Here is a 71,354-nt window from a genome sequence, read left to right as displayed (position 1 = left end):
GGGGATTTCTTGTGTACTAGACACTTTTGTGTTGGGAAATTTTTTGGTTTACAGGAAACTGTTTAATTTACTGGGGATTTCTTGTGTACTAGACACTTTTGTGTTGGGAAATTTTCTGGTTTACTGGAAACTGCTTAATTTACGGGAAATTTTCTTGTGTACTAGACACTTTTGTATTGGAAAGTTTCTTGTTTACCGAGAATTGTTTTATTTACTAAGAATTTTCTTGTGTACTAGACACTTTTGTACTCGAAATTGACTTGTTCACCGGGAATTGTTTTATTTACTAGGAATTTTGTTGGGTTATGTAATAGACACCGAATTTCTCTCTAGATTTTTCCTATTTTCCCTCTCTCTAAATTTTATTCCTTTTTCATATTTTCTCTCCAGATTTTTCTCTTCCCATATTTCCTATTTTTATTCGTTTTATTTCTGTTTAAACATGTTTTCTCTCTCCAATCTTACTACTTTCCTTTTCTCAAAAAGATAGAGATGATGGCAAGAATATAATCGATTTCGAAATATTTATATATAGATAGAAAATTTATATATCTTCTTCTTCTGTTTCTCTAAAAAATTTAGAGAGAGAAAGAAAAAAAATATTCCAGATGTTAAAAATCTTTCCAAAATCTGGGCGGGGGGCTTAATTACTTTAGATGGAATCTTTCAAAAATCTGGGCTGGAGTTTTAATTTTCGCCAAAACTTAATCCCAAATTTTCAAAATTTGAACGAAATAAGAAAGAATCAGCGTTTTTGAGAAGGTTTTAGAGAGAGAAACAAAAAAAAACAGAGTATTTTCGGGATTTAGATATATTTAGAGAGAAAGATGTTGTTTTTCGATAATCTAAAGAGAGAAAGAGTCAGTTAAGAGAAGGTTTAGAAATATTTAGGTGAGATTTTGCGGGATTTAGAGAGATGTATAAATAGAACAAGAGGATAGAAGAAAGAAAAAATCTTCCAAAAATCTGGGCAGGAGACTTAATTTTCGGCAAAAACTGCTCCAAAATTTCCAAATTTTGAATCCAAAAACTGGTTTTGAAAAGGTTTTAGAGAGAGAAACAAAAAAAGAGAAATTAAATGCTCCCTCACCATCAGTCACTGAACGCGTCAGTAAGGAAACAGCAAGAACCAGCTTTCCATGGGAGGGGCAAAACAGGTATAAAAATTAAAAAAACCTGAAAACTCTTGGTTGTCCTGACATTTGGACTTAAAACGCATTTCGGTCCTTGTTTGGGCTGTAAGCGTATTGAAGGCTGAAAATTTGGACCATTCCCTCATTTTTCCTAAAATAAAGTCTTAGAGGCCCTATTTGTAGGTCGCGGCTAACACTGATGGTCTGGTCTACCATAGCAGTTTACAGAACCCCCAAATAAAATGTTGTCTTAATAGCTTCAACCAGATTCCCAATACCCTTTCGGGTGTCAGCCCATTCAGCGACATGAAGATGTTCCTACTGTATGTCTGTGATATATTTTCGTGCCAACATTAACACTTCTCTCATGTCCTTTCAATGATTAAGTTTTTATATCTCCCAATGAAACTTCTCGTAATTCATCATGATATCTGACAATTTGATTTTAAATTGTGCAGAATCGTCATACATATGAGAAGCCGGAAAAAATCTACAACTAGAACAAAAAGTTGCTTAACCGTTGCAACTCAACGGAACTCTCAATATCCTGCTAGAAATCGTAGAAAGGAAGACGGGAATCCATGAGTTCGTAAGAAATCACCGTAATGACTAGCATTGAGTGATATGCACTTATCTTATGGTGACCATGCAAAACGAATTGATCTTCTTTGGAAAACTCAGGGAATTATAGTAGCAGAACCTTCATGGATTTAGATTTGAAGTACATGAAAATTGCTTCTTCCAACTTAAAGAAGAAAGACACGCCTATTTATTGAGAGAGGGCTAATATTTTGCTCAAGTATTTCGATGAAGAAAAAGATCACGACGTTTTATAATTTTATGCTTGGCATATATAGTGCAGCTGAAAAAAACAGAACGTCATATCCATCAAGGGGTGAAAGTGGGTGCAGCTGAAAGGGAAAAATTGGTCGAATTTGTCTATACATATTAAGACTCTTAATGGTCCCAATCGTTTTGTAGAATGTTGGGGATTAATTGACAATCAAAAGAGCAGTTAACTATAATGTGTAACAGTACTCGTTTTATAGTATTGAAAACAAAATACACTGAAAAACTACTACAATCTCTCATCTCTTTACAAAATTGGAGACATTCTCTCAATTCTTAACAAAATGAAAACACAAAAATATTGAATACAGAAAAAACTTGAACTTGTTCCATTCCCACCCCTCATTGATATATTGATGTTCAAAGCAAACCAGAGGAATACAAGTTTAGGAACTCCTCTTCCCAATCCCATTCAATCTCATCATCCCCATTATTATAAAATTCTTCTAATTCTTTCAACTTTGACTCCAATGTTCCTTGACAATATTTCAAATAAGCAATTTCATCATCATCCTCACTGCTGCTGCTTCTTCCTGTTGTAGTTTTAGGTTTACGGGGGTTTACAAAATCACAACCTGATTTTCCATCTTCGATTTGTGGTGGTGGTTGATCCACCATCTTCTTGGATTGATGAGCTGTTGCTTTCTTATTAGGAGGTTTTGAATCAGATGAGGACCCAGAAGACTTGATGTATTTCTTCTTATCATCATGAGGAGTGTTTTGTTGGTATCTTTGAGCGATGGGAAGAAGTTGATTTTGATTTGGAGGCCAAGTATGAAGAAGAGAACCATCAGGAGCAAAAGAGATGAAAGCAACATCAACACCACAAAGAGTAGATAACTCAAATGTCTTTTTCTTCAAATTACATGTTTTTGATTCGTAACTCTTCTTCTTCTTCATACCAGATTTCTCTTCGACATTATCAGCCCTCTTTCTCTTATTATTAGGGTTAGGGTTAGGGTTCATCATAATTTCTGATTTTGAATAAAACAGAGACAAATAAGCAGAGAAGAGTATTTTTAATGATTGTAAAGAGAGAGGAAGAGATTGAGATGAGATTAATCAAGTTCTTGATGGATAATGAAGCCGTTAATATCTTGGTAGTGGGTTAGTAGCCGTTAAGAGTGAAGGGGCAAGAGATGAATCAAGTTCTTGATCAAGAAATAGAGAGAGAAACAGAGATGAATTTCTAAAGAGATGAATATCAACTTCTTGATTACGAAGAAGCACTGGTGGTGGTGGTGGTGGTGGTGGGGTGGATACCCCTATTTATGGAATTAGAAAAAGTAACCGTTAGACTGAGAGGTTAATTTTGAATATTGAGCCGTTGCCGCCTGAATATGTTCGGGGAGCAATATCAGCCGTTGATTACATTCGCGGGTGCATTAGTTCTTGATAACATTTAGAGTAGTGGAGAGGGTTAATTTTGAGTGTTGAGCAAAATGCAAAAAAAAAAAAAAAAAAATTTTGAGTATTGAGCCGTTGGCGCGTGAATATGTTGGGGAAGTAATATCAGCCGTCGATTCAGTAATCACGAATAAGTTTAATATCAGCGGTTGAGTTTCTGAGGGTGTTTGGAACAAGTAACCCTATCAAAATCCAGCTAGGGTTAATAATTGGGGATTCTATTGTTCTCCCGAGAGAGAGAGAGAGAGAGTGAGAATCCATTTGTGGCTGATTAGGTTTTTGTGCACACTAGCTGCTAGAGAATCCATTGATTTCTCTCTCCACTGTATCGTAAGCTCTCTAAGTTGAACTCAACAAAAGGAAGTGTGGCTGATTAGGTCATGAACGAATGGATCTTGAATCCTCTCAATATATTTGAGATCAGCGTTTCTGTCCTTCAGCAAATTCAAGCATTTTAAAGCTGCCCTCCAGGTGATTCCTCTCTCCCCAGTTTCAAATTCTCATTTATTTTTTCTGATTTTTGTAATTAATTATGTGGGTTGTGTTCATTTTCTAGCTTTATTTTAGTTTGAAATAGGGTTCCAATCAAACACTGTCTATCTGTATATAACACTTGGAATGAGTTTCATCATTTGTGTTAGCTAGCAATCACTTATTCCAAAATCTCAAAACATTTTATTTAACGAAAGCCCGTCCGTGGGTCTAACAAGGATTGGACTCTAATGTCTACTCCTCGTATTCGTTAGCAAAAACCTTTCTAGTTTTTGATGTCTTATCGTACGATGACCATGCAAAACGAGTCTATCTTCTATGGAAAACCGAGGGAATTGTAGCAGCCGAGAAATATTTTATGGAGATTTCGGAAAAACAAATTCACCTATGGGCCACTTTTAAACTGTTTTTGCAACGAGAAATTTCAAGATAAGGCAACAAAGCTCCTACAAGAGATGAAAAAACTAAAAATCAAGTCAAATGGTTTTGCACAGAATAACCTAATCGTTCTACATATAAAGTTAGATGAAGCCGAGAAAGTATCAGCTCTCGAACAAGAAATGAGGGTAAGAAATGTAGCCCCATCACATTTTTACTTATAATTTGTTGATGAGTAGTTATGGGTCATTAGAAGATATTGAAGGAGTGGAAAGAATTCACAAAGAGGTGGAGTGGGCAAGTCAAAATATGCGTGACTGATCCTTTTATCGCAACCTAGTTGGAATATGTGTTAGTGCGGGTATGAGTAGCAGAGTCAAGATAAGAAAGATGCTTCGGGAACGAGAGGGCCTTCCATTTTCTTCTTAGCTTATATGGAAGTATGGGTAGCACTAGCAGAGTCGAGGGTTAATAGGACTTGGGAGTCTCTAAAATCTTTATATCCGAAAATCACCAATGCAATTTATCTCACAATGCTTCAAACACTAAGCAGATTGCTCACTCAGACACAACATGGTTTGCGTGGTGAAGACCACGCAAAACACTATATCACTTCTTACTCAATACCAAAGTATGAGTAAGTTTTTATAAGCCTGTACACTTCAAAGGTCATTGAGCCAGTCCGTGGCACCATCCTAGTCCGTAGGATGGTGGTCCGCGTGATCAACGTGGGTCAGGATCTCAGTGGCCGGATCAGATCTCATCCATCGGATGATATTCAATCTAGAAAAAGGAAAGGCTCCAGCGCTCCAACATGGGAGAGGATCTCAACGGCTGGATCAGATCTCGTCTTTCGGATGATATTCAATCTACAACAAGGAAAGACTCCAGCGCTGCAACATGGGAGAGGATCTCGGTCAGATCGGATCCCGTCTGTGGGATGACATTCGATCTACAAAAAGTAAAGGGTTCAATGCCCCGCATGACGATGTGAAGTGCGTCTCTATTCTCTAAAGCGCCATAATCGCCTGTTCGCCCTCGTGCACGAACTACATGGTGCAAACCACGCCGAACACTGTATCATTTCTTACTCGATACCCAAGTAAGAGTGAGTAAGATATCATAAGCCTCTACTCTTATCGTTTAGTACTTGATTGATTTGTCTTCAAACGAGAAGATAAAGGAATGAATTCCATCTCAAAAGGAAATAATCGAGTTTTGAGTTTTCTCTCCTTACGATTTTTGTAAGTTTGTTCATGCGAAAGTTCCAGAAGCAGAGAAAGAGAACTAGAGACAGAGAAGTCGTTAATGCAAGAATCGAACCTAATAGTGGTCATCAATTCCATCTTCACTTTTATGAATACACCTGATTTTCTTTCCTTATATTTTTTAGGTTGTCGTGAATATGATACCAATCTAACAATAATATTTGGGGTGGTTGAGAGAGTTTTGACATAGTATTAACCTCTAGAATTAGTACAACGAGAATACTATCGATTAAGATGCACCTCACACCAACCTCTGAATTAACATTCATAGCACGGTATGAACACGAATTCAATACAATATAGTTGCTGATTTTAGACACCTATACTTGTGTATAACTTTGGGTGCTTCTTATGTGTATGCAGGATGTGTTCCGTCATTTGTGTGATGTCGCTTTTCCCATTTTTAGGTAACTCTTTAGTATTTTTTGTTAGGATCTTATGTTACTATCAACATTGCACTGTTTATTAGGTACCGTTTTCTTAGAATCGCCAGCTAATTGCGTTTATCTGTTATTATGGATGTTTGTACTTCAACATTGCACTGTTTATTAGGTACCGTTTTCATAGAATTGCCAGCTAATTGCGTTTTCTTAGAGAAAGATAGACATTAGGAGAACCGCATAACACTATTTTACGCTGCAATAGCATCTTTATTGTCTCTCTCAATCTCATCAGAAATAACACTTTGCTGCTGGAAGGAACAACTTTTCTTCTGATTCACTATTTGTACTTCAGCAAAGTATAGATTGCATTGACAATGTCGCGTCATTGCGTCAATAGGACTGGTCACTGGTTCAGTCTAAGGAGATGAAATTTCTCACTTCGTCCATCTTTAATATTGGTGCAGATCTCTACAATATTTGCTATTGGGTAGTTAATGGAAATTTTTATCATTATTACTTCTTTTTTACTTTTTCTCATTGATATTTGGTTTTATGGTAGGAGTATCAAATGCATCAGCATCAGCAACGCCGACAAATTCACCTTCTCAAAAAGTAATCATGCAGCTCCAACGGCCTTACCTCCTCGAACAACTGCTGCAACTTCAGATTCCATAGCGTCTGCCACATCTCCCAAAGGTACAACTCATTTATGAAAGAGAATTCTAGAGAGTCTTATTTTATCATGCAATAGCAGTAAGTCTATTTGGGGTCTGGTGATTGGCTGCTAGGCGACTGCGAAAAGTCATTACTGAGTATAGATCACTCTGAAGCTTGTAAATCTGCTCTACTGTAAAATTGTTCTTATGGTATAACTGTATGAAGTATTTTGATCTTTTGATATTCATTAAAGTTATTGTCGCTCTATGTGTGAAATAAAACTTGGAGCAGTTACGTCCTTCCTTTCCTAGTCTTAGTTATTAGGTCGAGTAAGTGACTGAACTATTGCATATGAGAATGTTTCAAAAACTATATGAGCATGTATCCAAGTATTTTACACATGAAGGATTCTAGAAAGCTTCATTTATGAGTATTTGGTAAGACTGCAGTTGTAATTCTATTGAAAGTAAATTACTACTAAAGGCATTTGAACCCGGCAAATAAGACAGTAATTACTCGGTTGGAGCCATTGAGGTATACAATCAACATAGAACATATGCGAACATGACATCTTTGTCAATGTTGAACCTCTCTAGAACTCCTCCAAATAGAGCCTGCAACTAGTATTCGTAGTCAATTTAGAGTCACCATCAAATTCAATTTTATTCGTAGTCAATTTAGAGTCACCATCAAATTCAATTTTCTTTAATTTGTCGACTGAGGGATTGAGAAGTCGGAACCATCTTTATCTGGTTAGTTGATTCCATCAAAGCCCTTTCAATCTGTCATTTCTTCGTGAACACAGACATTAGACATCAAAAAATCCATAAAAGCGGTTTTGGTTTCTTCGTTGGCAACATGGGTTGCTAGGTCTAAAATAGTCTCGATTATCTTTAATTCAATGAGTCGATCATCAATATGGAATGAAGAAAGATTGGTGCAAACGGTACAACGAAAGGTTGAATAATACTTGAAAGAGTCGATCAGTGAAGACGTGTAGGATTACAAACAAGACGCGATATACATAGTGGATCAGTGAAGATCGGACACCGCTAATGTGAGTTGGGGTCCACATTATCACACTCAGCCATCTCCTGTATTCTAAGATGTATTCCTTCTCCTTTTTCGTCAAAGACGAGTCAGAGGTTTCTCACAGTAACAACTTTACATCCTTAATTCGCTAGCATTTTGTAGCTTATGTAACTAGTTTTCTCATTGTCTTTTCATTGTATAGCCCGTGGAGATTGTGATCTCGTAATTGTTTTCGAGTTTGATGGGATTTTTCCCATCCTTTAAAAACCCGGAGCAAAATTCTGGTCGTACATATGATGATTCAATGAATTAAAGAGAAGTTAGTGGTATTGTTCTTAATAAACATGCATCTTCCATTTAAACGAAACCCTAAACTAACATCAACAAATCAAAAGTTTGATGAATCTCCTGGGTATTAGTAGCAATCCCTCAATATACAAACTTACTGCCTCGATGAGTATTATCCAAACAAAGACAATAAAAAAATAAAACAGAGGAAGAACAAGAGATGAAAATAAAAGAATGAAATTTTATTAACAAAAGTATGAATTTCAAGTTTCAGAAAGATCACTAATTGTACAATTCAAAACAAGTATTGAAATTAAAACTTAAGTGGGCATTTGAAAGCGACAAATAGGACAGTAATGACTCATTTGGAGCCAATGAGTTATACAATCAGTATGGAACATATGTGAACATGGCATCTTCGTCAATAATGAACCCCTTTCGTATTCCTCCAAACAGACGCTACAACTAGTACTAGTATTTGTTGTCGAATCACCATGAAATTTGATTTTATCTAATTTGTCGATTGAGGATTGAGAAGTTGGAACCATATTTATGTGGTTAAATGATTCGATCAAAGCCCTCTCTATCTCAGACATTTCTTCATGAACATAGATATCAGATATCACCAAATTCATACGAATCATATACTTATTATTCTTAATTCTGTCATTCTTGGATTCTTTGTTGGCCAATCGAGTTGCATAGCTAGTGATTGACTTTACTATTTTCAGTTCAATTTCTTGATTATTGACTTGGAATGAAGAGAGATTAGTACTAATAACATAAGAAAAGAGTGAATTAAACTTGAAGATATCTGGGTTAAGACAAAATTTAGTAACAGTTGCGTTTGGTTCCAATCTTGATCCAAGAAGAAACGTTTCTTCTTGATTTTCTGCTGATCTGACCAACCATTTAGTACCCTTTTTCAGTCGAATATCGAACTTGAAATTAGATGATGAACTACTAGTAGTACTAGTCTGGGTTAATTGCTCATCTGTTTGTTTCTCAAACCAAATTCGATAAGCAAGATTTTGATATTCAAGCTTGAAAGAAAGGGTATCGTTTATCATCGACATCTTAGAAAAGAAGAACACAAGAGAGAGAAAGTTGTGGAAGGAAGGAGGGAGGAATTTTCAAGAAGATGATCAGAGAAAAAGATGAATGCTATTTGCCGGTGGAAGTCTGTATTTATAATTAGGGATTTTTGCGGTTACTTTCAAATTTGTACAAATAGAAAATAGAAACTTGTCAAATAAAAGGAAAATAGAAACTTCAAAAATATGACCGTTTGTTTTCTTTCTCAAAATTAGAAATAGGATATTATCCAAATTGCCCCTTCTTTATAACTAGTTTGCTATCTATCTTCTTAATTTATGCAAAATGTTTAGATAACCCTCTTTTTATATTTTTCATTATATTTTCAATATACTTACTAATAAATCATACAAAATGTTTCCCAATTTGTCCTTATTATTTTTGGCCGCGGCTTTGGGGAATAAAGAAAATTCTCCGAGGAATAAAGGCTTTTCTTAAAACTAGTCAAATAAGATTGACTTTTTATGTTTCTTTTTATTGCTAAGGGGCTTCTAATTTTAGAAGATGCTATAAAAAATGCTCCTCCATCTCATCACCTCTCTCTACCACTTCATCTTCTCGACACCTCATCATCTTCTCCGGCGAAAGTCGCCGGCCGGCGACCTTCAAACATTAAAACAAAACTTTTTTTTTATTTTCTCTCTCCTTTTTTTATTTTCTCTCTCCTCTCTCTCTCTCTCTCAACCAAAATAGACTAACTATATATGGGACAGAATAGGTTATTCCAATTTATAACCCAAACAAAAAGAAGACAATCTTTCACAAACACTAGTCAAGTATTATGTATTCCTAATCAAGAAGGAGATGATAGAAAGTGATTTCGGGTTTTTCAGATCAACACTTGAAACCATGGCAAACAGAGAGAACAATGATCAGAATCAAGGCAATGAGAATACCCAAAACAATCAGCTTTATCTTCATATTCTGAAGCCACATCTTCCTCCTCATCTTAGTCCCTTGTTGCCTGAAATCTTGTGCCTGCCAAAAATCCATTTTGTGTGAATGAAAACTTCTTATCGTCCAACAATTAAAAAAAACTTCTTATCGTCCATCTCTAAACTAACAAACAACGAATACATACAAAAACGTGAACTTTTACTCGGCCTCTGTGATTACTAATAGTCCTCTAGTCCGGTAAGGGGCGGGAAGAAAGATGTCAATATTCACAAACAATCTTTACCTGTGAACGAAGGTTCTTATCGTGACGAACAGACCACATGTTCTCTCTCTCTCTCTAGATCTGTTCTAGAGAGAGAGAGAGATGTCCATATTCACAAACAATCTTTACCTGTGAATGAAGGTTCTTATCATGAGAACAAACCAGATCTATTCTCACGAACAGACCATCAATGATCTAGAGAGAGAGAAAAGAAAAAAAAATAGAGAGAGAGAAAGGAGAAAGAAAATCATTTTTTTTTATGTTTGAAGGTCGCCTGCCAAATTAGCCGGCCAGCGACTTTCGCCGGAGAAGATGATGAGGTGTCGAGAAGATGAAGTGACAGAGAGAACAGATGAGATGGAGGAGAACTTTCAAAAAAATGTATTCTGTATTCCCCATAAAAATTTATTCCCCGGAGAATTTTCAAAAAAATCTGGATTCCCTCGAGAATTTATTCCCCGGAGAATTTTCTTTATTCCCCAAAGCCGCAACCTTATTTTTCTCTTTATGATTTCTATTTTATTTCTTTCATATCCAACGTCATCTTATTTCTCTTTATTGGTTGCTCTCTATTGATGAAAGTTCTCAAAAAATTATTATTTTTCTTTTCAAATTTAAAGTTCTTTTGTGTTTCTCTTCTTTACCATATGGTTCAGTTTTATCATCTCGAATCAATACTTATATAATCTAGTATGGGAAATGGAAACCAACACAAAAACTCTTAATCAAAGATTTTGTACTATCAATCTCATTTTATCATTTTTCTACTTCTTCACCATCTGTTCCAGGATGGAGGAAAACTTTAACTCTTTACACAGATCAAGTCAAACTGGTTCAAATATTTCAAGTTGGTAATTGTCAAGAAAATTCAAAGTGTTACCTATCATACTAGATTAACTATCTAACAAGTTATTGGTAATGTAGTTAAATCTGCTCCATTTCCAATTGATCATAAAATAAACTATTTAATTTTAACTTAAGATGATCAAGGTCGACCATGATTTTTTTGAGGCCCGAAGCGAGTTAAGCATATGTGGCGCTATACTTTGTATGGGTGAGTATGAGGTTTAATTTTTCAAAACTTCCTAAGCCAATTCTTTGTAACAAATGATTGATCAATTTCTTAAACTCCAACTATTTGTGGTCCATACAGGTTTGCACATAGTAAATTTTACACAAGTTCACACATATAATGTAAGATTTAGACCCTACCCTAGTTCACTCATAGATGCACAAGTTTGCCCAATAAGACGAAGCTTGAAAAATATCCATAATATGTATATTATTTTTATTAAACTTAATCTTACAAAAATCTTATGAACCAAGAAGTCTTTGAAAATCTAACTGATGATTCTGCAATTCTTTGGAGCAAATATAATTGAAAGTCCGAGAGAGAGAGAGTTTGTGTGTGTCACTCGCAAGTAGATGGTTGAACCAATTTTTTGTAGAGTTGTTTTAGACAGAGATGTTTAGAGTAAAAAGACAGAGGAAGGAACTTGTTCAAACAAAAAAGGTAAAAAAAGAAAATTAATAAATTGAGGGTTAAAGTTAATTAAAAGAATTATGATTTGGGGTCAAATTTGATTGATAGATAAATGTAGGGGCCAAAATTTAACAATAAATTTATAGCTATGGGGTAAATTAGAATTAACTCTTTGTAACCCTCGTGCAACCCAAACGCTAATACGGGATAGAACGGTCCACCGCCATTTGGTGCAACGGTTGGACATCCCTCTTAAGTCCATGAGGTCGTGGGATTGAGTCCCGACGGAAGCAGTTTACCATCAAGATTTATCTCATGTAATTTAGACAATCTATAAAGTAAATAATATAATAAAAAATACTGGATAGATGGGTGGATTTTCTTGTGGGTTTGGAAATATTAGGCCCACTATTGGTTATCGTTTGGATGATCTCTCCCTTATAGGCACCTCCGATTTTTTGTAAAACCACGCAAAACCATATTTCCTTGATAAGTGATACAATCACAGATTTACATGGATAAATTCTTATTCTTCTCGGTTCAGCGACACGAGAGTTACATAAGTAAATTCTCAGAACTTCGAATGTAAAGTACCTCATAAGGTGAGAGAAATTGACTAGACTCTGATGAAAAAAGAAAGAAGAAAGATGAAAGGATCCTAAAGATCAAAGATGAAAAGACCCTAAAGGTCACAAAAAAACTAAAACTAAAAAATCCCAGCCGATTGAGCCACCACCGCCGTTACCAGGAAGTCACCGTCTCCACTGAAGATCCACCCAATTTATTGTACTTGAGATAGGGAAAACAAAATACCCTCTCTTCTACCTAGGTGTGTGTAGGCACCTCCGATTTTAAGAGTTTATGAGGCCCCAAATTTTGGTGGCCTAGGGCCGGCCCTGTCAGCACCAATGGGATGTGGGTGTCGATGGAATGATCTGTGTGATTGGACATGAATTAGCTGAACGAAGTCCGAAGCCATTAGTGAATGCTTGGTATGATCCAACTGTTCCGACTGAAATTGGGGAATTGTGTGAAGGATTGAATGGAAATGGTGGTGGTGGTGGTGGTGGGTATATTGGACAAGTGATGAGAGATGAAAGGAAAAGAACATAAAATTTGAATGCATAATCATGGTACTTTACTTTCCACCACTCCCATTTGCCCTAGAATTAATTATCGTGTTCATACATTATCTAAGATTAATTTTAGGTCTTAAATTTGAGCAATCTGGACTTATATATTATATGAAGTTCATTTCACCACACAGATCATGAATACTATTAGAAATTTGACTAATCTGGAGTTATATTGAAGTTCGTTTGACCTCACAGATCATAGGCATGCACATTGTGATTTTAGCTTCATCATAATCAAACTGAGAATACGTTAGGGTTTTCTTCTACTGATTTATAGGGTTGATTGTGCTTATTATGTTTTAGGAGAACCTCTTTTCTCAAGTGTTGATCTGAAAAATCAGTGGTTGATCATCACAGTCTGTTCAAAGTACAATTTCAGAAAGATGGTTTTTAAAAATAAGATGGTTTTTGTTTGTGGGTAACTGAAATTCTTTCTACTCAGAATTCATTAACAATCTGTGTTTTTAATAACAGGCAACTGACAATACAGGGAAAGCTTTTAGAACAAGCAGAGACAATTTTTCAATGGTAATCCGGTGCTACAAAAGTCAGAATTTCCAAATATGATGCCACTCGACAACAAAGATAAAATGATTGGTGGAAAGGCTATGTATCGTCTTCAAGAGCGACGTCCTGGTCTGGGTCGTAAAAGGGCTAAGTCCTCTTTGAAGCCTAAAGCGAGGTATATTAATTCGATCTTTTAACTCGGAAAGTAGATATTTCTTAGTCGATGGCTGTTTTATAATCATGTATCAGTCAGACAGATACATTTTCTTTCTCAATGTTCTGAGTATGTCCTTGTGATTCATGTTAGGAAGACTTCTGGCCATAAACATCGTTATTATTCATCAGTATTTTCTGGTAGTGATGAGGCTCTCTCTTTAGGAGAGATTCCTGAGAAAGTTAACCCTAGCCAATCTAGTAAGCTACTACTAAACCGTAAAACCAGAGATGAGCAAAGGAAGACAGAGCAAAAGGAAACACCTAGCCAGGAACATATGGATGATATTAGAGAAGGTCGTATAATCACCAACTACAAGCACCTTGTTCTTTTCAATGCAACACCCAATTAGTTTGGACAAGTTATGTCTTCCCGACTTGGAGAATCCCCGAGAAGAAATGTTAAGGCATCAATTAAGAAGTTGCATAAGCGAAGGAATATTTTATCCGATACAGATAATAACATTAGAAGAGCAGTAAGTAGATCATCCAAAAATAGATACCATGTCAATGAGAGCTCCATGTATCAAGGGGATCCATCAAGCTCACCGAGGAGTCCATATTCTTCAATGTCTTTGGTCAAGAAGAGTATCTCACAGATGGTTCCACGAACCAGTCCATTCTCATTTCGTGGTATAGACTATAGAGAAGCTTGTGAGGGAAAATTTGACTAGTCCACTTTGCATGCCCGCGAATGAGAACCCAAATATATTTGGCACTGACATGGATAGTGGGATCAATGCACCTGACTGTCTCGGAGGACTAGGTATTTCGCTTCGAAGTTTCATCAATGACTTCGTTTGTGGATTCTCTTACTGATTTTTATTTGAATGCGGGCCGCAGGTTGAAGTTATGCAGCAGGAAACTCAAGCTTCTGAACAACAAGAGGTTGGTCTTGAAGGTTTGCCCATGGGAAATATGGATTGTAGTGGGGGGTCAGTTGGGTTCCTCCCTCATCTGAGATTTCTATTCTTGAACTTTACTTAATGCTGAAATGAATCACCTTTCATTTTTAGCTTTTTTTAATTTATTGTGGACTTTATGTGGCCCTGACTCTACTTGTTCTATTGGCTCACTGATAGACTTATTTTACTGTCACATTGTGACTCCCATAGTATCTAACCTCTAGGAGAAAGTAGCTTTGGAACAGCAAGAGCATGTCATTGAAAGTTTACCTTTAGGAGATACAGGTTGCAGCGGAAGCCCACTGGGTACGTTAGGTTCTCTATTGATACTTATTAATTTAATACTTGGTATGATTTGCTATTAGCTTAAAAGGTTACTTTGTGCTACCATGAGTGTTTTCTATTTTTAAGTTTTCTGTTACATTTTTTTTAGTTTCCTTACCTTTTTGTTTTTATCTTTTTTGTTACTATAAATTTTTTTTTATTTACTTGCTTATTTTTTTATCCTTGTATTTGTTTAGTTTGTTTTATTTGATAAAGCAAGTATTCTCAAACATCTTTTGAATCATAGATTATTACTGTCACATGAAAACTTAGGGTAATTTGGATATGAAAATAAAAAATTTCTCATGAGAAATTCAGTACTTTCATTGTGGCCCCTCCTACCTCATCAAAGCCTTGATGTCTACCAGACCTTAAAAACTAGGAAAGGAGAACTCTAATACGGAATGGGGTCAAATTCGAGCTACATATATATATATATATATATATATATATATATCTGTATGTGTGTGACATGTGTCCGTGGGAAACGTATTCTCGTACCAAACCTTTTCTATTCACCATACCTGACACCACCTTCCAGTGTCAGATACCGATTTCTTGTTCTTCTGTCCTTGTTATGCATATGTTTTATGATTATCTAGTTTGTTTAGAGACATCCACTTCTTTAGTAATCGGTGTTTCCTGCGCACACCAAATTTGATGGTTAAAACTTCAACTTGGCAACTTTCCTACTTAGGCTGATCTGTTCATGCATTGTGCATCTTCACTGTCCAATTTTCGCTGCTCTTTTGGGTCTCAGATAGTTGATTATATCTCCATGAGATTTTCAGTTTTCTAAATATCTCGCTTTAGGCTTCTACAGACGAGTTTGTGCTTTTCTAAATATCAGGAAGCTTCTGCACTGGCCTTCGAAAGAACAAATAAAAAGGAAGCACCATCCCGTAATAGACCAAGAGAGGTTTCTCCGCAGAAAAGTCTTCAAGGTGCTTACTCATGCATTAACTGCATCTTCAGTATCAAACTTTTATGTACCACTTGAATAGGTATTATAACTTTTCTGGTGATTGAGTTTTAGTTCTTTTGGATTAACATTGACTGGTTTTCAGATGCTGGGACTGTTGTAGAATGTGGGGTGAGAAAAAGCACCAGAATCAAGACAACACCATTAGAATACTGGAAAGGTAAGCGTTTCTTATTTGCACGAATACATAAATGTAGGCTTTCCTTCTCTTACTCGGATATGATTCAAGTTTTCCACATCTTATTTTTTAGTATTTACTTTGTTTTGAGCTCTTCGATTAATGACACCTCTAAGTTGCACTCAACAATAACTACTTCTTAACTATTTTAGTTAGAGAAACCCTTTTGGTTCATCTCTTTCACCTTATCATTTTTATTCCTCTGTCAGTTTTTTGGTGATAGTAGTTTGTGACACAATTAATAAGCGTCGAATTATTTTTTGCAGACCACTTAACAGTACTTGGGTTGAAGTACGAGTCTCCATCAAGGAGGAAAAAAGAAAAGCTGCTTTGAGAGTGAAGTCTTTTGTTTCAGACGAATATAAAGAGTTTGTCAAAAAAGTAGCATTTCATTGATCTCTCTCTCTGTCCTTCAAATTGAGGCATCCTATTGGGAAGTCTTCTTCGTCTGTTGTTCATGGTCTCCTGAATTTCTACATTGGTTGTCAAAGAATATAAGAGAGAGGTTAGGGATGGTGATGTTGCTAAGGTTTAGTGGAATTGGGAAAAGAACAAAGAATAGAAACACTTGTTATCAATGATAAAGAACATAAAAGAAATATCTATATTGAAAACAAATACTCTACAAAACTACAATTCCTCGTCTCTTTTTACAAAATTGAGAAAAGAACAAAGAATAGAAGACAGAAAATTGAAAAACTCAAATCGTATTATAAGTGTTGAGGAACTCCTCTTCCCATCCGGGTAGAAACTGATCGAGGTTATGAGATTCTTCAAATGAGAATGCATCAGGATCAAGAAATGAAGGGTGTCCATTAACCAAATCACTCTCAATTTGTGAAGAAGATGAATGTGGATCATTATTCAAAATTGCTTCCCAATCTGGATCAACATCATCTTCAATACAAGGGTTTAAGAAGGAATCAGAACCCATATCCTTCCAAATTTCATCATATTCATCCATATCCATGGCTATATGTTTCAGCTTAGACTCCAATGTTCCATGACAATACTTAAAAAAAGCAACTTCATCATCATCCTCACTACTACTGCTTGTTGTTGTAGTTTTAGGTTTAGGGGGGTTTACAAAATCACAACTTTTTTCAATGATTTAATCCATCTTCTTGGATTGATGACCTGCTGCTTTCTTATTAGGTTTTGAATCAGATGAGGACCCAGAACTTGAGTATTTCTTCCGATCATTGTGAGGAGTATTTTGTTGGTATCTTTGAAGGATGGGAAGAAGTTGATTTTTATTTGGAGGCCAAGTATGAAGAGATCCATCAGGAGCAAAAGAGATGAAAGCAACATCAATACCACAAAGAGTAGATAACTCAAATGCCTTTTTCTTCAAATTACATGTTTTTGATTCATAACTCTTCTTATTCATACCAGATTTCTTCATACCAGATTTCTCTTCAACATTATCAGCCCTCTTTCTCTTATTATTAGGGTTAGGGTTAGGGTTCATCATCATCATTTCTGATCTTGAATAAAACAGAGACAAATTAGCAGATATTGGTTTTGTTGGTTGGATATAGAGATGAATCAAGAGAGAAGAAAGTATTTTTAATGATTGTAGAGAGAGAGAAGAAAGTATTTTTAAGATGAGATTAATCAAGTTCTTGATGGATAATGAAGGGGTTGATATCTTGGTAGTGTGGGTGAGAGGGCAAGAGATGAATCAAGTTCTTGATCAAGAAATAGAGATTGGGTTGTTCACTTGGGTGAATTTCTAGAGAGAGAAAGAGAGATGAATATCAGGTTCTTGATTATGAAGAAGCACTGGTGGTGGTGGTGGTGGGGTGGATACTCCTATTTATGGAATTAGAAAAAGTAACCGTTAGACTGAGAGGTGAATTTTGAATATTGAGCCGTTGCCGCCTGAATATGTTCGGGAAGCAATATCAGCCGGTCGATTCCATTCGGACTGAATCCGCGTGAATAAATTGGGGAAGTAATATCAGCCGTTGATTCGTTCCCGGGTGAATAAGTTTGGGAAGTAATATCGGCCGTTCAATTTCTTTTCTTTTCTTTTCTTTTCTTTTCTCTGGTAGTAAATAATTATAAGGGTGTGTTTGTTTGGGTTACAATCTTGGCTTCCTATTCAAGAAACATCCCTTAGCATAAAACCCTACCTGTGTGGCTGTGTCCGAGCAAATAGCAACGTCCCTATTTCTTACGCTCAAAGCCTCAATGTCTTCGATGTTACAGATTAGATTGAAGAAACAAGAAGAAGATGAAGAAGAAGAAGATCAGCTGTACACTATTATAAAGGTTACTACCTCTTTACAGTAGTATTAGTAGGTTTAAATCGTTTGACAAAACAAATACTAATACTGATTTGAATCAATACCTCTAGGTTACACGAAATGAGGATCTTCTTGAACAGATAGGGAAGAACATTTATTTTGATCTTGTTGATCAAGACAAAGTCCGCAGTTTTCGAATCCAGAAACAGTTGCCTTTCAACCTTTTCAAGGTAACATCTCGTGATGTTGTTAGATGTAATCTTTACCCTAGTATTTAGTATGGTAATGGGGATGCAATCTATTCCTTTCAAGTAATTGAGTTTGATTGGATTAACAAAAACAGCTTCACATTTGTTCAAAGAAAAACACAGTGACAAAAGAATTTGGTGTACCTGTCCAACTTCAGCGTTTTTGGTTATGGGCAAAGTGTCAAAATCATACGTATCGTCCTGATCGTCCACTCACGCCTCAGGAGGAAACACTATCTGTAAATACCCTGCAAACATACGTATCGTTCTGATATTTGTGCAAAATGCTCTTCCGAAAATGTCTTTTCTGTGGCTTGTGCTAGTTCAAAAGGAAAGGAGTGACTGGTTTTTAGAGTTGGTGGATCTGGTAAAAAATGCACATAGAGCTTATAGTATTTCATTGTGGCATTGTAGGTTGGACAATTGAGGGACGGATCTAGTAAGGCTCACAATGCAGAACTAAGATAGTTTTAACTTTCCATACTTTTTCTTGGATTAAATTTACTTGCACTAGTGTTATGAAGCATTTCTTTGGTATCAGGTTTGTGGGGAGGCTCTTCCTGAAGGGTAGTAGTAAGCCCTTAGAAATCGTCAAAAAGCTTAATGAAATGGTTGGATTCTATCCGGATGATGAAATAGACTTGTATGAGGTCAGTCTTCTTTAATATTTGATTTGTTATGTCGTTCATGATAATGCAAATACTCATTTTACAAGCACCATATCTTGTTTACATTGAAAGCATCTGATGGCGTTATCTTCTGACTGCAGGAGATAAAGTTTGAGCCCGCAGTCATGTGTGATCCCATTGACAACAAAGCCACTTTTCGCTCTACTAGCCAGGTAATGTATGTAGCAAGTGATATACCATTGCAGTTCCACTTTTCGCTAACTTTTCTCTCTATTTACTGTTTAATTGTAACTTGTCTTTGCCTTTCCTTTATGATTTGTCTTGCAGCTTCAAGACGGGGATATAATATGTTTCCAGAAACCCCTTCCCGATGAAAAGCGGCCACAATGGCGATATCCTGATGTTCCTTCTTTTCTGGAATATGTTCACAATCGTCAGGTACATGACACTGCATTTCTTGTTATGCTCAAAGACAGGAGTAAAGGCTTGGGCTTTGAAATTGGGTAAGCTAAAACTAAGATAAATTTTGGCCTGGGTGATGTGTGGTATTAATCATCTGTATGCGGGTGGGGACATAGCCATAAACATGATAATACAAATGAAAAATCAATATACTATGTATAAATTTGTAAAAGAATTGGGTGAGGTGGTGAAATGTTAACATTTGAGCAGAACAAGAAAAAGAGATTGTTAGCCTTTTGAGTATATACTAGCTTATTTGATGTGTTAGATGTTTGGTTAAATCTGTATACCTCCTTATTGCTGCATTCTGACTAAATAATGTGATATCAAATGAACTGTGCAATAGAGTGATCTAAGAATATTGCCCATTAAAAAATACAAGGGGTCGCATTTGGGGCCCCTTGGATACTTCAAATCCTTTCAGAATTTGTGTTCATAAATTTTCTTTTATCCGTTTGACTTTCCATTAATATGTTTTGAACACTTCATGTATATTTCTCCATTAGGTTGTCCACTTCCGATCGCTGGAAAAACCAAAAGAAGATGATTTCTGTCTAGAACTGTAAGTACCTAAAAGTCCAAAAAAAAATGCTTTTCAATGATATTTGGTATTATGGTTGGAAGATTCTTATTCATGTCAATGTCAGGTCCAAGGTGTTAACTTATGATGACGTCACAAATAGAGTTTCTCGCCATCTCGGTTTGGATGATCCAACCAAGCTCAGATTTACACATCATAATTGTTACTCCCAGCAACCCAGGGCTCAACCCATTAAGTACCAGGGAGTGAATCATTTGTCTGATATGCTTGTTGACTTCAATCAGGTAGTCAATCATGTCTACCTAGCCAGGTTCTGGGCAAAAAATAAATGTTTTGGTTCGAGTAAATTTGTTATGAACTGAAAATCTTTCTGGATGTGTTATCAACAGACAACTGATATACTTTATTATGAAGTCCTGGACCTTCCTTTACCAGTACTTCAAGGTTTAAAAACTCTGACGATTGCTTTTCATCATGCAAAAAAGGATGACGTGAGTAAGCGTTTTACATTGATATTTGATTGTTTGGCAATGTCGAAAATTTACTATTGTGTTTATTATCCGTTTTTATTTGTGTCCCTCAGGTGGTGACTCATAGTATTAGACTTCCAAAGCAGAGTACAGTAGGTGATGTAATTGATGTCTTGAAGGCTAAGGTAATTTTAAGCGGTCATACTCTCTCACTTTGTTCTGATTCTTTTCCAATGTTATTATGCAGTTTGATAGAAAAGTTAGGCTTTGAGCCTTCAGCCAAGTGGTATTAAGCTTCGATCTGTGTATTCATTTCTTTAGAGTTTCACCACAAATGGAAGGAACCTGTCTTCGGATCGTTATATGGTGTGTCTATGTCTTGTTTGTTCACAAAACATCATTACTTGTTTCTTATATTTTATAGCTGAAATACAACTTTAGCTAGGATTGGAGTAACTTCAGTTTTGATCTATGTATCTTGCTTCCTATTAATCATTTTGCTCAAACAGAAATCCAAGTATTTGACTGAGGAAAATGTACTCGTGTAAACATTCTGAAACAGGTTGAGCTCTCCAACCCTGATGCAAAACTTAGACTGCTTGAAGTGTCCTGTCACAAGATCTATAAGGTAATCTTTTGGGTCGTCTAAATTTTTACGTGGACCCAAAAAAATGTGTCATATTGACTTTGTTTAACCTGATTCCTTAAGTAAGTCATTTATTCGTTACTGAAAGACGTTACGTCCTGATTCTTGAGTAAGTCATTTATACGTTACTGAAAGACTTTACGTTCTTTGCTTGGCCATTTGAATACGTTGATGACACTTCTTTGGAGATGGAGTGGCTTGAAATTGAGTTAATTTATTTTGCCTCTTATGAGAAACTGTAGTTATTTCAAGGAACTGTACTGGTGCAATGTCTTCAAAAGAAATTAAGCTTGTTGTAGGACTACCTCACCCTTTTGGGACTTGTAGGCTCAGATTAATTATCTTCAAACCGAACAGGACTAGTTTTGTGCATAAAATGCTTTGATGTGCTTAATTTGCACTGAAATCTCTGCAGGTCTTCCCGCTCAATGAAAAGATCGATAATTTAAATGATCGATATTGGACATTACGAGCAGAGGAGGTAAGTTAGTAGCAGCATTCTAAAATATTCTTTGAGTTTGTTTCCTTGACTTGAGCTTGAAATTTGTTTTTCATACATGCTAGTTTTTTTTTTTTTTGATGAAAGTCATACATGCTAGTTGTTTCCTTGACCTTCACAACAGATTCCCGAGGAGGAAAAGAACGTGGGTCCTTATGATCGTCTGATTCATGTTTATCACTTTATGAAAGATGCATCTCAAAACCAGATGGTGAACAAATACTAACTTAAAAGAAATTGTAATATCACTTTTGGTCCAGGTAGCATACCCTACTGTTTGAATTATCAATTATTACGTGGCCCCAACTGCAGGTTCAAAATTTTGGGGAACCCTTCATCTTGATCATCCATGAAGGAGAGACTTTAGCAGAAGTGAAAATGCGAATACAAAAGAAACTGCAGGTCCCTGAGGATGAGTTTGCTAAGGTATTAAACGTTGTTCTGCAAATACCTTTTTTGCCGATGTCAGCTTACGATTCGATAAACTGATGTACTGATATCGTGGTCTTTAAACTTCTCATCAGTGGAAATTTGCGTTTCTGTCAATGGGTCGACCCGAGTACCTTGAGGATGCGGACATAGTTTCCACTTGTTTCCAGGTCCGTCTGGCTGAACTTATTGTTTATCTTCTGTTTTTTCTTCCAAGATTTATTTTGAAGCAACGACTTACCAATACTTCTCATTTCAGAGAAGAGCTGTTTATGGAGCATGGGAGCAGTATCTTGGTCTGGAACACCCTGACAATGGCCCCAAAAGAGCTCATACCGCTAATCAGGTAAACTTTCATCAATGACAAAGAGAAAGAGATGACAGCAACTTGTGTTTTCATTGATCAGAGAAGAACTAAAATAAAGGTTTAGGGACCCTATTTGTAGGCCGCGGCTAACACTGATGCTCTGGTCTACTATAGCAGTTTATAGTGGATTTAAGCTCTTCGAAAACCCTAATTGTTTTGAGCTCTTCCACTGATAACACCTCTAAGTTGCACTCAACAACTCTTTTCTTCATTTCCTATTCAAATGAGTTAAATGAAAGTTATGATTCTTTATATAGTTTCTTTATCGTAAGTTATCACAAATTACTTTGTGTATCAGCAACAAATAACGCCCTTTCAGTGGTCCCTTTCTTCTGTGATTCCTGCTGCTGAATCAACAGTGAGTATCCTGCTTCTTTTATACAAGAAACTATTGCTTAATTATTTTAGTTAGAGAAACCCTTTTGCAGACCACTTAACAGTACTTGGATTGAAGTAGGAGTCTCCAGCAAAGAGCAAAAAAGAAAAACCTGTTTTCAGAGTGAATTCATTTGTTTCAGACGAATATAAAGAGCTTGTCGAAAAAGTAGCTTTTCATTGATCTCTTTCCTTCAAATTGAGGCATCCTATTTCGAATGTCTTGTTCGTCTGTTCATGGATGGTCTCCTGAATTTTCCACATTGGTTGTGAAATCGCATGTTTGTTAACCTCTATAAAGTAGCTTTTCATTGATCTATCTCCTGAATTTTCAGTGTATGTATCTGAATATGGTTTGAAAGTTGAGGTTTTGGCCACATGCTCAACTAATGTTTGTCCTTCCACTTGAATACAAGAAATCATGGAAAAGAATTATAATAATCGCATCTTAACAATGAAAAAAAGAAACCCTAAAAAATATTTGTATTGAAAAGCAAATCTACTACAATCTCTCCTCTCTTTACAAAATCAAATTGGAGACATCCTCCTCCCAAATCCTAACTATATGAAAACACAAAAATATTGAATACAAAAAAAGAAATTGAACTTGGAAACCATTCCCCCTCCACTACAATCTCATTGATAAGTTGAGGAACTCTTGTTCCCAGTCCCATTCAATCTCACTATCATCATCCCCATTATAATATTTCAAATAAAATTCTTCAAATTCTTTCAATTTAGACTCAATTTTTCCAAGAAAATCTTTCAAATAACCAATTTCATCATCATCCTCACTTGTTGTTGTAGTTTTAGGAGGGGGGTTTTCACAACTTCTTGATTTTCCATCTTCGGTTTGTGGTGGTGGTTGATCCACCATATTCTTGGATTGTTGAGTTGATTTCTTATTAGGTTTTAAATCAAATGAGGACCCAGAAGACTTGATGTATTTCTTCTTATCATCATTAGGAGGAGTATTTTGTTGGTATCTTTGAGCAATGGGAAGAAGTTGATTTTGATTTGGAGGCCAAGTACTACTAAGAGAACCATCAGGAGCAAAAGAGATGAAAGCAACATCAACACCACAAAGAGTAGATAACTCAAATGTCTTTTTCTTCAAATTACATGTTTTTGATTCGTAACTCTTCTTCTTCATACCAGATTTCTCTTCAACATTATCAGCCCTCTTTCTCTTATTATTAGGGTTAGGGTTAGTGTTCATCATCATAATTTCTGATCTTGAATAAAACAGAGACAAATTACTAGAGATTGGTTTGGTTATTTGGAGATGAATCAAGAGAGAAGAAAATGGTATTTTAATGACTGTAGAGAGATCAGTAAATAGAGATTGAGATGAGATGAATCAAGTTCTTGATTGATAATGAAGCCGTTAGATATATTGACAGATTGGGGTAGTAATCGATTGAGATTGAGATGAGATTAATCAAGAGAGAGAGAAAGAAAGAGAGATGAATATCAGGTTCTTGATTATGAAGAAGCGCTGGTGGTGGTGGTGGTGGTGGATACCCCTATTTATGGAATTAGAAAAAGTAACCGTTAGACTGAGAGGTAATTTTTGAATAATTAGCCGTTGGCGCCTGAATATGTTCGGGAATCAATATCAGCCGTTGATTCGATTGTGGCGTGCATAAGTTCTTGATAACAGTTAAGAGTAGTGGAGAGGGTTTAATTTTAAAATCTGAAGATTAGTAGTTCTTCATTGATTGCGACTGAATCCGCGTGAATAAATTGGGGGAAGTAATATCAGCTGTTGATACCCTTTGGATAAGTTTGGGAAGTAATATCAGCCGTTCAATTTATCTTCTTTTACTATCTGGTAGTGGGATAATTATAAGGGTGCGTTTGGTTTGCAAATCTTGCTTCCCCTAGCATAAAACACTACCTGTGACTTGGGAAGTAATATCAGCCGTTCAATTTGTTCCTTTCAGCATAAAACACCATGACTCGGGACCAACTTAATTCTTCAGACAGTGTCATATCTAATTCACTCCTCCCTTGATCTTTTCTTCAATTGGAACATCTTAAGATAGTAAATAATTCCAAAACAGTAGAATAAGAGAATATGCTTTAACCAAAAAATGGTGAAAAATGAACCTTAGTAATTCATTAGTATTATCACAAAAATTGTGAAAAATAAACAATATAATATGAAACAACATAAACTACATCATTAAGTTGAAAAAGAAAAAAGTGCTTTTATTTAGGACCTCTAACCACTTTTTTTTTTGTTAAACTACCTCTAACCACTTAATGGAGGTGTTGATTTGGTTCCTTAAGGTGATAAAAGAATGTTAGTTTTGTTTTGGCTCCAATTTGTAACCAACTCGCCTTTTTGGCCCCTTATAAGTGTATGTTAGTTCAATCTGATCTCTAAAAGCAAAAAGAAACTCAACTTTTTCTGCAACTTCCTTTGAGGGCCAAATCCAAAAAAAAAAGTGTAAGAACATAAACTCCACCTCAGTCCTCCCTCTCTCCTCCATTTCATAACCTCTTTCATCCACTTGATCCCTCTCGCTACATCATTATCTTCTTCGGACAAATTTTCGGCAACCTTCAAACTTAAAAAAAAAAAAAAAAAAAAAAAACTCTTCTTTCTTTTTCTTCTTCTTCTTTTCTCACTCTCGTCATTGGGGTTTGGGATTTTCCAAACCAGGGTTGTTGAAGTTTCACTGTTCAAACTTCAGATCTGGTTCAGAGAAACCAAACCAGGTCTAGGTTTTGTAGAAACCTAATGAAGAGAGTGATAAAATAAAAAAAAATGATGAAGAAGAAGAAAATAATTAAGGTTAAAGGTCGCCGAAAATTTGGCCGGTCGGCAACTTTCACCGGAGAAGAGGTGAGGTGGGATGAAGTAGAGGAGAAAGATGATGAAATGGAGGACAGAAGGAGGGATGGAGTTTATGTTTTTTAAATTTTTTGGATTAATTCCATTTTGGCTGCCGAAGGTAGTTTCGAAAAAGTTGAAACTTTTTTGCCCTTGGACTGATAAACACTTATGAGAGCCAAAACGGTAAGTTGGTCACAAATTGGGAGTCAAAACAAAATTAACCCTAAAAAAGCTACCATATCCGAATTGATGGTACTTTTTTAGTAAAAGGTAATTTCGCCATGGTTTTTTTATTTTTATTTTGTTATGGTTTGATTTTTTTATTTTTTGATTCTTTGATTTTGTTATGGTTTGGTATGACTTGATTTTTTGATTTTTTTTTTTTTTTTTTTGTTATTTTGTTAGGTTACTGTTACTGTTATTGTTATTTCGTGTTTTATGTTTTTTGCAGATGAAAGGATGAAGATTTGGAAGAAGTTGTCCAAAACATCATAAACCTAAGAAGCTTTTAACATTCATTAGTGTGTTACGCCGATGATCCGTTTTATGTTTGAAATGATTTAGGTTAATCTGATTACTGATTTGTAGTTTTTGTTAAAGAAAGATTTTTTTAATTGATTTTGTGTTTTTGTTCAACTTGGGTACGAAAGGGTTTTGGGAAGGGGGGCACGGAATTTTAATTACATTTAGTTGAATGCTTCAAATAGCTATAATGGTGGTGATGATGAATTATGTAACTTTACGAAGAAGAGATTTAACTTTTTGTCATTAGTTGTTTATTTTGTATATTAGAATGTAGAAATGGTGTTAATTATTGTAATGCTCTAAGATTTAACGATGATGATGATGTGTATACAGTTTTTTTTATATTAGAATTTTTTATGGTGTTAATGTTTTTTAATAAAATAACCCGAGCCCGTTCGACCCGAGCCCGTTGGAACCCGCACGGGTAGCCGGGCTCGGACTGGCTACGGGCACTTATAGTCAGTGTTTGGTCCGGCACGATCCGCCCGACTCTCTATCGCGGGCTCGGCTTATCCGAGCCCGATCCGCCCGAGTCTAGCTCATAGTTGTCCGAGTCCGTCCGAACCCGCCCGATTCCCACCCCTACCTGTCATGACCACACAGAGAAATAACCCAAAGTGTAACAAACAAGTTTAATCTACAAAGTCCATTTAAAAACAATTTTTTTATCTCTATTGGATAAAAGTTTTCTTAACTCCGCCAATGATGGTATAAAAACAACCCATGGTACTACAATTCTTTGGCTATATATATTAGAATAATTTTTACAGATGGACAATGTCGAATGACATCAGAACATGAAATAATTAATGGACCCCCTGATTTTCGATTAGTGGACATAAGTGTAACTCACAAATTAATGGTTCACAACTTACCATTAATTTGTTAAAATATATTAAGGGACTTGCTTTCCTCCAACACATTTATCTCATTTGTCACACTCATCCCATCTCTTTCACTAAATTAACCCACACTTTCTAGTTTTTGCTAAAAATAACCCCTTACCTACCCAAACTTTATCTTCTTCAGAGTCATACAATCACAACTACTAAACCTAATAATTATGAGTTTAAGGTTTGATATATGTTATGTTTATATATATATATATATATAGAAGTTAGGTCACTCAATTCATAATTGGGGTTTAAATCAGTAGTCCTCCCAAATCAATTAGAATATCTTATCATGAGCCAGCAAATTTCATGCTTTTGCACACCTTGGCTTTGATTTGTCTGCTCCATATTTTTGTTGAAATAATCTGTTAATACTTAAATTAAAGTTGTATATCCTAGAACAATAGAAACATCTATCAACTTTATGATTGACTAATTTTTTAAATTGAGGGTTTTCTAAATATATGCATTTTTTCTCAATAATCAACCTAAATATATGAATTTTTAAAATTTCATGAGTAATTGTTCGTGGGCACTAAAAAACCTTAAATTGGGGTAAACCATCTGGTTGTAATCTAATGTCACACTCCATTATGATTACTTATAATTCAATTAATCAAGGACTACTAATTAATTAATCATTCATAATTCATGTTGGGTTACCCAAAAAGAATTAAAAAAATAAAATAAAACAAAAAAAAGTACATGAACATCACTTTTGTAATCTTGTGATAATGGAAGTTTGTGATCGCAGTAGGGTCTACAGTTCCAACATTAATCCTAGTTAGCAATGACTATGCTTTGCCAATTTCTTATTAGAATATTTGAATTAAAAGGTTGTATCTTTTAAGTTAACAATAAGGTCTGTGGATTTTGTAGGAACTAATGATATACTAATAATTTGCAATATAAAGTACACTAATAATACATTCTTTTTTTTAAGAAATTGATAGTATTTACAAAAGTGCCAAAAAGGCATGAAATTACAACAAGTGGAATAAGTAAAGCATGATTTAAAAAAAAAAAAAAAAAAAGAATAAGTAAAGCATGAAAATTACATATTTCTATGCAATACTTCTCAATTTGAACAAAAGCAACTTGATGTCTTGGGAGCAAAGGGAGAGTGAGTGAGTGACCAGAGCCCTAATTGAAGTCGCTTTAGTAAAGTGTCCATCGTAAAATAGAAAGTAGAGTTACTAAGGGAAAGGCACACATCCACCCTGATTTGTTAATCTTCCACTCACGTAATAGAGAAATGATAACTTTAAAGTCAAGGTAGAGTTCTTTCAGATCCAATTTTATTCGTTTTGTAAAGGTCTCGCTTGTGTGTATTCAGAAATCCGACAAGTATCACCTAAATCAATAAGTTGACTTCTTTGACTGGTGAAGACTGATCAAAATTTGGCTCATCAACCACGATCTTTGGTTCTAGGTTCTGATTGACTGATTCGTGCGACAAAGGAATCGGTCCATTTACCTTAACCAAGGTTACTCTCAAACGAATTTACATTAGCTGTTTCCATCTTGAGATATCCACATTTTGTATATATATTTTTTTTTCATGAACATCCACATTTTGTATAAGTACTCAATGTCTTAATATGTATTTATATATATGAGCAGTGAAGCCCCGTCCCGTTTGGTTCTGCTTAAAGAAGTTATAAGTTAACTTTTAGCTTATTTTAAGCGTTTATTGAAAACTTTACGCGTTTGGTTTAAAAAAAATTACAGCTTATTTTTTAAGCAAGAAAAACTCATTTTCTCTGAAAAATAGAAGCCACGATTTCGTGGTTTTTTTTATAGCTGCTATTTGAAAGCTAGTTATGAAAAGAAAATAAAATATTTATCTTTTTTATCACCACCAAATAAATATCCACCACCATCACAACCACTTCACCACGTCAATCACAATCACTTCACCACCTCCGGTCATCGCCCCACCACCTCTGCCACCGTTCCACCACCATCACCAACACTTCACCACTTTCATACCACTTTTGCCGCAACTCTACCACCACATTTTACCACCTCCACCGACACCATTTCACCACCGTTGTTGCAACTTACCCTCTAACCACCAACACCCTCTCCATGCTACCACCACCATCACTACTACAACTCTGCCACCATTAAGCACCACCACAACCGCCACAACACGTCCACCACCATTAAGCACCACCAACACTTCTTCATTACCAAAATATATAATTGTTAATATATTACTATTACCGTCAATTCTAAAACTACTATCACCACTACATAAAGTTCAAATCTTAATCTTGATGTGTTTCTGAAAAATTAGTAATTTTATATTATTTTATTTTAGTTTTTAATATTTATATATTTTTATTAATATAATGATGTAAGTATATTATTTTAATAACTACAATCTGAAAATTATAGTTTTTTTTACTAAATGACACATTTTAGCTTTTTATTTGTGGGCTAATAGAAAAGCTCATAATATAAGTTATATATGTGCCCCAAACAAGACCTAAATCTAACAAACGAGGGAAAAGGGAAAATTTTCTCATCCGACACTATTAGAGTTAAAAAGAATTCTTGTTTTACGTGGACTCTAACCTTTAAGAGTCACTATAAATAAATATATGAATTGCATAAGTCTGATAACTATGATCATTACAAAGATCTTGGTCCTTTAGGTTATTTATACTTGATAATTACATTCTTGCGCGTCAAATATGTCCTTAAGGCTATCTTATGGGCATGAAAGCTCATTTCTATCTTTAGGTTATTTATATCTTTAATACAAGTCAATAAATGAATTTCACTTCTACCATAAGTTAAACCAATGACCTCTTGATTTTCAGAATAGATAAACAACCAACTGACTAAACAGTTGTTGTCTAGCGCAAAAACAATTGAAACTAAAGTCAAAGTGTGTAATCGCCAATCGGGTGTACTGCAGGGCTTGCCCGACTTGATAACCCTACTCTCATCCGGTGGGTGAGAGGGTGTTGGCCAGGGGGGTCAAATCAGGGGCGGAGCTATGTGTAGACTAACCCAGGCTATAGCCTGGGTCAAGTATTGTTAGCTCCGCACCAAGATAATAACATAAATAGGAAGTAGCCCGGCTGGATGAAGTCTTGACAAGATGGCCGTGACACTAGCACGCATGCGGCAAGGGTTCGAAACCAAGCTCCACCATAATTTTTCTTACCTTTTCACCTAGGTTTGTTATAAAGAATAATTCTAGTTTGGTCCCCAACTTATAACGAAGTACTGATTTCATCCTTAACACTTAATCAACTGATTTTTGACACTCAATTATGTCTAGACTTTCTTTTCGGCCCCACTATTTTTGGTCCTTCTTCTCTTCTTTTTACCTTTATTTTTTATTTCTTCTTTTTGCATTTATTTTCTATTATCACTTCAACCTCCACCATAAGCCTCTCCCCTACTAAACGAAATTATCGTGGTATGTCTACCATATTTCATTTCAACTACTTGGTAAGACAAAATAGTTGACGTTCTTGATTTTGGTGTTGTTGTCACAAATTTAACTTCAAATTTTTTTTCGTTTCTCAAACTTTGAGTATGTCTAACGATAGAAAGTAAAAAGATTTATTGTAAAATAATAAAATAAGCAATTGTGTTGCACAAGAAATGTCATCATTTTTCACAAGTAGTAATGCCTTAAAATTTCGTACACAACTTTATTTAGGTCAGCCCTGTCTAAGACGAAATCCTGGCTCCGCCCCTGGGTCAAATAGACCATTTCACCCGAATCCGCCCACTAAATTATGGCTGGTCGGGCAGGTCCATCCACCTTTGACAGCCGACACCCACAAGCGTAACTGAACCCTGGTAAAAGTATAAACGCGGGCGGTTTTCCACCTTTGTGGTTTCGGAAGCGTATTCTTAGAAGGGTTGGGTTTCTTTGATGATGAATAAACTAATAAATAAAGTGTGGGCTTCAAGAAACTGAAACTAATTCAATGATTTAATTTATAAACTATATCAATCATTAATGCAGTTGTAGTAATCAATATGGAGATAAGTATGTCAACAATATATACTAGGATTTTTTCAAAGCAATAGATTTGATTCTTCCCCATCAGTTAATTACACTTGAAAAATGAATATTAATCTCAACCGAAAACAACAAAAAGATAACCAAGTCTAGGTTTTTAAAAAAAAAAAAGCCTCAATGTTGTTTTTCTCATGATTAAAAATGTAAAATGATAAAATCCTTCTTCCTATAACGTTTTTGGTCATTACGGTTTCTATCTTTGTTTTATAAGATATTTCTCAAATGTACTTCCTAGTTTATGATTAGATTTTTGTCTAATCTCCTAGTTTATGTAAAATGTTATTCAGATCGCTTCAACAAGAGTCGGCCTATATGCATACCCGTTCTTGACTTGATCAAAACTGATCAATATTGGACTTGACATTTATTATGTCTTTTTACTATATATTTAGAAAACTCAGTAATATAGTCACGAATATTATTAAATCAAATTTATAAGGTCAAAACTAGTCAGCTTCTTCGATGTTTCTTAATGTTTTTAAATTCCTTTCCATTAAGAAGAAAGAGTGTCAATTTTTTTCTAATATATATGTATATATATATATATATTTATAGACAAAAGACCTAACTATTCATACTATTTTTTACTAAATCCGAAATTGGATTTGGTATTAACATGTCAGTCGTGGAAACGCGGATATAGGTGTCGCTTCAACCCAAAAATAAATATTTTTGTTTGCTTATTGGCGCAAAATTACTTCTGATACACGCAAAACACTAAACAACTTCTATTTTTTGTTGCTAAACGACATCTTAGTTAACAAAAATATTATTGTGAGTTGTGAAATACTTATGTATTTAAAACAAATACTTGGACTATTTGAAGCAAGATCATAAATTAATATCTTCTATGAGATATTTAGTTGTGAAATTGTAATTTCTAACTAAAAGATCATTTTATTCCAACACTATTATTAATTGATATTGAGACAACGTTTACGATCTCTCAATATATAATAAACAAGCATAATCCACTATCCCAAATTAACTTGATTGGTAGCTATGAATTCATCGGATAATACTTGATTATTTTGTAACATTTATGAACTTTAAATTTGGTGTATTTTCGAAACGATTTCTAATGTAAATAATTTTCAGGACTAAACTTAAGTGCATAAATGTGATCAAATATTTTTGTTTATACATTTGCAACCAAGTGATTACAAAACTAGAAATCCTTAGTAAACATGGATATTTTCTACCTCATTTGCAAAATTCACTATAATTGAACCTTGATTTAAAATCAGCAAGACTTATGCTTACACTCAAATTTAAATTTGGACAAAAGACAAAGTGTTCCTAATATCTTTTCTTTGTTTTGCAACAAACAAAAAGTGTTTCTTTTGTTGCAATTTCCCACTTTAAGTTTTCATTGCCTCTCTTCATCAAAAAAAAAAGTTTTCATTGCCTCAATTGTAAATTGAAATTTTTATAAAAATGTCATATTAAATAAATAAGCATAATTTGTCAACTAAAGAAGGGTATTTTAGTAATATCAGTGTTGAGTAGTTTGTCCATCGCCATCTATGGGCCACAATGACGATTCCTCAAAGTTCTCTCTCTCTCTCTCTCTAAAAACCCACATACATAACTAACCATTTGGGGATTCCTCTTTGTCTCTCTTTCTCTCTCCAAAAAACCTCTAAAAATCCTTATCAATGGCGTCTTCCAGAGCAGAAATCAGAGCTACGATCTCTTCCAGAGTTCCTTCATCAAAACATTCTTCTCTTCGTCGGAGTTATAAGAAATCAGGGTTTCGGAAACGGTGTTTATGGATTTTAAAGCAACAAAAAACAAGGTTTTATATATTCGGTCGGTGTATAACCATGCTTCTTTGTTGGAATGAACATGCCTTACCTGATTGTGATTGATTCCAAATTCTGAAATTGGAGATAAATTGGTTTTAGATTTCAGACAAAAATCGAGAACGAAGAACATTAATTCAGCTGGAATTATGAAATTTGTACAGTTTTTGAGTTTTTCTTTTCTTCAACAAGAATGGGTGGAGATTATTCGGATTCTCTACAAGGTTTAGTAATCCGGATCCGGGTCGTATCCACAAGGTAAGAATTGGGGTTGGAGATTAGGGTAATTTCCCAATAAAAGCGATCGTCTTCAGGACGGTGGACCATAATCTCTCTAGGTATGTGTTTGGACAAGATTTAGAGAGAAGTGAATCTTTCTCTAAATCTTGTGTCGTTTCGTACCTCAATCGGGATTCAATCGCGTTATGACCATACACTGTATGAGTTGTTTTCTAATCTCAAGCACTATTGAATTATGGGTTAATGGTGGTTTATTAGTAAATGTGATAATCTAATAAGTTTGTACATAGTAGAAGAGGAAATTGTTAAGAGTTGTATGTTTGGTTATTGGTGAATAATCGAAAAACCAAAAAAAATTGTTTAGTTAGCATATAGTTTACTTACCAATGTCACTTTAAAATGAAAGCGAACAATATGTTTGAAATTTTCAAATTTGGAAATAATCGACAATTATTGTAACGGAGTCTTGATCAATGATGTATTATAAATAATTGATGTAATTTTGTAATGAGTATTGATGAATGACGTATTATAAATAATTCATGAATGACTTGGTCAATTAACTAAGACCAAGTGAAGAAGTATTTTCTCGTAACAACTACCACCAATTTTTTTTTTTTTACTTAAACAGACTATCTCACCTGCCACCAGTTCACCACCATCATCTATCTTTCCCCGATCTCTCTTGCCGATTTCACTGTCTCTCTACTGTCATGGCACTTCCGTTAGAATAAATAAGGGAAGAAATAGTGTTTGTACACGCGTATAATAATGTATGTTCAACTACCGTGTGTGTGTATACCAATTTGTAGATGTGCATATATGTATCATGGATCATGAATCATGAATCATGTAGTAATCAAAATGGCAAAGGGAGTGTCTATTGGTGGCCCAAAGTTGTTTGTGGTGGGCTTCCCCCTTCGAACTTTCGGACTGGGGCAATTGAGGCCTAATTGTGTTGCGTTTCAACAACATTGCCTCGTCCCCCTAGCTTACTGCACTTGTCCCGAAACCCTCCGAAAGTGTCAAAACAGGAATGAGATAAGAGGAATAAGATGTGGCCGGCATTAGCTGCGTTATCTATGACTCTCAAACGAATTTCAAAGCAGTATTATGAGAGATTTCCAGAGTCAGAAATTCGAAAGAATGTGAATGTAAAACCATAAAAGCCTAATCGATCATCTCTAGGCCACATCAACATCATCTGACAATCTATCTCGCACTTCAAAGGTATCATCTTCTCTCGTACCAAGGAATTAAGCTGACAAACTAGCCAAATGAACTCGTATTCATAATGGTAATAGTGTTTGGAATGTTATCCCTTCCCACCTTGAGGATTAGTCTTCTTTGTCAAAAAAAAAAAGAAAAGGAATAAGACGGGAGAGTCCGACGCACCCAATGATAAAATTGCAGCCATTAAGATTAAGGGCCAATTAAAGACTTCAGCTCTACGATTCTCGTTGTAAGTTAATATAAGTTACGTCTTATCTACATTATCAACATAAAATCCCCGAAAAAGGTGAAATCTTTCTTCAATTCCAATTGTTCGATATTTCTTCCGCTATTCTTCTTATTCTGCAAATTAAAAGGTACGATTAATGAGTTCTAACATTTCAGATTCTTCTTTTAGGTCTTCTAATCCAAGTTCTTATACTTTACTAACCCTAAAATTTCTCCAGATCTAGGGTTTTGTTTATGAATTAGCTTTCGAAGTTTTAGGTTAATTTTGTAAAATTTTGATTAAAAGTGATGCTATACAGGTAAGTGGTTCGGATTTGTGTTATTGTGTGGAATTGATCTTGATCTGGACTTCTGGATGCAGTTTCCTTCGATCTAGACCTCGTAGAGTGGAATTTGAGGTTGCGTATTGAGATTTCAGATTCGAATTTTCGCTTCTTCTTGTTTGAAGGTCAATTTTTGGAAAAAATTTGAAAGTTTTGACGAAATGCCTGTCAAATCCGCGCAGTCATCATCTTATCGTGATCGGACACAAGAGTTCCTAACTGTAACAGAGAGGTTGAAGAAATCGGTATCGTCGTCAGCATCAAATGCTCCGACTAGTAGTGGATCGAAACTTGAAGGTCCTCGAGCTGGACTTTCTATTCAATCGGAATTTAACAAGAGAGCTTCGAAAATCGGATATGGAATTCACCAAACATCACAAAAACTTGCAAAACTGGCAAAATGTAAGTGTGATACCCTTTTATCATATTAGTATTAGGGTTAATTCAAAGTTGAATGCTTGTTTATTTTGATTACTTATAATTTCAAACACAATTGATATTTTATCACTACTTGTATTGAACAAAATCACATTGTTAAACTGACAACCTCAAATTCGTTAATAGGACGCTGGGGATAATGAAAATTATCATTGTATTACTTAGATTGGTGTATTTTGTATCGGCGCAAATTCTTAGCTCAAAGTACTGGCAATGGCGGTTATAGTGAACAGTTATTGGTGATTTGGTGTTTAACAATGATTTATGTGTCTTCATTTTCAAGCAGCGTGTCTCGGGGAAGCAACCCCCTGTTGTTTAATTTAGCACTTTTTTGACTGACCATGGTAAACATTAATTTGAATTATCTTTCTCACCTGCTGCCTGCAAAGCAAGATACTTTTGACATTTACCGTGAACCATAGCTTACGTGTTGGGCGCTACTGTTTTGTATTGCATTTGCAAGTGTAATAGCATCCATATCTTTTCACGTCAATTGTTATGCAATTGGAATTTAAGGTATTCTGGAAAGTTCTCCAAAACTATCGCAACTTAGAATTTTACTGTATTACATGGTAATTTGGAGGAATTGAAGGGATGTACTTACGAGAAATATTGTTTTTATAACGGAGGCGATCAAGGGTTTCTTAATGAAATACTTGTATGGTGGCATAGATTACCAAGGAGGGTAAACTTTTTGAAGAAGTTTTGGGCTAATACTACATTAGAAGCAAGTGTTAAGAACCAATTACTTGGTTCTAATCCACCAAAACTTTACTCAATTATTTGGCCTAGGACTCCCACGACTTGCATTATATTTTTCATACGGGAAGTTTTATAAGGCCTCCCCAATTTTGTTAAAAGGCCTCCTCATGAACCATTTTACTTGCTAAATTATCACTAAGGGGAGGCCTTTTAACAAAAATGAGGAGGCCCTATAAAATCTCCCTTTTCATAATTTTTTCCTACTAAAAACAACCTAATTAATATGAAATTTAAGAGACAAGTCATAACATTTAAACTTAATAAAAAAAAATCAATTTAAACACATATTCTTATAATTTAGTTTCTTCTCTAGTCTAATTTCTCTTCAAACTCCAATGTAACATGTCAACTTTTATATTGTTTTCGACGTAAAGTGTAGGGGCCCCGTCGATATGTTGGGCTAGGGCCCCCCAAAAGTCAGGGCCGGTACTGGATGTACATGGCAGAATGGAGAGTAAAGTGCTCCATTTCAATCGCAACCGGGTTTGGCCAGCACTTCATACTCCCTATCTGTGTTGGATGACCACCAAGTACCAATAGTGAAATGGGTGTGCTTGAACACTACAATTCTCACGCTACTAGTCGATGAACATGTAACTTGCCTCCTTTAAGAAATTGCTTTCTTTTGTCATTTTTACCTGAGTTGTACTGCTTTTGTTGGTAAGTATGAAGTCTTAAGTAGTCAGTGAATTGATTATTAATTTGTAACAGTGGCAAAAAGAACTTCGGTTTTTGATGATCCAACTATGGAGATCCAAGAGATGACAGCAGTTATAAAACAGGATATTACTGCATTGAACTCAGCGGTGGTAGACCTTCAACTTATCTGCAACTCACAGAATGATAGTGGGAATATCTCCAAAGACACAACCAGTCATTCAACCACAGTTGTGGATAACCTAAAGAACCGCTTGATGAGCGCCACAAAAGAGTTCAAAGAAGTTCTCACTATGCGAACAGAAGTAGGTCAATTCTTTCTTCGGCAATATGTTTATAATCTTAAGACACTCACCTTTTCTTGCGACTGATTTGATTGTACCTTATTTCTACAGAACTTGAAGGTTCATGACAACAGAAGGCAGCTATTTTCTTCCACTGCTTCGAAGGAATCTACTAATCCTTTTGTACGTCAGCGTCCATTAGCTTCAAGGGCAGCTGCTAGTTCCTCAGTTGCTCCCCCTGCTCCATGGGCAAATGGAACGTCTTCTTCATTTTCCCGGTATGACACACTACTACTTGGATTTTGTTAATTACTGGTAGGCACTTGGTAATCAGAGGTTCTTTGAAACTTCGGTTTTGTTGGTTTTGCATGGATATTTCTTCGGATATCCTAGCTCCAAGTGAATATTTTTGTCTGATAACCCATTATCACCTGGCTCAATCTGGGTGCCTGGGTTAACATACTGGTGAAGCCCCCAGTCACCCAGTGGGACGACTTAAACTCATGTTTGTGGTGTGTTTATCCATTTGGCTCGTCAAGGAAGCTGCCGTCCCCGCTTGGTTTGCAAAGTGGAAACTTATTCAATAAAAATGATGCTTTGGTGTATTAAAATCTGCTTGTCAACTGCATGATTTTTGTTCTTTTGGCTTTTCTTTGCTTCTTTTTCTCGTATCAGAAAGCATATAGATGGGGAACCATCGAGCCCAAGTCAGCCATTACTGAATCAGCAACATCAACAACAGCAACAACAGATGGTTCCGTTACAGGACAGCTACATGCAGAGTAGGGCTGAAGCTCTTCAAAATGTAGAATCAACCATTCACGAATTAGGAAACATCTTCCAACAACTAGCAACCATGGTATCTCAGCAAGGAGAGTTAGCCATCAGGTTTTTTTTTACTACCGCACTTCTTTCATATCTACGGAAATTTCCAGTAAATTGTTTGTTTATAATTTCATAACTTGAAAATATTCATTATTTCATCAGTATGTGAGTTTTAGAACTGAAAGTTTTGGCAGTCAAAAATCATTTAAAACTTATTATATTTGGAGTTGGGGCATCATATTTTGTGGACTGAGCAGTGTGAAAATCGAATTGACAGGATTGACGAGAACATGGAAGATACACTAGCAAACGTCGAAGGAGCACAAGGAGCGTTGCTGAAGTATCTTAACGGGATATCTTCCAATCGGTGGCTGATGATCAAGATATTCTTTGTATTGATTGTATTCCTTATGATTTTCTTATTTTTTGTTGCTTAATAATGGCAGAAATTATAGGAAAGAAAGTAAACCAAGGGAGGAATATGTTCTCTTTTTCTTTTAATCTTCTTTCTGTATTTTGTTTTTACTCATATCAGATTGTTGGCTCTGTGAAGTTTATATATCAAAGATATAGATTTGTACTGCATTTGAGGTTGTAAATTATTTCCACCATGAAAACCAGTTGGTTTGTTCTTTTTTCCGTCTCTCGATCTCTCTCTCTCTCTCTCTCTCGATCTCGATCTCTCTCGAAATCGTGTGAACTTCTAGATTATGGATGTAGGATGTGTTTTTTATAGCGTTCATTCTTCTAAATCTGAATCTTTTCAATCTGCTAGATAAGATAATCAATCTTAACTAGTCGCTTAGGAGGATGTTTGAACAATTGAACTGTCCAAATCAAGGACTTCATAACAAACAGTAAATGTCTGCGAGATAGAGAGAGAAGACTGCCCATTTTGAGGCCAAGAATTCTTGCCTGTTTTGTAGATAACACCTTGACAGATTAGATGCCTACTTTATGTCTATCGCATTGAACTCGGCCGCCTCAAGTTATATCACCTCATGTTCTCCAAACTTTGCTTTTTAACTCTTTCTTTTTTCAAAGTTATAAAACCTTTTTTTTCTTGTGTTATTCGGTTAATGTGAACGAGATGTCCTTCGATCAAGATGACAATGCGTGCAGGGACTATAATGTTTAGCTAGAAACCAACTATAATATGTGGCTCATTCGGATAACCAACGACTGACGACGACTGAATCATGCAACGCTTACACATAAAGAACGTCAATTCGATCGGAAGATATGACTAGAGAGAATGGGGCACAAGGCGTAGATTTGATCCAGTTAAAGGATGTTCAAGTGGCCAGCTTGAAGCCCGTCCCAAGATAGCTAAAAGATCGGGCCAAGCGACCGGCCCAAGCAAAGGGATGGTCGACTTAACGATATTTTTTCATCCTCTAACCCTGTGCTTACACTCCTTCCGATATGGACGACTCTAAATTCATTCAAAGTCAGACAAAATTCCTCCTTTTTTTGGTTCATATATGTCTCCACCTTGGATGGATTCCACGATTCTATCATTGACAGGACCGACTCTTCACCATCCGCTATTTCTCGTGTGGTGGAATCTTTGTCTGTTCCCCCAACCTTACTAACCCGATTGCACCCATCATTGAGAGAATCGACTCTTCATTATCTATTCCTTCACTTTTGGGGGAGCCGATTCTTTTTTCAGCAGATTTTCCCACTTCACTTGCTTCCACACTTATTTTTCCATTTCCGCACTGCAAGATTGGCTCTCTACTGATTGACCACCCACAAGAGGATATACCTCCTTCTCGACAAGTTCTTACGAGGAACCCACCTCCTTATCTGGACTAAAGGAAATTTTAGCCCCTCGATCCCATTAACACCTGGTCTATGACTTCGTTGTCACATGGGAAAAAGCCTTTTAGTTGTAAATATGTTTACAAAATTAAATGCCACTTGAACCGTTCGATTAAATGTCATAAACCTTACATTTAAGCGAACCGTTCGATTAAATGTAACCTTGACCTTATATTCTTGGTTACTAGAATCCCATTGTCTAATGTGGGACTATTCTCACACGCCCCCTCACGTGTAGGATTCTTTGACCCTAAACACGTGTATTTCTTCGGGCGACGTTGAGCACGTGTGGCTTTTTACCTATCACGTGTGGGCCTAACTCTGATACCATGTTAAGTTTGTGGTCATCCAACTCAAAACCAATTGGTAATGAGTGGAGAGGACCTTGACCTAATATTCTTGGTTACTAGAATCCCATTGTCCAATGTGGGACTATTCTCACAACAATTTCCTTCCTCAACTTTTTTTGTTTCACTATCTCCTCCAAAATCTTCAAATTTACTCGTCGCTTTCTTCAAATTTGTCGAAGGTTAATATTTGTAGTTCATTTGCTAAGGAAGGAAAGCAAAATATAAAGATTTCAAAAGACTTTTAATTCGAATTAAGGTCAGATTTGAGTAACATTGGAGAAATTACGTCTTTGAAAACTTTTATATTAATACCAGTCATACGCACTACAAAAGAACCACATAACATCTTTTTCTAGTCACAATATAGGGGACAATACAATTTTTTTTTTTTCTTGAGGGATTATGCTCCCGCATATATCATAATGTAATCTACATATTAGAAAATAACATTGGAGAAAAATATAGGAGCCAAAGGTGTCAGCTAGGTTAATGTTGGTGGCAGTGGGATTTAAACCCTAATACTTTGTCTCAAGGATGAGACCAAATATTAGAAAGGGTTGGGTTCTGGGCGGTGATCTTTCTATTTCGTTTTCGTAGTGCACTAAAAGAACCGCAACCCATCGTCTCATCAACAAATATTTATTTACACAAGCGTTATCCCTAGAGACGTTTTACTTCTTCTAGTCATAGAGAGAGAGAGGAACCCCAAAGAGAAAATCAATCTGAACATTAAAACAGAAAAAAGCTCATTCATTACTCATCTTTGAAAACCCTAAAAGAGCTTTTCATTAAGATCTCGTCGTAGGGTTGTATTTGGTTTGGGCTTAGGTTTAGGTTCCTTCTCGATTTAGAAACCCTAATCTCTGTCATTCCGTACTCCTCCTCCTTCCCACATCTCCTTTCTTTTGATTTTGTTTATCTCGTTTTAGTAATACTCTGTTTCCATTATCGTCTTTTTCATAAACCTTATCTTTTTAAAGTAATTATACCTAGTTTTGATTGTTAATTTTGATTAGATTTTTGTGATAAAGTTGAGAATAATGGTTGGAGGTGGAAGCAGAAGAGACGACGGACCAAGTGGGATAAACAGTACTAATGTTTTTGCAGCTCTTGAAAGTCTTAGGAAGAAGAAGAAATCTGACAAAGAACATGGATCGTCAAAAAAGGGATCTTCAAAAAACCAGGTGAAAGAATCTGAAGCTCAAGTTTTTTGGGCTCCTGCTCCATTAACTGTGAAATCTTGGGCTGATGCTGATGATGATGATGATGATGATTACTATGCAACCACTGCTCCACCTCAATCTGTTTGGGGTCCTTCTGGGTCTCAAGAGATTAAGGAGAGTATTACTCCTGTTGAAGTAAGTATTTCAATTGATGATTGTGTTTCATTCTTTATATCATGGTAGAAAAGTATAAATCTCTATGTTATGCTTTTACATAATTGATATCAATTTCCTTACACAAAAAAAATGGGTTACGCCTTAAAACGCAACGAAATGTACCTCGCCTTGAGAGAGCAAAGCGCTTTGAGGCGTAAAAACGTATTTTAAAACTTGAGAGAGCAAAGCCCTTTCCTTATAACCCTATTTGAGTATTTGCAGGGGTGGGTTCTAATTCTACCCGAGGGGTTCGTATTAGCTGCTACCGTTGTACCAAAGTTAGGACTTGGGATGTTTGTTTTCTCTTTTTTGTACCAATTATCTTAGATATCAGATTATTCTTTGTATATGTTGTTTTACGAGTCCTTATCAATATCAAAACATTTTAGCGTTGAAATATTGGTAGTTTTATATCTTACGTGATTTCTCTTGAAATATGTTTTGGATCATGTCAATATGCCCTTAAATTGCTTTTCTTTAAGTCTTATTAGTAACTAGTAAAAATAGTACTTATAATAATATAACATAGGATTGGTAGGCTATGTTTGCCCGGTGCCAAAATGTTCAAGCTAAATCTAATACTTTTCTTGGTTTGATTTGCTAAAAACCAATAGTGCTATTGTAAATCGTATGTGTACATTTTTCTGTGATGAAGTATATGATCTTCATTTAGTTCTAGGTGGAGGAGAATATTGATATGTAATATAATGGCACCTCTCCGAATAATTGCTAAGAGATCGGTTAATCGGTTTAGACCTTAGTCTCGTTTAAACTCTTGCAATATATCCATTTGATTTTTCTTGCATTCCATTGATGAATTAACTGCAATTTTCTATTGGTAGTCATGTGCTCATGACCTATAGAGTATCACGAATTGCACTGTGCCGTGTCTTGTTCATACTGTTTATTCACGTATATACTTGTCTACGATTTTCTAGGAAAGTGAAAGTGAAGATGATGGTCTTGATGAAGGTGATGATGACGTGGATGATGAAGAAGAAGAGCATGGACCTGAGCAGGAGGTTCAGGTAGCTGAGCCAGTGATTAAGATGCCTCCACAGGCTTCCGTTCCTCCAAAGGAGACAGAAAGACAGCTTTCCAAGAAGGAACTGAAGAAAAAGGAACTTGCAGAACTTGAGGCTGTTTTGGCTGAGCTTGGAATAAACAAGAGCCAAGATGAATCGCAAGGTAATTTTGTTTCAAGTTAGTGGTTATTTTTTGCCTATTAACCTTTTGTTTCTGCATTCTGTTGTTTACCTTGTGTGACCTTCTCAGAAGCCGAAATTTTTTGAGGTCAGAGTATCCAAACAAGACTCCTCATTGTTTTTGTTGGATAATTTGATTTGCATATGCTGGATTAGAAAATCCTAGAGGGCGGGAAATTGAGATAACTTTTGTGAGCTGTTACACTACGTAGCCTCTCTCTCTCTCTCTCTCTCCCATGTCAAATTTCGAATTTCTCCACTGTTTCAGCTAAAAAGCAATTATTCATTTTCCATTTTGAGACCGAGTCCCCCTTGTTTCTCTTTTCTTCACAACTCGCAAGAAATGTCATTTTGATATAAATTTCTTGTCAGCCGAGCAAGAAAAGAAGCCAGATGAGCTCAACGGTGACCTAGAGAAGAAAGAGATTTCTACTGGTGAGAGCAAAAGTGCAAGAAAGAAAAAAAAGAAATCTACCAAGGAGGTTAAAGACCAGGACCAACCCAATGGCTCAAACACTAACAATGCTCCAGAAGAAGCTGCTTCTAAGGCCGAACAAGCAGATGAAGATTCTTCTTCTACCATCGACATGAAAGAGCGCTTAAAGAAAGTTGCTTCTATGAAGAAGAAGAAATCCAGCAAAGAAATGGATGCTGCTGCTAGAGCTGCTGCAATCGAAGCTTCTGCAAGGAGTGCTAGACTTGCTGCAGCCAAGAAAAAGGAGAAGAATCACTACAACCAGCAACCAGTTCGGTAATTCTTTTATTTATTTCTAATGGCGAGCTTATATCTTGTTCTTCGATGAATGCTTAATAAACTGCAGATTTTTCGGTTCATAAAACGAGCTCGGGTTAGTATAATCGCATCTTCATCATCTCCCTCACCGTCTCTTCAGTTAAGTCTTTAGTAGTGAAAAAGAAGATTTAAACCATTTTGGCTTTTTTTTTTTTCAGTAGATCTTTGGAGGACTCTCTACCTTGTCTTCATGTGAGAAATATTATTATTCTAGATGTTCTTTACTTGTTCTTTTTTGAGTTAATTCCTATATGGCCCCCTACTTTGTGACCAGCTTCCTTTATGGCCCCCTTTTTTTCGTAAATTCAAATATGGCCCCCTATTTTTAGATAAATGTCATTACTACCCTTCTTAATTCTAAATTTAAAACAATAAAAAAAATTATTTCCACCTCACCCCTCTCTCTCCACCTCATCTCTCCCTACACCTCACCCCTCTCTCTCTCTCTCTCTCCAATTCACCTCTCTCTCTCTCCAACTCTCTCTCTCCTACTCACCCCTTTCTTCTCCGGCAAGGTGGCCGGCCGGAAAATTTTCCGGCGGCCACCTTCAAACTTAAAAAAAAAAAAAAGATTTCTCTCTCCTCTCTCTAAATTTTTTTTTTTTTTTTTTTAAATCTCACCACTCTCTCTCTCTAAAACTCCGGCGAAGGGGGTTTCCCTTCGCCGGAGATCTGTTCACGAACAGAGTAGAGAGGAAAGACCCATGTGATGATATCACACACATATTAAAATATAAACCTAGTTTTCTATATTGTCTCTCTTCTTCTTTTCTCTTATTGGATATAAACAAGGTGAATGGATAATTTTCATATCTTTATTTCAGTTTCCAGATTCTCATTCAAACATACCCACTTCAGTATGGACAATTTCTTACCCAACTCCATTCTGTCTTTGCATGGATTATCTCTCTCTCTCTATATATATATATATATTATATATATATATATATATATATATAATATATATATATATATAAGCTTAAGAAGTCGGTTTAGAGTTATGAGAGAGAGAGAGAGCATGATGATTGGTAGAGAACCCACAAAAAGGAAGTGTTTTTAAACAAACCCAAATGAATTTTTTAGAAGAAACACACTCCCTTAAACCCTAAAGAGGAAAAGAATGAGAAATAACAGAGTTACAGAAAACAACTCCCCTTCAACATCAGCATCTTCATCAAGCAACAAGAAAGAAGCAATTGATCAGTACAATGAAGATGCTAATTTTCTAGCTGACTTTGAAAGAACTGGAATTTCAGGTAAAAAATTTAACTACACAGAATCAGTTCAATCTGCTAAAACCCCAGTTCTTGAACAACAAATTGCTGCTTATCTTTCTAAAATACAAAGGGGTTGTTTAATCCAATCTTTTGGTTGTTTAATAGCAATTGAAGAACCCTCTTTCACGAACAGCAGCTCTGTTCGTGAACAGATCTGCTGTTCACGAACAGAGAGCTGTTCGTGAACAGCAACTCTGTTCACGAACAGATCTCCGGCGAAGGGAAACCCCCTTCGCCGGAGTTTTAGAGAGAGAGAGTGGTGAGATTTTTTTTTTTTAAAAAAAAAATTTAGAGAGAGAGAGGAGAGAGAATTTTTTTTTTTTTTTTTTTTAAGTTTGAAGGTGGCCGGCCGGAAAATTTTCCGGCCGGCCACCTTGCCAGAGAAGAAAGGGGTGAGTAGGAGAGAGAGAGTTGGAGAGAGAGAGAGGTGAATTGGAGAGAGAGAGAGAGGGGTGAGGTGTAGGGAGAGATGAGGTGTAGGGAGAGATGAGGTGGAGAGAGAGAGGGGTGAGGTGGAAATAATTTCTTTTTATTGTTTTAAATTTAGAATTAAGAAGGGTAGTAATGACATTTATCTGAAAATAGGGGGCCATATTTGAATTTACGAAAAAAAGGGGGCCATAAAGGAAGCTGGTCACAAAGTAGGGGGCCATATAGGAATTAACTCTTCTTTTTTTCTTGTACTGATGCAGAGAAATCTAAGTTCTACAGTTCTAGTTTAATTATTTACCTGAAAAAAACTTGATAGTTTACTGTGGCTGTTAAATCGATATGTTACTTCTCCTTCTCCTTCCCTAAACCCTGAACCCTCTTCGATTTCACACTAGTAAAAAGACCGTTGAATCCTGATGGTATTCGAGTTACATTTTATGTTGTGTATGAGAAACGTGGAGTTGGTATTCCTTAATAACACTTCAAAAATGGTTTATTTGTTTTGAATGACAATGACGGAATTAAGGGGAAGTTTTATAAGACTTCTTTTGTTTGTTGAGAGTTTTAAAAGACTTAGAAATTGATTGCTAAGACGGAAGGTGTTTATATGTAACACAGACCTATGTTTCTCTCTACAATTAGAAGACCCATGATTGCAATCCCATTGAAGGACAGCAGTTCGACTGATGGGTTGTAACTTGTGCCGCATCATGAGAAACCATATTGACATCTCCCGGCAGAATCCCGACCCGGTGAGAGAAACTTTCTCTCGCTAGATCATGTCTGGCCACGTCACGCAATCGGGATTCAGTCAGGAGACTGGCCGGACATAGCATCACATCCATTAAGTAAAAATGGGCAATATATTTAACACTAATCAGGTTTTGGTTTAAAATTTTGGTCTTGGATTTGGAGTTTGGTCTTGGAGATTGGTCCGGCATAGCATCACGGTTGTTAAGTAGAAATGTAGTAGTGAAATAACACATACATTATAAATTTCAACTAATAGAGTTTTGCATTCTCACTCCCATAATAATCAACCCGAGATGAGTTTTGCATTTCCACTCCCATAATAATCAACCCGAGACGAGTTTTGCATTCTCACTCACATAATGTATACAACGTTAAACATTCTCACTCCCATAATAATCAACCCGAGTAATCTCTTACAACATCATATTAATCGCGCGGTGTGTAACCACGTTCCTTAATTTGTCGAAAAATTTAATTTGATGGGCATGCATCACCTTTCTCAAATTATTCTCAAATGAGTCTGTGAGACCAATAAACTGAACATCTAAGCACTTATGAGCAGCTTTCCAACATGAAACAAAATTTCCTAATGAATTATTCAAGAAACATTTCAGCCTCCCGTGTTCTTAGCTCTACTTGTTGATGTGGTGCCGTAATGCCGTATTTGGTTTGTCTAAAAATTAACAAATCACTCTTTGTAGAGTGACAACCATGTATCTTGACAATAACTTATTAACTCTAGGGAGACTTTCTCCATTTCTCTACGAGCTTATTAACTCTACGAGTTTATTAACTCGTGTCTTGTATAGTTCCTCGGTATCTGCCCACGTATCAAATTGCCATTCATTGAAAAACTCATCAACCATTTTATCTTTCTCAAGTTTTTTTCTCACTTGTATCGGTCTTCTTATCCTTATCTACAATCTCTAAGTATTTTTCAGCCTTGGCCCGGACATTCTTGTTTATATGCCATACAAAGTATATGTTTCGCATCTGGAAATGCGATCTCAATTGCATTTTTAACGCGAGTTCCCTGTCAGTAATGATACCGTAGGAGAGTCACCAACACTATATAACTGTCGCAAACATTCCATAACCCAAGTATAATATTCCGTCTTTTCATTGCTTATAAATGTGTTTGCCACTGTGAAGGTGTTCTCAGTCGAAGTGGATGAGACTACCTGGAGCAAAGGGTGTTTGAACTTGTTGGTTTTATAAGTGCAATCAATGACAACAAACTGAGAGAAACAAAACGCCAACTGGACACTCCTAGGATGTGCAAAAAACAAGTTCTTTACCTCTTCGAAATTTTCATATCATCTATACTTGACTACATAGTGGTAATCCATGCACAACTACTAAAACTGTTGCATTACTGACCTACCTTCACTTTCCTCACACTTGACCTTTCGTTGTGCATTTTACACAGTCCTCATTGTAGAAAAGTTATCTTTCTTTGTTTATTTTATGTGCAACAATATATCTTTGTGGCGTGATCCACTTTTAGTTAATGCAGTAACTAATTCTAGCTCATCTTCTTTAAACCTAGCAGCATATGCATGACATGTGAGGCTTTTCTCCAACTGGTGGTGTGGTGTCCATTAAGTAATTCAATAATCCCCTTGTCTTGAGGTACGTTATATTTGACCTTTATACCAAATGGACAATCACATTTAGAAGAACCCGTACGCCTTCTTTTACTTGTGTCAGTATTAGACACTCAAATTTTTTCCTTTGTGGCTACCAAAAACACAGCTCCGACTACATCGAAACAAGGTATACGACCCCTTTCCTTCATTGTTTACTGACCTCCCCCCTTTTTTCACAATAACAGATCAAGCTTCTCTAGTAGTTTCGGTACACCAAACTATTGCCGCATCCCTCGAGTCAAACAACTGCGACATATAAAATAAAATACATTACGTGTTTTACAAGAATGAGTCAATTTATACATCGGTAATAACGGTAACAAGATGTTCCACAAATGATATACCATGCTTTTTGGAAATAATTGTGATACATCAACAAACATTGGAATAGGTGCTCCATTCCGGACATTGAAGAAGCATTTGAATCAAGTTAAAAAGACTGAAAAAGAATGAAAAGGAAATAAGTACATAAAAAATCTAAAAGAAGAAAAAGGTCACTGATGCATTTCGTGGACTAAGTAGACACGATGTATTTCGTGTTTCCATAACAAAATGTTTCGTGCTTTGCCAGTTACGAAATGGTTCGTGAGCCGTACAACCATGAAACGCCTTTTTCCTGTTTCACGAACCTCCTTCGAAGTTTTGCACCAGCTGGGGTTTTATGGTTAGAAAATTTCGAAATAAATAAAGTAGAAAAAGCCATTACCTCTTCACTGTCATCTAAGCCCAACCATGATTCTTGGTCTTCTTGAGTGATGCTATCTTGAGCTATACTTCCATCAACATTATCAATTTTGTTAGGTTCTTTCTCCATATTTTAGGGTTTTAGAGAGTGTAACTAATCTGAAATTTTTGATGAAAAACAAAGTTGTTTAATGGTTCAAAGATGAAGATAAAGAGTAGTTATGAACGAAAAAAAATTTTGAAAGAAAAATCATGAATATGAAGAACTTGAAGAACAATAATGGAGGTGTAATGGAGTTGGCTACAAGTTTTAAAAATTAAAACACAACTTTTTTGTTTAATCCCTCGGAAGATTTTATAGGGTTTGTTTGCTTATTGGAATAATTAATTAGTAAACCATCCAAAATTTGAAATGGTTTTTTAAGTCCATAAATTTATTTTCCTATAACAACTTACAAAAGAAAGTGGTCAAACCAAATTGACCAATTTTTGACCAAGTATTCACAGCTCGCAAAATATTCTAATTTTCCCAAAGCGCTGACCTTATTTCGGAAGAGGCCCAAAACCAGGGCATATGGCCTTTACAAAAGGTCTTTGGTATAGGAAGAATAATATTTAGTAAAGACAGTGCATTAGATAGAGAGAACAAACCTTTTAGGTTAGGGAGAAATAAAAACTATTTTCCAAAATATCCCAAAATTAAACATTAGTCCCTCCTTAAAACTATGTCTGATCAAAACTCAAAAGAGAAACCTTTGAAACCTGTTCGACCAAAAGAGATAGAAACCTCTGAATCTGTTTGTTTGGATCAAAGAGATAGAGAGAAAGATATATCTATATATATATATATATATATATATATATATATATATATATATAGAGAGAGAGAGAGAGAGAGAGAGAGAGAGAGAGATGAAACCCCTAACCCTATATGACTAACACAACACTCATCTCCATACAAGGATTCGTACCTCTTGTTATTGTTTGATTTCTCCGTAGATTTTTGGGGTTTTAACATTGATACAATAACTTTAGAAGATTTCAAGTATCAATATTGCAATGAAGAGTTCTTCCTCATCTTCTGAACTGATTAATATGTTTTGGTATGATGAATTGATTTTGCAATGAAGAATACAAACAAGGAAAGGTAAACGACACTTACATAAAAGAAGTTTTGCTCAGCCTAAACAAAATTTCTTGAATGAAAATAATGAAAATAGTGAAAATTTTCATCCAGAACCTTGAAAAGTTCAACAAATTTCGTCCAGAGCGACTGAAAAAACAAACAAATTTCAACCGAGCCGGGCGAAATTTGTTGTCTTTTTCATTCAACTCAATCGAAAATCTTTTATTAGAACAAAAACGACCTACCCTAAAAATGTAAATTCAACCATAGAGGAAGATAATAAAAATATTTTCCTTTACCTGAGACATATTATCTTCATTATATATGTCTTCGTTTAAGTCGATATCTTCGTTTAAGTCGATGTTTTTGTTTAAGTCGATGTCTTTATTCAAGTCAAATGACTCTTCTTTCTTGATGTAGGTTGTCTCCTTCTTCATAATGGTGGTTCCTCATATGTGAGATCTTGAAGCAGCATTAAAAGCTTGTAAACGAAGAGAATAAACTTATGTGTTTTGTAAGCTTTTTAATAGTAGTGGTAATGTTGATAGTGGTGATCGATATTAAGGCTGAGGTGTTTATGTGAGACAAAACTATAAGTGAATAAAATATTAGACTTATTGTTAATTTTTATTCAAGTCCGTATATTTTAACGTTATTTATTAAATTATCCTTATAAACGCTTTCCTTAAACTAATTTGGTAAATGAAGAACAAATACATAAATTGACTTTGGGTGGCACCGGGTCAAAAAGCTATTAGCATCCGAAAATTTTATTGACTCGGGTCAATGGCCATTGACCCGAGTTCTCTATAAGCACCTGTTTTCCCTCTCTTTCTTTCTCTCTTCTCTCTCTACATCTTCATGTTCTAATCACAGAGAAATCAAACAAGAAGCAGGATAGAATACATGATTAATTGTTTACATCAAACTCATCACTCTCTCTCTCTCTCCCTAGAAAATAAATCACTGAAAAAAAAGTATATATAAGAGAGAGTAATTCTACATCTTATAGCAATCTTACCTCATTATCCAAAAAACTAGGGTTCCTGAAATTCAACAGAAAATAATGATATAAAATTTATGGAACAAAAAATTTTCATACTTGTTCCAATACCCAAACCACCAGCACCCGTTTCAATTTATGGAACAAACAAATATATGGAACAAAGAAATTTTTGGAACAAAGAAAATATTGATATAAACTAAGTTCCAGTACCCAAACCACCAGCCAAAGAAGTTGTGTTGCCGTTTCCAGGTTTCTCTAGATCCTTGTCTGGTTTTAACCACATTCGGGTTTGGTTTCTCGGGCCAAGGAGCTCCTCCCCTTCGGCGGATTTGTATAGAGAGAGGTTAGAGAGAGAGAGTAGAGAGGAATTTTCTTTTATTTTCGAGAGAGAGTGAGGAAAAAAAAGTTGTTTTGAAGAAGGTAATGGACAGAGTTAACAAAGAAAGCACCGGTGCCTACATAGTTAGTTGGTGCTAATAGAAAAATAGCGGTTGGGTCGAGTGCTAACAGAGATGGATGCTAACAGCCTTCTGGCTTGGTGCCTTTAGAAGCACCCATTGACTTTTCTAACGCACTACTTATACTAGATATCAGATACCGTTCTTCCTCCACCAAAGACCTTACAAAATCATCCAACCAAACGGAACGTGACGTTGTTTAACCCGTTTCCGTCATTTTGACCAGGAAGGAAGGTTTTTTCACTGTACTTTGGTTTCGAAACAAAAGAGGAGAGAGAGAGAGAAAAGGGGAGCCAAGCCAGGCTAATCAAGCAAGCAATCCTTCTCCTCTCCGCCTTTTCTCTCACCTCTCTTTCTCTCTCTAAACAGAAACCACGAGCAAAGAATAAAACTGAAAATCGACCAAATCTTAGAAAACTTGTTTTTCTTCTTCTCTCGCTCGAGAATGCTGGATTCATTAACCAAAGGTTTCAATTTCTATCTAAACTTCTTCATTTTCAATTCAACTAACTAACTTCTCTGGTTCCTTTATCTCGTAGTTCAAATGTTTTGATTAGTCATTCTAACTGTAGTTTCTGAAATTTAGTTGTTTTGTTCGAGTATTAGATCTCCATTGTGAGGTTTTATCACTTTATTGTTGTTTGGGTTTTAGTAGGATTGATTATAATCATCTCTATATATTGTAGTTATTTGAACTTGGTTGAGGAGCTTATTTTGATCAATCACTGTGTTTTCCTTTTTAAACATCTTCTCTTGTAATTTAGAAGTGGAAATGAATTATTACGTCGTTTCATCGAAAATTTGAGTATTGACAATGACCTGGTTAAAATGCTTGGAACTTTGCTAAATGGAACTTTTTTGTTTATTTTGAAGGGTTGAATGCTAGGGACACCTTTAGCTTCTGATACAGTAGGGTTTTTGTCTGCGCGATTCATGGTGTTGTATAGGCGAAGATAATGAGCATCCATCATTTTCATAGCCCGTTTATAGGGTTCCCTCTGGAAAGCTCAGTGAATAGTAGAATCAACAGGGGCTCGTCTTCTGTAGGTAAAACAAGAATTAGGGCTTTCCGCAAGTTTCTGTATGCAAAGCAGGACCATGTAAGGCGTCAAGTGCCTCTATGTTCACATTTTGGTGGCAGAGGTTTTGGGTTGTCTCCCGGGGATATATCAAGAAGTAGGGTGAAAATGAATTGTATTGAAGAAAGATTCTCCCGTAGCAAAGCTGTTGTTAGATCTTTAGTTCCTCTGTGGAAGGAAGGGTTGCTGTTAGTTAGATGCTCCATTTTTGTTGCAGTAATTTCTGTAATCGGAATGTTTGTATGGGTTGGCCAAACAAAAGCTAGGAGCTTGATCGAAACAAGATTATTGCCTTCTGTTTGTTTGGTGCTCTCTGAATATCTTCACCGCAAGGTCGATTTTGGTAGGGTTAGGAGGATTTCACCTTTGGGGATTACATTGGAATCCTGTTCTATTGGGCCACACCATGAAGAGTTTTCCTGTGGTGAAATCCCCACGATGAAAATTCGCATCCGTCCTTTTGCTAGTCTGAGGAAAGGGAAGATTGTCATAGACGCAGTTTTATCTCGTCCAAGCCTGTTGGTCGTACAGAAGGAAGATTTTACCTGGTTGGGGATACCTTCTTCTGGAGGTGTTTTAGAGAGACATTCTTCAGTTGAAGAAGGAATAGATCATCGAACCAAAACAAGGAGGATTGCTAGAGAAGAAGCAGCTTCTTGTTGGGCTAAAGAAAGAGAAAATTTAGCGAGGGAAGCTGCACAGATAGGTTATATTGTTCCTCAACAAGATACCGATCCATCAGCAAGTGAAGTTTCCAAGATTAGTTCTGATCATTTTGATGATCTAACAAGCTCAGGTTCATTTTTTTGCGTGGATGAAAGGGTGCATAGGAGGGATCATAGTGGCATGGATGCAGGAGTCGAGTACAGTCTGAAGCACGGAGATCTGGAGAAATCACTTGGAGTTAAACTACCTGGATCAGGACTCAAGTTGTATTCTAGAATAACAAGAGGTCCTTTTAGGTTTGGTTTCAAAAGGAAGAATCATGCGAAAGATATTTCCAGGGCTGCATTTCTGGCTAAAAAGAGAAACCTTGAGAGTAGTGCTATAGCTGCAGTCAAGTATTTTCAGGGATTAGGAGGTGGAAAATGCAGCGACTCTCCTCAATCTGGAAGTGGTGAAGTAGCAGAGCTTGAAAATCTTGTGCGTGAAGGTCTGGAGGCTAATAATATCAGTAGGAATGAAGCTAGTCTCGGTAAGGAGCTTAGCTTATCTATCAACCATGGTGAATCAATCGAAATGAAAATGGAGAAAACTAGCAAGAGTGGTACGTTTAAAACTGATGTTCAGTACTCCCGCAGGAATGGAAAGATAGGATCAGTTAACAATAAGCAGAATGCTCATGGATATGTGGGAGATACAGGAATCCAGCCAGCCGAGGATATAAAGAATGAGGATCGAGTTGGTAACTTCAGCTGTTTACCTGAACCACCTCTCACAACTACTGAGAGACACAGTACCTTAAGTGCATCTAATGTACAATTTCCACCGGGTAGCAACATTTCTGAAGCAGACAAAACAAAAAGTTATTATGTTAATGACGGGGAGTTGAAAGGGGACATATGCAGTTCCAATAGCTCAGTAAACCAGGTAGTGGAGTCTGTGGCCGACATTTCTGGTAATGACAACAGTTATTCATCACCAGGTGCAACTTCAGTAAATCTAGGTCCGAGGTTGATGCACCATTCAATTCCAATTTGGCCCTTGAAGATGAAATCAAGTTTTCCAGCTCTATCTAGGAGTTTCAGAGAACCATTATCTAATTATTTGGGTGGTCAAATTGAGAAGCTGAAGTCATATATGAATCTCAGACTTGAAGATCTTGTTACCGAGCTTGCTGATGGTGTAGATGAAATCCAGCCTACTGGCATTGAGAAGATGCTTCCTGTTACACTGGATTCTGTTTATTTTTCAGGAGGAACATTATTGCTGCTAGGATATGGTGATCGAGAGCCCAGGTAAAGCGACTCGTATGATATTTACAACTGTATAATATATTCATATTATTGAGCGGTGTATTTTTTTAATTTATTACAAATGGATTTATAATTTTATATTTATGTTTTTTGAAACTTACAAGTTGATTTATATATCATAATGTGTCTAGATATAGTTTGTAAACTCCATAATCACCTCTTTCTAGCACAGTAGTTACACATAAAATCCTCCGAGGACCTTTACTACGTTTAGTTCAATAGCTTCATCTCCATCTGGAGTTACGAACATCTCTTTATTTTTATTTTTCATTTTCCAAATAATAGAAGAAATATAACTGGTAAGATACTATAATCTTAACAGAAAAGCTTTGAAAACTATGGTTCTCTCGGGAAGAACTAGAACCAATTTCACAATTATTGTGTTCATAAGAATCCACGACGACATCTGAAATAACTCCCATCTTTTAAGGCCTCACAAATTTGAGATTGTACTCATTGCATGACTTTATTAAGATCATAGAGCACTGCGTGCGAGCACCAATGGAAAATCGACATTTGTCAGATTTGACGTGTGCTGTGGAAAATGCAGATGCAGCTAGTATGTACCTGGTAAAACTATTGGGACATCTAAGGCGTGCAAAAGTTATCACTTGTCAGGATTGGGTTTCAGTCTCGAGTTGTCATGGCCTCATGTAAAGTTCGTTTTTGGGGATAAATTTGTTATATCCTTTCTGGAGTATCCTTACTTTTTTGAGGACTTGCAGTTTGGTTATTTCAAGAACATCAGGTTGTAGAGATTCTTTTTAAACCCTGATTCACCTAAAAACTTAAATAAATGTAATACTCTCAAATGTGCATTTGTCATGCTACCTAAACTTTACTGCGTCCTCTCTTGGATTCTCCTGTATATTTACAATGTTAATTTTGCATTTATGTATTGTTTTTGTACTAGTTATTTGTTGATTCCCGCTTGTCTTTCCACATCTTCATTGTCTTGTAACATCATTTAGCTATTGAAAGCATACTATAGTTCTAAACCATGAAAGGGTATCGTGTGAAAAATATTGATAGGTTTGAGTAAGGGAGGCTTATGCTTTGGAGCTGCCTCGAGTCTAATTATGGCGTTACCAAAGCCAACTGTTTCAAGGCATAATCCATACTTTAAGTTTTTTTTCTTTGAACAATACTTTAAGTTACTGCTTTAAGCAGCTCGTGTTGAAAAGGTTTCTGAGATTGGAAGTTTGTTTTGATTGAAGCAATAAAGTTTAAGAATGTGATTTGCACTTTATTATTTTTTATTTATGATTATGAATATGAATATTTACTATTTATGTGTTTGGTTGATAGAGAGATGAAGAATGCCATTGGACACGTGAAATTTCAGAATCATTATGGCCGTGTTCACGTACAGCTTAGCGGGAAATGTAAGGAGTGGAGATCAGATACATCATCTGAAGATGGTGGCTTGTTGTCCGTAAACGTGTTCGTTGATACTATTGAAGAAAAGTGGCACGTCAATCTAAAGACTGCTAACCTCTTTGCTCCGGTGAGGTATTTACTTGTGTCTTGTTTTTGGTGTTAGCTTTCTAGATGATCAAATATATGAAAGATCTAAGTCTTCCTTTGTATGTGGTTCCTGTGCTGTTGTTTTAACATCCAGGTTATTCTTAATATTTGCAGCTCTTTGAAAGACTTTTAGATATTCCGATCGCTTGGTCTGAGGGGAGAGCTAGTGGTGAGGTGCTTCTCCAACTTCAATCTACATTGCTTACTGTCAGTAGATCTTTTTGCGTGATTGTTCATGTGACATTTGCAGCCCCTAAGCCATAACTGTATCTGCTAGGATGTTTTGCTAGTTTGAAGATTGTAAACCTCCATTCCTGCCAATGGGTTTATGTCTCTAGTTTTCAATTTTAGACCAGATATGTATGTCCTCGTCAAAACGTTTTTTTTACCTTGAAGTTAAGAAGCATAAACCTTTCACAGGTTCACATATGCATGTCAAGAGGAGAGACTTTCCCTAATATTCATGGCCAGCTTGACGTAAAGGGATTGTCATTTCAGATTTTTGATGCTCCATCATCTTTTTCAGTGAGTTCTCCATCTCCATTTGTTTTTTTCCCTTTCTAAACCAATTTCTTTTATGTTGGATATCTCATCATAGAGCATGTAATCTGTTTTGGTTAGCGAGGTCTATTTGTTGGTGAAATGTTGAACACGGTATGCACTTAAAAGAGCTGGTATAGATCTACAATTTTTTGTTGGGTCCTACAGAATTTGATGTCACTTAGAGATGCATCTGATCTAAGTTGCTCATAAATGATGTTAATGCAAAAAGTAGTCACTACCCAGTGTACCAGATGAGGGATTTCTTGATGTTCTATGGATGTCGTATATGCAGGGGATGCGCGAAATGACATTTACAGCCTTTGCCAGCACCATCGTTATACATCATTATACATGTATAGTAGCTAGGCCCACTTTACTCTCCATAAGCCTTGTGGTGCTCACTCGCGCTTGACCACGTTCCATCTTTTGTAATGTCACTTGTTTAATATCGCTCCATGGTCTTTTCTATTTTTCATTAATTTATAAATGTTTCAGTTCAGTTTTGTTAGAACTGAAATTTCCCAAAATGCTTTGAATTTGTTGATGTTGTCTTCGTAGTAGTCTACTTTTTATGCTTAATTATAAAATACCAATGCAGGATATAGCGGCAAGTTTATGTTTTCGTGGGCAACGAATATTTTTGCACAACGCAAGTGGATGGTTCGGTGCTGTTCCTCTTGAAACTTCTGGGGATTTTGGAATTAACCCCGAAGATGGAGAGTTTCATCTTATGTGCCAGGTAGTATTGTTTGATCCTTTTCTGCTCTTAGCGATATATTTTCATTCTTTTCAGGCGACGAGGCGAGCTCATTTCTGTGTTTTGGTTGAGAAAGGTTTTTCCTGTAATTGGTGTATAAAACAATCATCTTCCTTATTAGTTATTCTTGGTCCAGAACTAAGTCATATAGCTGTCAAGGCAAATGGTAGAACTTACAAGAATTTATAGGATTAAGTTACTTCTTTTTTTAACACAAAACAAAAGTTCCTCATCTATCTTGAGCATTTTCGCAACATTGTCACGAGTCACGACCAAACTGATACTTCAGAACTGTTGTTTTTTTACTCGAGAACCTTGCTTTTGGTGTAGGAGCTGATTTTTGTAATGAAGATTGATGCAAGCTGCTGCTGAAAACTAAGAAATTATGTGTATAAATTTTTTCTGTTTATGGTCATCCTTTTCTTCACTAATGCCTGTGGTGCTAAGCACAATTTCTCAAAATTTGGTTAAAACACTTTAAGGGTGGGGGAGTGTTCATGTTCCAGAGAGAGGTAAACCATTTCTGAAGTTGATTCCTCATATGACTATTTGGGGTTCATGGAAAACACTTTTGAAGCTACTTTTAGAGGAGTGAGTTTTGATAACATCAAATTGGCTATGACATTATTATACTTTTGGACAAAGAGAAAGACTCGCAATCCGTGTTGTATAAGCATTTAACTTTTAAGTTGGAAGCGATTTTCGCAACATAGCTTACTTTTCAAATTGGTACTTTGCTTTTGTTTTTATAGTTTTAAGTTGTTACATATGAATAGGATAATCCTTTCTGTTGTTCAATAAAAAGATATTCCTGTCATCCTAAATCACTCTTATATCTCGTATTAACATCAATCGTGTTTATTGTGTTAATTCTCAGGTCCCTAGTGTTGAAGTGAACGCACTTATGAAGACGTTTAAGATGAAGCCTTTGTTGTTTCCAGTATGATTTTCTTATTCTTGCGCTTGAACTCTTCATATATATTACTATAGCTAGCTCATTTGATAATGATGTGCTAGAAAAAATCTCCGCTTCTTAAATACTTTTGTGTTCACATCTTTACCTACCAAAACTTGTGTATATGCTGACTTTTTGTTTCTTCTGAGTTCTGACATCTACCCATTGATTTGTTATACGTAGTTACATTTAACAACGCTTTCAAAATCAATGCCGATCTAATCCACGTAGTTACTTAACCCATTTCTTTTATGATGTAAGCGGTGGCTTATTTTCTTTGTTTCAAGTGGTTGGTAAGACTTATGGCCTACCCTTCGGCTAGTTTCCTTCTTTATTTACTCAGATTTCAGTGTGCAATAATAGCTTGCAATTGTTGTTATTATTATTATTATTATTATTATTATTATTATTATTATTATTATTATTATTATTATTATTATTATTATTATTATTATTATTATTATTATTATTATTATTATTATTATTATTATTATTATTATTATTATTATTATTATTATTATTATTATTATTATTATTATTATTATTATTATTATTATTATTATTATTATTATTATTATTATTATTATTATTATTATTATTATTATTATTATTATTATTATTATTATTATTATTATTATTATTATTATTATTATTATTATTATTATTATTATTATTATTATTATTATTATTATTATTATTATTATTATTATTATTATTATTATTATTATTATTATTATTATTATTATTATTATTATTATTATTATTATTATTATTATTATTATTATTATTATTATTATTATTATTATTATTATTATTATTATTATTCTCATTTTATTTTTGCTGCACTAATTGCAGTTGGCTGGCTCTATAACTTCTGTCTTCAATTGCCAAGGCCCCTTGGATGCCCCTATATTCGTGGGGAGTGCGATTGTTTCTAGGAAAACAACTTATTCCGTTCCTGAATTTCCCGCATCTGTAGCATCTGATGCGGTGATGAAGGGTAAAGAAGCAGGTGCTGTGGCTGCATTTGACCGTATTCCGTTTTCATATGTTTCTGCAAATTTCACTTTCAACACGGATAACTGCGTAAGTTCCTTTACCACTCTGTACGTGTGGGTGTTAATCACAATAAATTCTCCTTAAAAAATGTGTTTAAACCGCCTAAATCATCATAGTAAGTGTTTCATATGCTTTTAAAATATAAGAATGAGATAGTATTATCTAAAAATAGTATATTGAATATAGATTTAGTCAACAGGGTCATCTCTAGCTTGATGTCAAAATTTTTTAAGCCCAAAATCTGTGAAACTGCTTTTGTTTTTTTGTATAAATGCATAGTTGGAAGCAATTATAGAGATTTAAATTTGCAGATGATCTTCTTGTTTTTCAACTACTACCAAATAAACAATCAAATTAGGGAGGAACCTAACTAAGTATTCATGGAAAGAGAAAATACCCATAACTTTTCGAACAAAAGCAAATATAATAAGTTTTAAAGTGACCACGATTTCATAATAAGAGCTTTTATACAGATAACTCTGAAAAAACTCAAAAGCATTAAAATCTATGATAAATAATACCCTTGACGTTTTCTGTTCATAAGAACATAAGAATTAAGGTAAGCCAGACGTGACACGATACGGTAAAGACTCTTCTAGCTGCAACTTCAGAAATCAATTAGAAATAGAAACTAATCATAGTCTCGTCCTCAACTTTATCAACATTCAACAAGTCAATCAAGTAGATAAAAACATAATTACTAAACTATAGTGACTGCTTATGTGGTAGTGCCCTATGATGACAATGTTTCTTTACTCTAACCACGGGGACTAGTGAAGGGTATAAGGAAAATTAATTGGATTTTGTGTTGCTGTAAGATGTTAGAAGCTGATATAGTAAAAAAAAAATTAATCATGTTTTACATATTTATTGTCTATAAATGTGTATTACACAAGTCACAAGGTATTACATTTTCCAAAATTTCCCCGAAATTACCAAAATATTTCTGATTCAGACCGAACCAAAGCGAAATCTTTCAGGTTTTCCTTGCATTATTTCTACCAAAACAATCGAAATAAAAAAATTTCTTACATATGAATGTTTTCTTCCTAATTTTGTCCAAATTTTGGCTGAATATTTTTTTAGAACATTTCTTTGTTTTGGGTGGAATAATGCAAAGAAAACATGCAAGTAAGATTTTGTTTTGTTGGTTCAAATAGGTTTTGAAGTGTTACAAGTATCTATTAGAAATCAAATTTCAACATAACTGATTTGATTTGGGAGAAAATAATTTCAAGATCTTAATAACAATATCATAGTTCAATATTTTTTTCTAGGAACAAACACTTTCAAAAGCAAAAGATTTTACACCTTTGAGTCTGGCGAAATCACGAAAAGACAGTTTTAGCAATTTGGTCCCTCACGGCCTCATTGATATATTTACACATTAATTTCCTTTGATGGATTACTATGGGTTACAGGTTGCTGACTTGTATGGAATCAGAGCAACACTTTTGGATGGTGGTGAAATTAGAGGAGCTGGAAATGCATGGATCTGTCCAGAGGTAAAGTAATGCTAATTCAATACTATGTGTTTCATATATACTTGATGTGCTCTAAATGGTTTATTTTTAATTAAAATGTGTGTAAAGATTAATACTTTCACCAAGTTCGCTATTTTCCTCGTCATTCCAGTTTTTTTTTAACAAGGACAGTAAAATTGATCCATCTGTCTAGCTTGGTGTCTGCAAAGAGCAAACATAGAAGGGCCCCTCATTCAGGAAGTTTGCAAGTCTGTAGTCGGATAATGATGTAAAACATTCCCATTTTTTTCAAATAATACAAGGTTCGAAATTGAGAACTTTCTAATAAATAGGACTAGGGAGTATGAAGTTTTGGAGGTAATGGGTTGCCTGTCAGTCTGTCTATTCTGTCCTCTATTTTTTCGGCAGGTCCTGGTAACTATATCTTTCTTCTCTATGTTCAATCTTACTTGCTTAACAGACAAAATATATTCTTCTTTCGGATTGGTACAGGGGGAAGTTGATGATACAGCGATGGATGTGAATTTCTCTGGAAATTTGTCCTTCGACAATGTTCTACACCGATATTTACCAGCTGAAATTCAATTGATGCCACTCAAGATAGGGGAACTAAAAGGAGAAACCAAGCTGTCCGGATCCCTTTTGAGACCGTAAGTGTCTAGCACTTTGGACAACTTTAATCCAGAAGTATAATCGTTAGAATTCATCTTAAACATGCTATTCCTCCCCACTCCCCTTTTGTGACTGGAATTCAGTGGTCTTACATTATTAGATTTGACATGCAGGAGATTTGACATTAAATGGGCTGCGCCGAAGGCAGAAGGGTCATTCACTGATGCACGTGGGGATATTATAATTTCACATGAACATATTACTGTCGTTTCCTCGTCAATTGCTTTTGACTTGTACACGAAGGTTCAAACATCTTATCCCGAAGAATATGTGCTAAGCAGTAAAAGTAACAATTTAAAGAATGGTGTGCCCTTAGTAATAGAGGGAGTTGAACTTGATTGCCGGATGCGTGGTTTTGAGTTTTTCAGCTTGATGTCTTCTTATTCTTTTGATTCACCAAGACCTATGCATTTAAAAGCAACTGGAAGGATCAAGTTTCAAGGAAAGGTTGTGCCCACTAGTATTTCTGATAAAAATGTGCTTGACTGTGAGAAGGACAAATTGGGCACTAAAATGATTGACGATGACAAGAGAACTGGTCTTGTTGGGGATGTTTCTATCTCAGGCATCAAACTAAATCAGCTGATGGTAGCACCTCAGTTGGTCGGATCACTGAGCATTTCACATGAAAATATTAAGGTAGGATTGTGAAACTTGTACTTCTAGTTTGTGTTTAGAAATATTACATATAAGTAAACTACTTGTGCCAGAAATGTCTTCCATCAAATTAGCTAACAGAAACAAGTTATGCGGGAAGGTGAAGTTTCAAGGTTAGATTTAAATAACTTCAAAACCTCCGGTTTGTGTGGGAAGCATTTGAATGATCTTGATAACATGTTTTACTTTCAACAAAAAAAAAGGGTAACATGTTTTACATCCTTGTGTGTATACTTGTGCTTCAACGGTGATAACTGAACTTTTAAACCTTTATTTTGTACCTGTCTCCTCAATCCTCACCATAAGAATGATAATTACTCAACACTCTAAAATTTGCTCTTTGTACTAGATCAAAAATGATGGAAGTGTCTTTTTATCCAGACTGTAAGCTAACTTGGTAGATTTTGTTAGTTCTTAAAAGGCGCACATTCAGGATAAGAATTAGAGAATGCTATAAAACAAAAAAATAAACTAATATGTTGCTAAGGATCCCCAAGGGTGTATTGAAGGTCATTGATAGTAAAATGTGCTCTTTTCTATGGAACAAAACTATGGGAAGCAGGAGTATACACTGGGTGAACTGGAACCTGGTTCGTACAAGCAGGAGCAAGGGAGGCATGGGAGTGAAAAAGTTAGAGTACATGAATCAAGCACTCCTAACTAAATGGTTATGGAGGATGGATCAGGACAGGAACCAATTATGGCAAAGGGTTATCTCTAGTAAGTATGGCTCGAATAGTGACCTTTGGGTTAGAAAATGCAAGAACACATCTTTTGGATGTGGAGTTTGGAAAGGAATCATAGCTCACCTGAAGGAGTACCATAAGATTACTAGATGGGCCCTAGGAGATGGCCGAAAAATCAAGTTTTGGACGGATAAGTGGATTGGTTCGAATAGCTTAAGTTTAAGCTTCCCGGATATCTTTAGGGTGGCAGTCAGACCCTTGGCTACTGTGGCAGAGGTGTATAATACTGAGAGCGAATCCTGGGATATTGTACTCAGGAGAAACCTGAATGATTGGGAGCTGCAGCAATATGTCCATCTGTTGCAAATCCTTCAAGAAGCTAATCTCTTAGATGAGCCGGATTCCCGAGTATGGTGCAATGGGGAGAGTGAGCCCTTGTCAGTTGCCAACTGCTATAAACGGTTGGATGTAGGTGGTACCATCCTAGAGCCTTGCGTATCCAAATCAGTCTGGATCAAGGCTATTCCACCAAGGGTGGGGTTTTTCATATGGGCCATCCTAGTTCAGAAGGTTCCAACTGTGGATGCTTTGAAAAGAAGGGGCTTTCAAGTCCCTAATAGATGCATCCTGTGCAAGGAAGAGGAGGAATCGGCTGACCACCTATTCCTCCATTGTAGGGTGGCAGCTGGCATCTGGAAATATTTTGCTAAATTGATGGCAACCCAGTGGTGCCACCCTGCATCCATTCATAATATGATTATTCAGTGGGACGGATTGGCTAAGAAGAAACACAGAAAGGAGGTTTGGCAGCTAATCCCAGCTGCGATAGTTTGGAGTATTTGGCATGACAGGAATAGTAAAATCTTTAAGGAAAAGAACCTGAATTCATTGGTTGACATTGAAGATGTCAAGGGTGTCATTTATTCCTGGATCAGGAGAATTGGAAAATTTAAGAATGTATCTTATCTGGATGTAGTAGTTAACTGGGAGGCTTGGATGTCGTGAAATATCATCCTAAGTCTCCCTACCCTATGTACATAGTTATTCTATTTCAATAATATATTCATTCTAAGTTTTCAAAAAAAAATGTTGCTAAGGATCTTTTAGAAGTTTGTAGAATTAGTTATTCGTTTTTTGTGAGGTTTATAATTATTAAAAATCTTGTATTCAAGACTTTTTATTTAAGAAACGACCTGCTTTAGAGTTTGGTAAGTATCCAATTACGAGTCTATAGAGTTACATAATAGAGTTAGGACTTGGGTAGTTCTTATTCACAGCAACTATTTATGTTGGGAAATTTTAAATTCACTCACCATTTTTGTTATATATACTCACATCTAAGGTTATTTTTGTTGAAGTCAAAGGAGATGTGAGTGTGCTGGGTAGAAATTGTAAGTGTATATAACATTTCTCTTATTAAATTAAGAGAACTAGTAAAATCCGTAGTTGCTTATCTTTGCAGCCTTTACTTGATTTATTCTTTTAATTCAGGTTTATTACTGCTTTCTGGGGTTCTTAAATTCAGTTAATATTCTTCCATTTTACATTCAAATTATAATCCTGAATTTTAAAGTGATCCACCAGCCCTTTATTTACGCACTACGTCAATGTCCATCATTTTCTGGCCTACTTTGGCATTTTTAGAGGGTTCAACTTGCACCTCTTCATGATATAATGGTGTCATTTTCAGTTTTCCTTGTTCATTAACACTCTGATTTGGATTTCCATCGGTCGTTGTCTGATATCCAGCTTTAAGAAACATAATCTCTGATATGTTCTTGTTTTACAGCTGGATGCCACAGGCCGCCCCGATGAGAGCTTGTCAGTGGAGATTGTTGGACCTTTACTTGCTGTTAGTATGGAAGAGAACTTGCAAAAAGGAACAATGTTGTCTCTTTCACTTCAAAGAGGACAACTAAGGGCCAATATATGCTATCAACCTAAGGTTTCAGCTAACATGGAGGTAGTCGTTCAATCGTCTATTAATCGCTATAACTTAGTGGCTGCATTTTTTAGTAATTTGGATTGGATGACCAAATTTGTTTGTTTGCAGTTGAAATTGTGTATGTTATAAACCCTTTGACCATTCTGTAATGCAAATAGGTGCGAAATTTACCACTGGACGAGCTGGAGCTGGCTTCACTTCGAGGAACAATACAAAGGGTAAGACACATGTCCAGGAAATAGTTGTCTCTTATAATTCAGTGTTTTTTTTTTATTATTTCTCTAAATGTTGGCATGTACAAGTTGAAGTGGACGGCCTTATCTCGGTCAGGATTTTCTGTGTTTATAAAGAATTATTTTGACGTGGTCAAACTCACAACTGATGAGTTAACTTAATTACTGTATCTTTACATGATGTCTAGGTCATCCAATCCAACCGAGTCATGTGTCACGATAAAACCTCAATAATCCAACTTCAAATTACAATTTCATCAATGAGAGCGATTTGAACGGTCAACTGATTGAAGGCTAATAATATAACAGGAAAATTTATTTCACTCCTGAGCGTGGTTGATACCGGGCAGCCTCTTAGAAGTTAGAAGAACTGACACAGTGGGATGTGGCAGAACATCAACTAGGCTTGTAGTTTACAATTTCTGATGTAGTAAGAAACCATTTCTTGATTGACAAGCACAATGGTAAGCGTGAAGGCAGAGATCTCAACTACGGTAATATTATACTGGACGAGGGGTCGTAAACACTTCAGAAGTGACAATAGAAACCAAACCATAAAATTTTCAAACATGAGAATTGTCATCCGTAATTATGAAGTTCTGTATATTAATCGACTACTGAGTAGGAAAAAATCTCAACATAATAAGTGTAGTCGATTAGCTTTATGTGTACGTTGAAAGAATGAACTTGTATTTGTTTCTGCATTAATTTGGAGCGTACGGAGCAGTAAACTAGATTATGGCCTACAAGTAGTTTGTTGCTTAAAATTGCTGTTCCAGTGCTTTGCTATGGTTACATTTGAGCACTGCCAGCAGTGAGTCAAGGCAAGTGAAACTCCCTCTTAAAGAGGATTCTTACACTTTTTGGCTGGACAAACTCTTTCGGCAAGTTTATCAAGGCGTTAAATTTTCCACTATGAAGTAAACGTTAATTCATTTTCAAAGACCTGCTTTGTCATGAGCCAGGTTTCTTGATGACTGTCATTTGTGATGGTTTATTCCCTTTATTGGTTTCATTGTTAGAGATTGTGAAAATATCGAAACAAGAGTCAACTTTTGATTCCCAAGCGTCAAGCAAGATACAGCTCGCCCCCTTTTATTCGTTTGTCAGAAAATGACGATGTGAAGTTTTACAAGTAAATCTGTTTATCAATAACTTGCTCTTGCTAACATTTCAGCATCATTACTTACGGATAGTGCTGCTTACTTTCAGGCAGAAGTCCAGCTTAATTTTCAGAAAAGGAGGGGACATGGAATGTTGTCTGTACTTCGTCCAAAATTTAGTGGCTTGCTTGGTGAAGCGCTTGATGTTGCCGCTAGATGGAGTGGGGATGTCGTGAGTATATATACCCATTAATGATGTTATATGTCTCATATCCTGTTTGTAGCTCCAAACTGTTCTCATCACTTTGGTCTTGCGATTTTAATTTTCTTCTGGCCAGATCACGATTGAAAAAACTGTTCTAGAACAAGCGAATAGTCGATATGAGCTTCAAGGTGAATATGTGATGCCTGGGACACGGGATCGTCACCCTACCGGTCTAGAGAAAAGTGGCTTGTTGAAAAGGGCAATGGCAGGGCATCTGGGTAGTGTAATATCTTCCATGGGGAGGTGGCGATTGAGACTAGAGGTTCCTGGAGCTGAAGCTTCTGAGATGCTTCCACTTGCTCGACTCCTTTCTCGAAGTACTGATCCTGCTGTTCTCACTAGATCAAAGGTAGTATTTTACTAAGAAATTGTCAATATTTCATTTTGATACTGTCTCTTATTCTGATTAGTTGCTCTGTCAACTGTAGAACCTTTTTATACGGAGTTTGCAATCTGTGGGATTAAATACGGAAAGTCTACATGACTTGCTTGAGGTATATTTTCATTTAAATTCTTACAAAAAAATATTCTAGATCTAAATGATGCAGGTGCAGTTTTTCACTCGAGAGTTAGGACTCCTGGAATTCCTGTTTTTATCTTGCTTTCAATATATTAGCATACAACGCTTTTTTGAGCTATCAACAATTTCTTTCCTAATCTTGTATACAAGACAGACCGTCGTGGAGAAATTTCTGTGACTAGATTTCTTTTACCTTTTTTGAAAATAAAGAAGGTATATGAATTTTCAGGTCATACGCAGGGATCATACTCCATTAGATGAGGTTATTCCCGAAGATATAAGTCTTCCTGGTTTGGCTGAACTAAAAGGTAGCTGGCGTGGCTCTCTTGATGCTAGTGGCGGAGGCAATGGGGATACAATGGTAAAGCGTTGTAAAACCCATATGCTAAAAGACATGGTTTTGTCCTTATATGTTCATTTTGCTTCAACGACATGCACTATTTGAGAACTTCTTTTTGAAATTTTTATGAAAATGTCGTACAAGCTACAATTCTTTATAGTAGAGGGTGAGGCATTAAAGATTTCAGCATATAATTTTAAGGTAGGAAATGGAGATTGAAGTAATGGTCTCTAGAAAAGACCGTAATGTGAATTAAAAGAAAGGTTGACCTGCTGACAAGAGATATAATTAGTTTGATATTGATCTTCTTCCTTCTACTGTTGAATTTCTTGTTGTGCATTGTTTGGTTCTCAGGCAGATTTTGACTTTCATGGGGAGGATTGGGAATGGGGAACTTATAAAACCCAGCGAGTTTTAGCAGCTGGTGCATACAGCAACAACGATGGCTTGCGCCTAGAGAAAATGTTCATCCAAAGAGATAATGCCACCATTCACGCGGATGGGACATTGTTGGGACCAAAATCTAACCTTCATTTTGCTGTTTTAAATTTCCCTGTTGGTTTGGTCCCTACACTTGTGCAGGTTTTCGAAACCTCTGCCTCAGATGCCTTGCATTCATTGCGGCAATTAATAACACCTATAAAGGGTATTTTGCACATGGAAGGGGATCTCAGAGGAAGTCTTGTGAAGCCAGAATGTGATGTGCAAGTGAGACTACTTGATGGTGCTATTGGGGGCATTGATCTTGGAAGAGCTGAAATCGTTGCTTCCCTAACCTCAACAAGTCGTTTCCTCTTTAAAGCCAATTTTGAACCCGTTATCCAAAGTGGTCATGTTCACGTCCAAGGAAGTGTTCCTGTAACTTCCATCCAAAATGGCTTGTTAGAGGAAGAAGATAAGGAGATCGGTAAAGGAGCTATACTGACTCCTGGGTGGGCAAAGGTGAGAGAACCAGTAGACGAAATTAGTGAAAAGAAGACGTCAGAAGGTTGGGATATTCAATTAACAGAAAGTCTTAAAGGTTTAAACTGGAATATACTAGATGTTGGAGAAGTTAGGGTTGATGCAGACATCAAGGATGGGGGTATGATGTTGTTAACAGCTTTATGTCCTCATGCTAAGTGGCTTCATGGAAATGCTGACATTATGCTCCAGGTAATTTGTTTCAAGATAGGTTCTCTTTGTGCCTGACTAAGAATTTCTGTAAATTACAAAAATCGATTTTTTTTAGCAAAAAAGCAAGTGGAAAAATCCATATTTAAAAGATATGATGTTTTTTGAATGACACAGGTCAGAGGTACAGTTGAACAGCCAGTTGTAGACGGATCAGCATCATTCCACAGGGCATCTGTATCTTCTCCAGTGATCCGCAAGCCATTAACGAATCTTGGGGGTACAGTACATGTCAAATCAAACAGGTTGTGCATCACTTCTCTGGAAGGAAGAGTTAGTCGGAGGGGTAAATTACTTGTTAAAGGGAATCTTCCCCTTAGAACAAGTGAAGCATTACCTGATGACAAAATTGATTTGAAATGTGAGGTTCTCGATGTATTGGCGAAAAATATCTTAAGGTATGATCTCTTTTCGTTATCTTGCATATGTATCTAGACGGAAAGTAAATATCTTAAGATATGATCTCTTTCTGTTATCTTGCATATGTATCTAGATGTAAAGTATTTTCCTTTTCTAAAGGGAAAATAACTGATAGTGTTCAAATTACAGTTGTCAGGTTGACAGTCAGATGCAAGTAAGTGGTTCCATACTACAACCAAATATTTGTGGAATGGTGAAATTGAGCCATGGAGAAGCATATCTGCCCCATGATAAGGGTAGTGGAGCTGCTGCAATTAATAGATTGAGCTCAAATCGATCTACCCTTCCGACGGGTAGCTACAGCCGAATGGCTGCTTCTGGATATGTTTCACGATTCCTTAGTTCAGAACCCGCTGCTTCACATGCTAAATTTCCTCAGCCATCAGGTACCGTGTAAAGTAATTTCTCAATTTGTAGTTGTTTATACATAGAGCACTTGTGAATCAGTGGTAGTACAATAGTGGAGAGGATAGCTTATTTGGTTTCCTAGAAAAGATCCAAGAAAGCTTTGGCACAAAATGCATATAATACCCTGCTAATGATTCAATAATTATCGTTAAGCTACTTTTGAGATGTCTCTAAAAATTTGATGGGCAGCTCACTTTAGGTATTTTCAGGTGAACATTCTGAAGTCGAAGAGAAAATGGAGCAAGCAAATCGTAACCCAAGAATTGATATACGTCTCACTGACCTAAAGCTGCTTCTTGGACCAGAACTGAGGATAGTATATCCTTTGATTCTCAACTTTGCTACTGTTGGGGAGCTTGAGCTAAATGGTATTGCTCATCCCAAGGGTATAAAACCAAAGGGATTTTTAACATTCGATAATGGTGACGTGAATCTTGTTGCTACTCAGGTGAACTTGGTTATTTTATTTTTCTTGCAATTTATATTTTGATTGTTCTCCAGATGTAGTTTTTGTTGATTCCCACTCATGCTTATTTGTTTAAATTCAGATGAGACTTAAAAGAGAGCATTTAAATATAGCAAAATTTGAGCCTGATCTTGGGCTAGATCCCATACTAGATTTAGCTTTGGTTGGGTCTGAATGGCAATTGCGGGTCCAAGGTCGGGCTAGTACTTGGCAGGACAATTTGGTGGTGACCTCAACACGCTCTGTGGAACAGGATGCTCTCTCGCCTACTGAGGTACCACTCTACCAATACCTTGTGTGGTCAAAGGTCAACTGTCGTATTCTGACATTTTTCACAATTTGTAGCAGTCTTTTATCGTTAAATCCTTCATAAAAAAAAGTTATGATCGTTTTATACTACTCAGATAGGGTAAAAAAAAGTACTTCCGATGCATCGTACTAGACTACAAGGTAATAACGGGTTAATTGTTCAAAGGACCCACCTGAAACTTCAGGTTTATAAAAACGCCTAGTACGATCTTATGAATAGTTGCAGAGCTCCCTAAGGACCCTAACTATCTTATGAATAGTTGCAGAGCTATAACATGGGATTATGAACACTGGTCTGGGTATTATATTCGGCACTAATACGAGATTTTGGCACAAATAAAAATCTTTAATTTCTAGTTATTTTGTTCAGGCAGCTAGAGTTTTTGAGAGCCAATTGGCTGAATCTATCTTGGAACGTGATGGGAAGCTTGCATTTAAGAAACTTGCGACAGCAACACTGGAGACCTTGATGCCAAGAATAGAAGGCAAGGGAGAGTTTGGACAAGCGCGATGGAGGCTAGCATACGCCCCTCAGATCCCTAGTTTGCTCTCTCTTAATCCAACTGGGGATCCTCTCAAATCACTTGCAAATAATATGTTTTCTGGTACTGAAGTTGAGGTCCAGCTAGGAAAACGTCTTCAGGTTGGCTTTCATGTCTTTTTTGGTTCTAAATATCTTCCAGAGGATCTTTGTTGAGAAGGTACCTGATTAGGCAAAAACTCTCGACCAGGGTCTCACCTATGGTCTCCGAGAAACTGAGGCTGAAATAACCTAATCGGTTTGGAGAGATCCTAAATTCACACATATTAGAGAATAATTAAGAAAATAGTTAGGTAGAGAATTTACAACTTCATGGTCGACAGGCTCAATATATTAAAATGTCCAATTTCCTTGAGCAGTTTCTCACTCTTCCCTAGGGCATGTCACTTGAAAAAAAAAAAATGTTCCATGCTCTCATGGAGGCCAGTGCCACCACCAATGGTTGTTGCAGAAAATGTACTTCTAAGTAACAACACATCCGTCTTGATTATCCATTCTTCAGTTTCTCTATGGAACCTCTTCACGTATAACCGTCTATTTTTCCAAATTTCAGGCATCAATGGTTAGACAAATCAAGGACTCGGAAATGGCAACTCAGTGGACCTTAATCTACAAGCTTACAAGCCGCCTGAGGATACTGCTACAGTCTGCTCCTTCAAAACGCCTCTTATTCGAGTACTCTGCTACATCGCAAGACTGATTCAAATCTAAAACACACCTCTTCTCTAAAGGGAAGTCATCTTTACTTAGGGAGCCCAAAAGCCCTAAAAGATGGGAGTTTTGGGGGGTAATTAATACTACTGCATAACCTTGTGTATCATATGAACATGATATTTTCTCTGAGGTATTCTTTTTTTTTTTGAATTGACATGGAAAATGTAATTAGATATTGTAAATATAAGATGTCTTATTATTTTTAGTAATGGTTCTTTTGTTATCACAAAACAAAAGGAGCTTTGTTTATATCGTTTTAGTAATTTTTAATTCAAGGACATTTAGAATTAAAATACTTCATTATATTTTGAACAGATAACAGATTGGGATCAACAGTTTAATGGATGATTAATTTAATTTGTTACTCTTTAATGGATGTGTAACGCCCCCAAGCCTTAGCAGTTGCTGATATTGTCCCCGCTTTAACCACCCAGGCCCAAACCCACACGGGTACGGGGTTTTGTTCTTGGCGAAGGCACCACAAGCCCACCCAAAAGGCCTCGGCGTCGCTCGTGGATCCAGTTTGAAGGTCTCAAATCTTCGATTTCAAGGCGGCTAGAGATTTAGGATTTGGGGCGTTACAGGATGACTCATTTAATTTGTTACCCCGGTAGTTCACACTAAAGATTGAAAAAGCAAAATCTAAATTTTACGAGTAAGAACGAGTTTTAACTTGAGATCTAA

General features: G+C 36.0%; 4 protein-coding genes across 5 annotated transcripts; all 4 read left to right on the top strand.

Moving 5' to 3' along the window:
* Window positions 1-18,015: 18,015 nt before the first annotated feature.
* On the top strand, window positions 18,016-23,106 carry LOC147549703 (ubiquitin C-terminal hydrolase 13-like). Its single transcript, XM_086671312.1, has 18 exons — window positions 18,016-18,146; window positions 18,232-18,351; window positions 18,493-18,608; window positions 18,784-19,019; window positions 19,139-19,210; window positions 19,326-19,436; window positions 19,967-20,022; window positions 20,108-20,285; window positions 20,391-20,492; window positions 20,585-20,656; window positions 21,034-21,099; window positions 21,533-21,598; window positions 21,741-21,827; window positions 21,929-22,042; window positions 22,141-22,215; window positions 22,305-22,391; window positions 22,711-22,770; window positions 22,841-23,106. The coding sequence occupies exons 4-18, from the start codon at window positions 18,888-18,890 to the stop codon at window positions 22,847-22,849; spliced, it is 1,287 nt and encodes a 428-aa protein (XP_086527438.1). The 5' UTR covers window positions 18,016-18,146; window positions 18,232-18,351; window positions 18,493-18,608; window positions 18,784-18,887; the 3' UTR covers window positions 22,850-23,106.
* Window positions 23,107-34,412: 11,306 nt separating this feature from the next.
* Window positions 34,413-38,484, top strand: LOC147549702 (syntaxin-32-like). Its single transcript, XM_086670238.1, has 6 exons — window positions 34,413-34,738; window positions 34,910-35,335; window positions 36,845-37,095; window positions 37,186-37,352; window positions 37,750-37,962; window positions 38,177-38,484. Exons 2-6 carry the CDS (start codon window positions 35,095-35,097, stop codon window positions 38,334-38,336), a joined length of 1,032 nt encoding a protein of 343 aa, XP_086526364.1. The 5' UTR covers window positions 34,413-34,738; window positions 34,910-35,094; the 3' UTR covers window positions 38,337-38,484.
* A 2,035-nt stretch (window positions 38,485-40,519) lies between these two features.
* Window positions 40,520-45,452, top strand: LOC147549701 (uncharacterized). Its single transcript, XM_086669654.1, has 4 exons — window positions 40,520-41,434; window positions 42,394-42,643; window positions 43,033-43,680; window positions 45,388-45,452. The coding sequence occupies exons 1-3, from the start codon at window positions 41,117-41,119 to the stop codon at window positions 43,413-43,415; spliced, it is 951 nt and encodes a 316-aa protein (XP_086525780.1). The 5' UTR covers window positions 40,520-41,116; the 3' UTR covers window positions 43,416-43,680; window positions 45,388-45,452.
* A 5,522-nt stretch (window positions 45,453-50,974) lies between these two features.
* Window positions 50,975-70,906, top strand: EMB2410 (embryo defective 2410). Of its 2 annotated transcripts, none has more exons than XM_086671308.1 (24): window positions 50,975-51,305; window positions 51,712-53,875; window positions 55,202-55,400; window positions 55,535-55,594; window positions 55,841-55,945; window positions 56,562-56,702; window positions 57,598-57,660; window positions 58,531-58,761; window positions 60,156-60,239; window positions 60,711-60,868; window positions 61,004-61,529; window positions 64,023-64,196; window positions 64,337-64,396; window positions 65,624-65,746; window positions 65,853-66,128; window positions 66,208-66,273; window positions 66,529-66,660; window positions 66,994-67,794; window positions 67,930-68,210; window positions 68,362-68,618; window positions 68,850-69,088; window positions 69,189-69,380; window positions 69,786-70,058; window positions 70,510-70,906. In XM_086671308.1, exons 2-24 carry the CDS (start codon window positions 51,795-51,797, stop codon window positions 70,654-70,656), a joined length of 6,669 nt encoding a protein of 2,222 aa, XP_086527434.1. In that variant the 5' UTR covers window positions 50,975-51,305; window positions 51,712-51,794; the 3' UTR covers window positions 70,657-70,906. The 2 variants fall into 2 exon arrangements, with proteins under 2 accessions (XP_086527434.1, XP_086527435.1); XM_086671309.1 differs by having other exon boundaries at window positions 51,086-51,565; window positions 51,645-53,875.
* Window positions 70,907-71,354: the final 448 nt, after the last annotated feature.

The sequence above is a fragment of the Eschscholzia californica genome, unplaced genomic scaffold (genome assembly GCF_041429995.1).
Source record: "Eschscholzia californica isolate CP2 unplaced genomic scaffold, dmEscCali1.0.p SCAF_3, whole genome shotgun sequence".
NCBI classification, from domain to species: domain Eukaryota; kingdom Viridiplantae; phylum Streptophyta; class Magnoliopsida; order Ranunculales; family Papaveraceae; genus Eschscholzia; species Eschscholzia californica.
This window is presented reverse-complemented; position numbering and strand designations above follow the sequence as displayed.

Coding starts and splice junctions, on each gene's coding strand:
- LOC147549703 (XM_086671312.1), top strand. CDS start 18,888: ATGAAGCATTTCTTTGGTATCAGGTTTGTGGGGAGGCTCTTCCTGAAG. Junction 19,211..19,325: donor CTTTTCGCTCTACTAGCCAG/GTAATGTATGTA, acceptor TTTGTCTTGCAG/CTTCAAGACGGGGATATAAT. Junction 19,437..19,966: donor AATATGTTCACAATCGTCAG/GTACATGACACT, acceptor TTTCTCCATTAG/GTTGTCCACTTCCGATCGCT.
- LOC147549702 (XM_086670238.1), top strand. CDS start 35,095: ATGCCTGTCAAATCCGCGCAGTCATCATCTTATCGTGATCGGACACAA. Junction 35,336..36,844: donor ACTTGCAAAACTGGCAAAAT/GTAAGTGTGATA, acceptor AATTTGTAACAG/TGGCAAAAAGAACTTCGGTT. Junction 37,963..38,176: donor CAAGGAGAGTTAGCCATCAG/GTTTTTTTTTAC, acceptor TCGAATTGACAG/GATTGACGAGAACATGGAAG.
- LOC147549701 (XM_086669654.1), top strand. CDS start 41,117: ATGGTTGGAGGTGGAAGCAGAAGAGACGACGGACCAAGTGGGATAAAC. Junction 41,435..42,393: donor AGAGTATTACTCCTGTTGAA/GTAAGTATTTCA, acceptor ACGATTTTCTAG/GAAAGTGAAAGTGAAGATGA. Junction 42,644..43,032: donor GAGCCAAGATGAATCGCAAG/GTAATTTTGTTT, acceptor ATTTCTTGTCAG/CCGAGCAAGAAAAGAAGCCA.
- EMB2410 (XM_086671308.1), top strand. CDS start 51,795: ATGAGCATCCATCATTTTCATAGCCCGTTTATAGGGTTCCCTCTGGAA. Junction 66,274..66,528: donor GTCTACATGACTTGCTTGAG/GTATATTTTCAT, acceptor ATGAATTTTCAG/GTCATACGCAGGGATCATAC. Junction 69,381..69,785: donor ATGCTCTCTCGCCTACTGAG/GTACCACTCTAC, acceptor TATTTTGTTCAG/GCAGCTAGAGTTTTTGAGAG.